The 72,089-nt window shown below is 44.6% G+C and overlaps 2 protein-coding genes across 4 annotated transcripts in view; one reads left to right on the forward strand and one right to left on the reverse strand.

Moving 5' to 3' along the window:
* LOC132388689 (zinc finger protein 229-like) overlaps positions 1–753 on the reverse strand; it is an 8,415-nt gene extending 7,662 nt beyond the window's left edge. Inside the window, exon 1 of the mRNA XM_059961065.1 lies at positions 718–753. The gene's annotated coding sequence lies outside the window, so the exon portion shown is untranslated. The remainder of the gene's footprint in view (positions 1–717) is intronic.
* Positions 754–8,552: 7,799 nt separating this feature from the next.
* On the forward strand, positions 8,553–36,931 carry LOC132388688 (NACHT, LRR and PYD domains-containing protein 3-like). 3 transcript variants are annotated; one of them, XM_059961063.1, is made up of 10 exons: positions 8,558–8,769; positions 10,788–10,953; positions 22,692–22,784; positions 24,687–24,853; positions 25,752–25,923; positions 26,020–26,085; positions 33,892–35,629; positions 36,223–36,309; positions 36,453–36,620; positions 36,789–36,931. In XM_059961063.1, exons 3-10 carry the CDS (start codon positions 22,724–22,726, stop codon positions 36,874–36,876), a joined length of 2,547 nt encoding a protein of 848 aa, XP_059817046.1. In that variant the 5' UTR covers positions 8,558–8,769; positions 10,788–10,953; positions 22,692–22,723; the 3' UTR covers positions 36,877–36,931. The 3 variants fall into 3 exon arrangements, 2 of the variants coding, with proteins under 2 accessions (XP_059817046.1, XP_059817047.1); XM_059961064.1 differs by lacking the exon at positions 8,558–8,769 and adding an exon at positions 8,818–8,966; XR_009510314.1 differs by lacking the exon at positions 36,789–36,931 and having other exon boundaries at positions 8,553–8,769; positions 33,892–35,621; positions 36,453–36,512.
* The last annotated feature ends 35,158 nt before the right edge of the window (positions 36,932–72,089 follow it).

Genomic DNA, 72,089 nt, shown 5'->3' on the forward strand with positions numbered 1-72,089 from the left:
CCACTTGTAAATTCTCCAGCAACTTTTGCATCTCCACAATAGACACAGATAATACCAGTTTATGTATTGTACATAAATATTTCCCCAAACCCTCCCCTAGGTGAACTCATTGATGGCAATGCCTATGAATCTGAATGGAAGGGGAGTAGACTGTCTCATTGGAGACATCTGGCACATTTGTGATGAAGGGCAAAAAGCTGTTTGATATAATTACCTTCCCAGAGAGAATGAGTCAAAACATGTTCTCACGGGTAGAAAAGTTCAGACCAGGAGGAGGTGGAACAAAGCAACACACACAAAATGCTGGAGGAACTCAGCAGGCCAGGCACCATCTATGGAAAAGAGTACTAATGCTGAGTTCCTCCGGCATTTTGTGTGTGTTGCTTGGATTTCCAGCATCTGCAGATTTTCTCCTGTTTGGGATTGGAGGTAAACAAATGTGATTTTCTCAAGAGCTGATGTAAAAGATTGTTGTGCCCTATCTCCGAGTTCCCAATCCTCACATTCAGATAGCTGGAGCTCAGCTCTGTTTGAGAGATCCATCGGTTCCCATTCCCTCATCAGCTGGAAGCTCCCCGGGGCCCGAGTACGGATCGTGGGGCTGAGAAAGAGGGACGAGAGCAGGACTGTGCCGGGAATAAGGGTCAGATTGACTAGACTCACTGCAATTGTCCCTCAGTTGGTGTTTTTAAGGCTGAACCGGAGAATCGTTCTTACCTGCGCCGAGATCCCGAGGCCTTTTGTAAACTGCGCATGCGCAACATTCGCATCTTTGACGCCTGCGCATTCAATCGGGGCTTTAGAGCCGGCGAATTTATTATTGCAGCGCTTTCTGGGTAATCACGGTGCCATTAAACGTTTCAGCAGACACCAGTTACATCTCCATATCATTTTTTTTTTGGTGTAGAAAACTCAGCAGCTCTTTTAACACAGAAAACAGCTCCCATAAAGAATACAATTAATATCAGCAAACTTTTTGCGTCTTTATTGCCAAAGTAGAACCTTCTTAAAAATGCAGATATGAAACACAAGACATTCTGCTGTTGCTGGAAATGTAGACATATGCACATAAAATGCAGGAGGAAATCTGCAATTCGTGCAGCAGCTAAGCATAGTCCAGGCATGCTGAAGGGACTTGTCCAAAATGTTGTCTATTTATTCTTCTCCACATGTGCTTCCTGATCTGTTGATTTCCACCAGTATTTTGCAGAAATAAACCACCTTTTTTTTTTCAATCAACCAGTTTCTAAATGTTTCTGATCTATCATTTGTAGCCACATCCTGTTGGTCTGATTCCTCGTCTTCCTCCACTTTGTAATCTCCAGGACCCATCTCTTTCTTGAGCCAGAAAGCCATGACTCAGGCTGGCAACTCTTTGGTTTCTGATTCTGCTCCATCGAAGATTCACTCCTTACTCTGCTATCAGACTTGAGAGGTGAATTGCACCAAACCAGCTGTCTAAGACACAGTCCTTTGAAGTTAGTGAAAATCACCCAAAACGTTGAAAAGAGCAAGGCTGACAAGTGAAGTCAGAGCCAAAGTAAAAACAAAAGATGGTGTACAAGGAAAACAGAGCTAGTGGAAAGATAGAGGATTGGAGGCTTTTAAAAACTTGCAGAAGAAATCCAGGAAGGTCATTCAGAAGGAACTGCGAGGAAGCATGGGACTAATATCAAAGAGGATACTAAAAGCTTTTTTTAAGTATATAAAAGGTAAAAGAGAGTCAAGGGTAGATATAAGACCAATACAGAATGATGCTGGAGATAATGTAATGATAAATGCAGAGATGGCAGTGGAACTGAATGAGTAGTTTGCATCAGTCTTCACAGTGGAAGATGTCTACAGTATATCAGAAATTCAAGAGTATTAGGGAAGTGAAGTCTGTGCGGTAACAATTACGACTGAGAAGGTGCTGAGGAAGATAATAGAATACACCTGATGGAATACACCCTCGGGGTCTGAAGGAAGTAACTGGAGAGACTGCAGAGGCCTTAACGATGATCTTTCAAGAAACGACTGATTCTGGCATTGTGCCGGATGACTGGTAAATTACAAATGTTATCCGCAATTTAAGAAGAGAGGGAGGCAGAAGAAAGGAACCTATAGTCCTGTTAGCCTGGCATCAGTGGTTGGGAAGTTGTTGGAAGCGATTTTTAAGGATGAGATTATGGAGTATCTGAGACACATGACAAGAGATGCCAAAGCCAGCATGGATTCCTGAAAGGAAAACCCAGCCTGAGAAACCTACTGCAATTTTTCCAGGAAATTACAAGCCAGGTAGACAAATGACATGAAATAGATATAGTGTACTTGGATTTTCAGAAATCCTTTGACAAGTTGCTGCACATGAGGCCGCTTAGCAATAAGAGGTCATGGAATTACAGGGAAGTTACTGGCGTGGTTGAACATTGCTAGGTCAGCAGAAGAGTGGGAATAAATATATCGTTTTCTGACTGGCAGCCAGTTACCAGTGGAGTTCCACAGGGGTCAATTTTGGGATCGCTGCTTTTTACGATGTATGTCTATGATTTGGACTACAGTATTAATGGATTTGTGGATAAAATTGCTGATGATACAAAGATAGGTGGAGGAGCGGGTAATGTTGAGGAAACAGAAAGATTGCAGAGAGACTCAGCTAGTTTAGGGGAACGAGCAAAGAAATGGCAAATGAAATATAAAGTTGGAAAGTGGATGGTCATGCACTCTGGTGGAAGAAATAAATTGGCAGAGTATTATTTAGATGGGGAGATCCTTCAAAATACAGAGAGGCAAATGGGCTTGGGGCTCCTTGTACAGGGTACCCTTAAAGTTAATTTCCAGGTTGAGTCGGTGGTGAAGGCGGCAAATGCAATGTTGGCATTCATTACCCGACGTACAGTATATAAGAGCAGGGATGTGATGTTGAGGCTCTACAAGACACTCGGGAGACCACACTTGGAGAATTGTGTGCAGTTTTGGAATCCTTATTTTAGAAAGGATATACTGATATTGGAGAGGGTTCAGAGAAGATTCATGAGAATGATTCCAGGACTGAAAGGTTTACCGTATGAGGAACGTCTGACAGCTCTTGGACTGTATTCTCTGGAGTTCAAGAGAATGAGGGGGAGTCTCATAGAGGCATTCAGAGTGTTAAAAGTCCTGAACAGATTGGATATGGTAAAGTTAATAACCATAACCATATAACAATTACGGCACGAAAGCAGGCCATCTCTGTCCTTCTAGTCCGTGCCGAACGCATACTCTCACCTAGTCCCACCGACCCGCACTCAGCCCATAACCCTCCATTCCTTTCCTGTCCATATACCTATCCAATTTAACTTTAAATGTCAATATCAAACCTGCCTCTACCACTTCTACTGGAAGCGCGTTCCACACAGCTACCACTTTCTGAGTAAAGAAATTCCCCTACTGTTACCCTTAAACTTTTCAAATCATGTCCTCTTATTTGAATCTCCCCTACTCTCAATGGAAAACGCCTATCCATGTCAAGTCGATTTATTCCCTTCATAATTTCAAATACCTCTATCAAGTCCCCCTCAACCTTCTACGCTCCAAAGAATAAAGCCCTAACTTGTTCAACCTTTCTCTGTATCTTAGGTGCTGAAACCCAGGGAATATTCTAGTAAATCTTCTCAGTACTCTGTCTATTTCGTTGACCAGAACGGTACACAATACTCCGAATTCGGCCTTACCAATGCCTTGTACAATTTTAACATTACATCACAACTCCTATACTCAATGCTCTGATTTATAAAGGCTAGCATACCAAAAGCTTTCTTCACCACCCTATCCACATGAGATACCACCTTCAGGGAACTATGCACCATTATTCCTAGATCACTCTGTTCTACTGCATTCTTCAAAGCTCTACCATTTACCATGTATGTCCTATTTGGATTATTCCTACCAAAATTTAGCACTTCGCAATTATCAGCATTAAACTCCATCCGTCATCGTTCAGCCCACTCTTATAACTGGCCTAAATCTCTCTGCAAGCTTTGAAAACCTACTTCATTATCCACAACGCCACCTACCTTAGTAACACCTGCATGGTAGGGGATTAATTAATTTCCCATGGTAGGGGATTCTTGGATAAGAGTGCACGACTTCAGAATTTGAGGACGTCCATGTAGAACTGAGATGCGGACAAATCACTCTCGTCAGTGGATGGTAAATCTCTGGAATTTGTTGCTACGGGCAGCCATGGAGGCCAAGTCAGTGGTTGTATTTAAGGCAGAGATAGCTAGGTTCTTGATTAGCCAGGGAATCAAAGGGTATGGGGTGATTCAGGGGAGTGGAGATGACTAGAAGAATTTGATCAGCCCACTGTTGAATGGTGGAGCAGACTGGATGGCTCAAATGGCCTACTTCTGCTCCTATATCTGATGGTCTTATGGATTCACTCATCCATGTGTCTCCATCTTTTTTCGATTTTCAAAATGTAAGTACATTTCAATATCTTAAACACATGGATTCCTGAAGATGCTGGAAATCCAAAGAAACACACACAGAAAATGCTGGAGAAACTCAGCAGGTCGACCAGCATTTATGAAATTAATCAACAGTCGATATATCGGGCCGAAACCTTTCTTCATTTCTGGAAAATTACGGGGAAGACAACAGAATAAAAGGTCATGGGGAGGGGAAAAGTGACAGATGAAGCCCTGTGAGTATGAAAGGTAACGGGCTGGAGAGGAAGCAATCTGGTAAGAAGAGGCAGTGGAAGAATAGCGATAGAGTTCCTCTTGTCCTGCCCTACCAGACAATGACACTCTGCAATCAACATATTCTGCTCATGCAAGCGGGCAGTTCGCTCCACAGCATCGATGTGTGTAGTGAGGTCTACAAAGTCCATTCTGGTATTTCTGCCCACGCCAATCTCTTTAATTCTCTCATGTTACAGCAATGAATTTTCCTGTGATGGGGAAATATCTCTGTCTATCTGTGCTTCTATCTATCTATCTATTTTTCTATCTTCCATCTAAGTTTCTGTCAATTTCTCCCTCACAAAATACACACACACACACACTCACTCACACACACACACACACACACACACACACACACAATGGAATTTCAATTTCTTTGTCCCAATGGAACTTCATTTTTTCAGTCTTTTCACTTTTTGGTATATTCTGTGCTTATCTTTTCACTGCTCACCGCACTTTAGGTACTCAGGAGTATTTACTGAAATTCATGCAGAAGCACCAAATGGATTTTAGTGAGAATTTTGAAAATGTTCCCCAGATTAGGCTGGGTCAGGATGGCAGGAAGCAGAGATCCAGGGGAACTTGGCTTTGTGGATACTGAGATGACCTGACCACAGAGGCAGAGGGTGCTGGTAGAGTGAGAAGCGTATTCTCTCTGGAAGCCGGTACCCAGGACTGTTCTGAACAGATCTGTTCCGACAACCCTCTCGTTGTGATGTTTACTTCAGTCAGAAGGTGATGCAAACGTGGATGCGGGTTCAATTGCAGCATTGAAGAGAAGTTTGTCTGGGTAGATGGATGAGGGAGGTATTGATATCTAGAGTCTGTATGCATGTGGACGGGTCCAGGCAGAGAATGGCACAGATTAGATGGGCCGAAAACCCTGATAATGTGCTGTAAGTGAATGAATTACATTGCGCGTCCCACACAAGTGCATTTCGCAGATTTAAATTATTCCAATGAAATGTTCTAAAAAAAAACCCTGCAAATACAAGAAACACTCAATGGATGAAGAACATCGGTGGAGACGAACGAAGTTAGTGCTTCAGCTTCAACACCTTGTGTCGGAATGGCTTCAAACAATTTCTGATGTGATTTCAGGTCTCCAGCATCGTGAGTGTTTATTTAACTTCCAGCTGCTCACAGACAGACGACAGTGAGTGGGAATTCCCAAACACGGTGAGGATACTGAACCCGAGGTAGATAACCAACGATGCAAACACTGAACAGCTCAATCCAGGTACTAACTGCCTCTGTGTATTGAGATTACCTCGCAGGTCTATTCGTTCTGTCTGCTCTTTTCTATCTGTGGCCATTCAGCCCCTCTACCCATCAACAAGATGGCGGTTTTCATTTCATTGTACTCTCTATAACAAATACTCTCTAACCATTTTGTTCATCCTCTGTGGAATTAATTTCCAACTTCTGCAGCCCGGTGTTGCCCCAAACACTCACCTACCACCCCTGTCAGTATCTCCACCTTCCCACCTCTCCCTCACCTGGATCCACCTCTCACTCCTCAGCTCTTGCCCCATCCCCACCCCTCACCTCTTTTCTCTGACTATTTCCCGTCCACTCTCAGTCCAGAGGGAGGGTCTCGGCCCGAAATGTTGACGGTTCATTTCCCTCCACAGATGCTGCCCGACCCACTGAGTTCCTCCGGCAGTTTGTTCTTTGGTCTGTCTAACCCGTGTTAGTATGGGGAGCGGGATTTTACACCATATTCCAGGTACAGTCTCAACAAAACACAAATAATTGTCACTTTGCCCGGATCATTGGCCCCAGGGCAACAGTCTGCCGGTGTTTGCCCCCAGTGTGGTGAATCTGTCTGCTCGCCACCACCGTGGGCTCAGACATTTCCACAGATGAGCCCCTCCTGTCCCCACCGGGACAAACATCCTGTCCGCCCCCTCTCTCACCATCTTCATCCTTTCAATAAAATCCCCCTCTCCCTCCCTTCCCGGGGGACCGGCATCAAACCGACGGGCCGAGCGGTCTCTCCAACCTCTCAGCGATACATCAGACTCCGGCCGCAGGAGAAGCTTCACAAACGCCCCGACTTCCCTCGGAGGGAAATGGAAATAAATCAGAAAGCGGACATTTACTTTGAGATTTGTTCCGCCCTGTCGAGATTCCGGTTCCGCAGCGAGAGACGAAGTCAGCGGGGTAACGCCCTCTCGGCTTGTACGCTTCCGCAATTGGGTGTAACCAGTGATTGACATTCCTGCGCACCAATGGGAAAAGCGCTGCTCCTGAAGCTTTGTTTTTCAGCTGTGGGGGAGGGGATGTCACGTGATTGGTCGCTCAGCCGTTAAACCGATAAAGCTCCAGCTCTCCAGCGCGTGGGTGACGTAGTCACTGCGCACGCGAGGGCAGGTCCCGGGGTGGGGAGCCCATATGTGACGTCATTCGCGTGGGGGGGTGGAGCTGTGTGACGTCACCTGTGGCGGAGCGCTCACATTTAAAAACACCTGAATGATTTCTGATGATTTCAGTGGGACAACAACATTAATCACGGGTTTCATCACTGAATCCAGTGTTGTGACATGTAAAGTCCCCTGTTATGTGTCCGGCTGTGCCGTGTTGTTGGTGGAGTGGGCAGCGCGGAGTTTGTCTCGTTTCGGGTCACAACACCAGAATTGCCAGCGGGGTCCACACACAGTGTATTAGTCAACAGAAAACCTCTCGTCCGTGCAGTCTTTGTCCCCTGGTAAACTCAACCCCCTGACAGTGTGGACCATAGACACCCCTTCCTCTTTAAAGTCAGTTATTCATTCAGACAGCCTATCGCTGATAGGAATTATATTTATTGGTCATTAAAGTTCCCCAGTCTCGCTTGGATGGATTTGATGTGGAGTTCGGGGTGTCACAGTGAAAGGGCCGGACGGCCGAACTCTCTCCGTTGTCCAAACATCCTTCCAGGTGAGGCGACACTTCACCTGTGCATCTTCCGGGGACGCCCGTTGTGTCCGCTGCTCCCGATGCGGCCGCCTCTACACTGGTGACACCAGCTCCTCCGCAGTTGTGCAGGGTAGGGTTGTTTCTTTGGGGGGCGGATCGATGTTATTGTTCCCTTTTGTGCGGGAGGGGTGGGTTTTGGGGGTTGATGATCGGGATGCCATTCTTTTTGATGCGGGGGGTGGGGTGGGCGTTTGATTTTTCTCTCTGAACGACTTTCATGCTCTTTCTTTGTTTTGTGTTTCTCTGAAGAAAAAAAAACGCGAGTTGTTTATGGATACCTGCTTTAATAATAAACTGACCTTAGAAGTATCAGCTCCCAGCGGGACCTCCCGGTGTCCAAACATTTTTATTCCGATTCCCATTCCCGATCCGACGTGTCAACCCATCCCTTCCTCTTGTGTCAAGTTAAGGCCACCCTCAAGGTCCAGGATCTGCACCTTATATTCCGTCTGGGTAGCCCTCGCCCCAACCTGATGGCATGAATATCGATTTCTGCTCCCGGTGAACAAATCTCCCTCCCTCCCACTCCCTCTCTTCCTCTCTGACTTCTCACGACTGTTGACTCTTTCCGATAGATGCTCCCGGGCCTGCTGACTTCCGCCACCATTTTGTTTGTGTTCCTCTGGATTTCCTGCATCTGCCGACCTTAAAGAGCAACCAGGAGAAAATCTGCAGATGCTGGAAATTCAAACAACACACACAGAATGCTGGTGGGACACAGCAGGCCAGGCAGCATCTATAAGGAGAAGTACTGTCGACGTTTCGGCCCGAAATGTCGACAGTGCTTCTCCTCATAGATGCCGTCTGGCCTGCTGTGTCCCAGCAGCATTTTGTGTGTATTATCTGCAGACTTTGCCGCGTTTCTGCTTTGCCTCTCCGTTGTCCCTTACGCCTCCGATCACAGGAGGCGCTGCAGGGATCGCTGGCCACTCGTGGCGATGTGCAGACCTCCGGCCCCTGGTGTCGCTGTACGGACCTCCGGCCACTGGCGACGATGTGCAGACCTCCGGCCACCGGTGGTGCTGCGGATAACCTCCTGTTAAACGCATGCGCAGAGCTGTCTGCAGCTGTTGTTGGGGGTTCTCCGACTGGAGCGGGGGTAAGTGGGGTCTGATCTCGGCGGATTTCTTTAAATTGGGGGCCGGTTGCATTGAGAAAGGGCCGGGCCCGAGCTCTGCGAGACGGCTGGAGCAGGGGTGCAATGCCAATCTTTTAGCTGCCGGAGCTGTACGAGCGGTGATTGATAGGTTCGTGGCCCAAGTTAGAAGGCCTAAAGTTATACAGCTCTCGGTACATGTACGTGCAGTTCAACTTCCTTACCCCATTCATGTGATGAGCACGTACACAAATTGGGTGTATGTGTGTGTGTATATATATAGGGCTTTTTATAATGTCAAACACTATACAAATATGAAAGAAATATATATGAATTCCAGAGCTGCACAGAAATACGGTGATAGCTAAGACATTAACAAGATTATAGCCAATCACTGCATTTCAGTATATAACTGGTACAATAAAACATATAACACTTAATTTAATAATACGATAAAGTATTGCACATTTGCATTCACTAATAATCAAAAAATATCATTCTCAAGCAAGTGGAGTAAAGAAAGTTGTTTGCTTAGAAGCCATAGGGTTGTTAGTAAGAAAAAAATTACTTTTGTATTAGCAAGTAATCCACGGACCACCACAGTCACAGCTCCAGGATTTCACCAAAAACGATCAAATATCTTAATGTTATTCCTGGCATTTCCCACCACCCCCATTCACCAACCCCTATCCCCAACCCCCACTTCCGTAAAATTCCCTCAATTTAATATGCAGCTGCTGTTAAATCCCACGCTTGTTTATTTTGACTTATTTTCTAACAGAGGTGCTGGAGTGGTGCTCCGGTGAGCTCCGGAGGTGCTCTGCACCCCTGTTTAGATCCAAGTAACATGGCCCCGGGGATCAAGCTGCCCCGGTTTATGAGGTGTTGAACGAGTATTTCTGGTCTGGGATCAAATGTTTGTTTCTGGAGTTCCTTTGGAAGCAATGCTGCTAATCTGAGGAGAGAATGAGTTTGTATTCCATCCCTCACAAGGACAGGCTGTGAGTAAATGGGCTGTTCTGTGTTAGAACCAGTAGAAATAGACCTGGGGGGGGTTCAGTGTTCGAACTGTGTTTGGGAATTCCTCCTCGCTGTCACCTGTCTGTCAGACAGTGGAAATCAAACAGAAACTCAGGTTGCTGGAGATCTGCACTAAAAATGATAAAATTTGAATCCATTCCGACAAATGATTGTGAATCTGAATCGTTAAATTCGTTACTCTCCCCACAGCAGTTCCTTACCTTTTGTGCGATTCTGGTGAATCCAGTTTCTTTTTATTCCATTCACTCTGGAATGGTTCAAATTTCCTGATTGTCTGTTATACTTGGGAGTGTGTTCAGTGCAGTTGTTGCTAATGAGATTCACGTGAATAATCTCAGGTATGATTGGCTTTATGTATGAGGAGCATTTGATGGATGGGGCTGTGCTCAATGGAGTTCAGACGGGGGCGAAAGGGGAGGGGGTGGTTAAGTAAACCTACCGAATGCTGAAAAGCCTGGATACAGTGGACATGGAGAGGATGTTTCCATTAGACGGAGAGTCTGTGATTTGACAGCACGGTCTCAGAATAAAGATGCTTCCCTTCAAAACTGTGATGAGAAAAATTTCTTCAGCCAAAAGATGACTGAACTGTAGAATTTGTTGCCACAGAGGTTGGTTGAGGCTGCCATTTGGGTATATTTATGACAGAGATTAATATATTGATTATTGCTAAGTAGGTTCAGGGTTACAGGAGGAAGGCAGGAATATGGTGCTGGAATAAATCTCAGCCACGGTTGAGTGGTGGGGCAGACTCAATGGATCGAATCACCTAATTCTGTTCCTGCATCTTACATCTTACCATGACTGAACGATTACTCCTTCCTATCCCATATCAGGTTTTGTGACGTGTCAGGGACAATTACAGATTTGTTCACTGAGATTGTTATATTTGTCTTGAATATTTAGATTTCAGTGAGCAGAAATATTTTGTTGTCCTTTGTATTGTTAACGTGCTTCATTATCTTTCGTGTTAATGTTAGACCTGCGGTGAGAGATTTATTGGAAGAAAAGCCCACAACTGGAAGCAAACCATGACTGAAGATGAGGGAACAGCAGCGAGTGAACCAGCCCGAGGACTGAGAGCACCGACTGGAGAGAAACCCTTCTGACACAGGGTTTCCATTGATTCAGTCAGGAGCAAGTTTGGTGAGTCTCATTTACTCAAACACTGGTCCTTTAGACATTACATGCCGTATATTCCAGAGTATAAGCCGACCCCCATTTTCAAGGTTAAAAAAGGGACTTTTTCATGTTACCTTTGTATAAGCTGACCCCTTTTATAAAGGTTTTTGATTTAATCAGAAACAATCACAAGATCTCACATGCCTGTACTCAGCTTTGCAGGATCCGGAACCTGAAAATTTTGTGAACCAGTACCTGCTAAGGAAACAGGCTTACACAGTGAAGAGCATTATAAGCAAATTCTTAATAAATAAATCAGGGAGGAAAGTTTTGGATTAGGTCTCCAATGGTGAAGAAGCCTCTGAAATGTAACCCCCGCAAAACCATTTAGCACCCATCGTAATCTCGTTAAAACATAACACGGGGTGGCGGGATCAGTACGTGCAATCAGTATTGAGTTTGCGACCGCCATGTACAAAAGATTAAAACGAGTGCGATGTGATGCTGGCTTCAAGCTGAAGGTTGTTGATTTTGCTAAAGGAACGAATAATTCTGCAGCTGCTAAGAGGTTTAGTGTAAACGAGAGAGAGTGAGAGAGTGGAGAAAGGCAGAGGACACGCTGAGGGAAATGCCAAAGAAGAAATGTGCAAACTGCAGGAAAACACGCCAGTGGCCAGAACTGGAAGAAAATGTCTTAGAGTGGGTGAATCACCAGCGATAGTCCGGATACATTGTTACCGGAGAAATGATTCGAGTTCAAACGTTGAAATGGGACGAAAAACACCGTGAGGTCAGCGAAAATTTCAAAGCTACGCGAAGTTGGTGCAGCCGATTTATGAATAGGCACGATCTTGTGTTGAGACGAAAAACAAAGATTGCTCAGAAAATTCCCGTGAGGTGTTGTTGTTTACGTTCAAAATCGCTGCCGGTTGCTTGACATGGGTTAAAGAGGTGTGGCGTCGACGTTCCGAAGGTTTCGGGAAGGAAAAGTCGCTGCTTGTCTGGGACGTGTTCAAAGCGCACTTGTCAAGTGAGACAAAAGCAGCATCAAAAGCTGAAAACAGGGACATTGCTGCTTTGATCTCCGTACTCCAGCCACTAGATGTACGATCCACAATGATCCCGCAATTCGTACTCTTCTTCAAAAATAAGTTATATCACAAGATTTATTTATTTCAATCTGTAACAATGCGTGGTTGCCGATTTACACCTGCCAGCGGGGAGGATTGATTTCTCTGAATTTGAGCAGCATCGTCAGGGGTGACCTTTGGAGAGGGGAGCGGGCGGCAGTGAACGTGAGAGGATCCACCGGAGAGGATCATCTCTGCAACAGTAGTCTGCCGTGTCTCCGCGCTGGGTTGGTTTCACCGGGACAAGACACCCAGTGAAACGACTGTTAATCGAAGAGTGTCCCAAGCATTTCAGACAGAGAGTAATTCCAATGTGTCGTCTTACCCGGAACACCGAAGACAGCGAGAATAGGGTAAAATGCAATCCTTCCATCCTGGATTGTTGGTAGAGCCATTTTTCGGATATTGTACAAAAGGTACCGCACTCCTTGCACTAAGGACCACTCGCCTGCGCTCTGAGCTTGCTGCCCTTTTATATATTAATCTACGCCTCGATAAAAATAAAACAACAGGCACAAAGGTTGCACAATGACTCAAGTTAGTTACAGTCAGTGAACAAACAAGGCGCCGTTTCTAATTCTGTGTTCTCTCGGCACCACACCGTCTAGCAAATTAGACAATCAGGAAGTTTTTAAAATGTTCCAGGCATTCCGCATTGAAATGCCAGTCGCCTAGTTCTGTTGATGCCTTGATATTCATTTTATTTAATATTAATTGTATGATATCTCGGTCCATATCTCTCAAAGCAAATGTTTGCTCAGTGCGAGCTCACGATTTATCCTGAACACAACCCCACGTTATGTGAGCATCACAGCGGGCTTGCACAGTCTGCATTAGTTGCCCAATAAATGTGTGGAACATACCTATTTCATCACCTTATTCCAACTTTGCTCATTTTTCTTTTTTTAAATTTATTTTTTATTGAATGTCATCATTGAACTGACATTTCCATAAGATGTATTTCAGACATTGTACAAATATATCATATAATCACGTATGTCACAAAACTCCACATAGTATTTATCTGAGGTAAACACTTATAGAAAACAGTCGAAAGAAAATAAAACAAGCAAATTGAAAAATAAACTATGTGCAAGTAGAGAGGGATTTTTTCTAACAACATATTCATTGATATGTGAGAATAAAATCAGGCCTGTGAGGCATTGTGTAGTTAACCCATTTTACCCAGTATGAATCAAATTGTTCCAGCTAATGATTAAAATATGCTGTTATCTTCTCCATTTTGAAAATGCCCATTGTAATTTCCATCCATGAATTTAAATGTGGGCTCTCCTGTGATAACCATTTCCCAGTAAGAGTCTTTTTACCAGCCACCAAGAGTATATTCATTAAATATTCATCTATTGTACACCATTCTTGAGGTAGATACACAAAATTTATGGTCTTACTCCCTAAGGGTATTTCACATTTAAAGATGTCTTGTAGTGTATTGTGTATCCCCCTCCAATAGTCTTTGATAACAGGACAGTCCCAAAAATATGATAATGATTTGCATTTTGATTTCCACAATTTCTCCAGCGAACAGGGAGGTTACTGTCATAATGGGATTTCTAAGAGGGTGTAATAAAATATCTTATCAAGTTATTTCCATCCGAATTCCCTCCATTTCTGTGAACTGGTACTCTTCCATTGATACCTCCCTATTATTGTCCATTCTTCCTCAGATATAATTATCCCTCCTTCAATCTCCCATTCTGTTTCAATGTATGAAGCCGAACCTGTTTTAAGATTTGACAAACCATTATACATGCTTGAAATTATTCTACTGCCGTTATCTGAATTATATGCTTTTCTAAATAGCTCTATCAAGCATGTACTTGCCTGGGTACATTTTTAAGCGTCCTATTAACATATTGTCGCATATGTAAATACCGTTAAAAATCCTGTTTTTCTAATCTTGTTTATCTCAACTAATCCATTAGATTGAGGGGGAAAATGGACTAAATGTTGTATGAACAAAGCCCCACTCACATGCAAGATGTTTCATGCATTCGCTACTGAATTGTGGACCACTGTCTGTGAAAACTTCATCAAGGACACCATGTCTTGAAAAAAACTGATTTCATGCATGTAATTACATTTTCTCTCATCTTACATTTCTCTTTAAGCATTTCAAAACTGAAGAGTGTTCCTTCTTTCATTATGTTGCAAGGAACTGTTATTCCTTTAGCTGCCCCATCCTTAAACCTAGCACCCAGAAAAAGAAAAAGAAATCAGAGTCCATCTTGCCATATCTTCCTTAATTTGTTTTATATAAAGGCTGATAATCACATTCTCATAATTTTACCAAATCTTTTGGCACAATGATGCCCAAATATGTGAAAGATTCTGTTTGCCATGCCCGGGGTATCAACTTCCTATTTCCCTTGGTGGGCTATAGTTATATGAAAGTAATTGGGTTTTATCTATGTTGATCTTGCACCCTGATATTGTACCATATTGTTCAAAGGATTGCATCAATTTAGGTAAAGGGTATGTTGCTTGCCCTAGATAGATCAAAATGTCATCAGTGTAACAAGCCAAATTATGCTCTGTACCTTTAATATTAATTCCTCTGATATCTTCATTTTGTCTGATGTATTGAGCTAATGGTTCCAGACACAGTGCGAAGAGTAGTGGTAACCATGCACAACCCTGTTTCGTGCCCCCTTTCTAGAGAAATACTATTTGATAAATATCCATTGATTTTAATCCATGCCATACACTTATGTCTTCAGCAGGACAGTAGCATCTGGTGAGCTGTTATTTGCACGACTACTTGGGACAATCCACGACGACAAAAAATAAATACTAAAAACAATAACGTACAAAATACAGGACTGCACTTGATCTAGCTCAAAGGTGATCAGCTGACTGCAGCTGACACTAAGGTAGAAGTGATGCAAAGTGGGCGCGATTTTAAATCAACTTCAGCAGGGAAATCATGCTACGAGAAGAATAAACACCAGAGAGACTGCAACGATGGTTGAGATTAGGAACAATTATCTAACCCAGTATTACAATGGCAAAGCAAGTGTGCGAAGAGCTGTTCAGGCAACAAGAGTTCCCTTTTACCAAAATTGCCGTTTCGGATGTAGGTATTTTGTTTTCTCTTTGAGACTGTGTATATTGTGGGTGTTTCTGACTGATCTCCTGAAAGTCCTGTTGCAGCAAAGACTTTGATTCTGTTCATGGTTTCGATACATCGTGAATAGTTGGGGTGGCCAGTTACATAAAGCGGCAGACGGCATAGTGGAAGGAAAGCCATCATTTCACTACTTAGGGCAGAAGGCTTGGTGGACGAGAGGCGAATTTTTCATGGTATGTTTAAAAGAAAAGCTGTGGCAAACGCGAGATTCTGATCATTTTAATGAGGTCCTATCAAGCAAATAGGTATCCTTATGGAAGCCTGAATAGTTTATTTTACTATTCTGAAAGCGTCGTCTTTGAGACCGGCGTGATACTGGTTACAGAGAAATGGCTGTAAGATGACCGGGTTCGGTGTTCATTATTACAGCATGTCAAAGAACAAGAGGCAGCACAGATGTTCAGTGGGAAACCCGAATAATCTTCATTGTTGATAGAGACGTAGCTGTAATGCAGAATATGTGTGATTTTCTAATCAGACAATGGGAATAGTAAACACAAAAGAGTCTGCAGAACTATTTGCTGGAAAAACCCAAATCGTCGGACGCCATCTATGGAGAGGAATTTCTTGACGCGAAACGTCGAATGTGTAATTCTCTGCATAGATACTGCCCTTCCTCCTAATTCGTCCAGTATTGTTATGGATTTTTCCCAGGGCTGAAACGGCTAACATGAGAGTGCACAGGTTCAAGGTGCTGGGAAGTGGGCACAGAGGAGATATCAAGGGTAAGTTATTTTTTTTACGCAGAGAGTGGTGAGAGCATGGAAAGGGCCTGGAGATGGTGGTGGAGGCGGATATGATAGGGTCTTTAAAGGGACACTTGGATAGGGACATGGATCTTATATAAATAGAAGGCTGTGTGTAACCATGGATAATTTCTAAAGGAAGTAGAGGTTCGGCACAAAATTCTTTGCCTGGGTTATCACAGAGTCATGGTATACACCAGCTTTAGATTCAAGTGCAATGGACCCGGGATCAAGCAGCACATGTTTATAAGATGTTGAGCTACTATTTATTTTCTAAGCTCAGATTTTTGCTTCTGGAGTTCCTTTGTTATTGCTGGAAATGTTTTCAGTACACTGGTGTTCACACAATTCACAAGAGTAATCTCAGGAATGAGAAGGTTTATGTACGGGAAGCATCTGATGACTCTGGGCCTGAACTCTAAGGAGTTCAGAAGTATAGAGGTGGACGGGATCTTATTTAAACCCACAGAATGCTGAACAGCCTGGAGTCAGGGAACATGGGGAGGATGTTTCCATCAGCCGGAACGTCTGTTATCTGAGAGGACAACCTCAAAATGAAGAAGTTTCCCTTTAAAACAGAGATGAGAGAAACGTCGTCAGCAAAAGAGTGGTCGGCCTGTGGAGTTTGTTTGCAACAGATGGTGGTTGAAGCTGTCATTTGGTATAAAAATGGTAATATATTATTGATCGATAGAGTAGGAATCATGTTTTGTTAGAACAACTATACGATTAATTCAATACAGCACGAGGCATGGCTAAAAGCAGCCTTTACAATTTTAGATTCATCATTTCAAAATGGCTACAGTTTTAACCTTTGTCACAATGTAACTCAGCGTGTGCTGCTGACTTTGGTATTTCCTTTTTCAGTTACTGTTGTTGAGCCTCTTCCTCCGTTTCCACGGTAACAAACCACGAGAACTGCAAGAAGTGTTGCACAATTTCATCGTTCTGTGTTCACTTCCTCTTTGCGTAGAGTCAGTAACCCCTGGAGCAACTTCAACGGAATGATAGTGGGAGGAAAGGATTCTGTAAGCATTAGCAGTGTGCAGTGAACACAGAAATATAGAAAACCTGCAAGCCCTTGGCTAACCCTGCTGTCAAAAATTTCCCAGGGTTAGCCATAGTCCGCTATTTTTCTAAGATCCAAGAGCCTCTGAAAGGACCCTACTCTGTCCGCCTCCACCACCGTCGCCAGCAGCCCCTTCCACGTACACACCACTGCCTGCGTAAAAGAAAAAAAAAACGTAGCCCTGACATTGCCTTGGTACCTACTTCCGAGCACCTTAAAATTGTGCCCTCTCGTGTTGGTCATTTCAGCCGTGAGAAAACGCCCCTGCCTACTCGCACGATCATTGCCTCTCATCATCTTATACACCTCTATCAGGTCACGTCTCATCCTCCATCTCTCCGAGGAGAAATGGACAAGTTCACTCAACCTATTCTCAGAAGGCTTGCTCTCCAATCCAGGCAACATTCTTATATATCCCCTCTGCCCCCTTTCTATAGTGTGCACATCGTTCGGTTAGCGAGGTGACCGGAACGGAGCACAATACTCCATGATGGGTCTTACCCGGGTCCTATATAACTGTACCATTACCACTCAGCTCTTAAACTCAGTCCCACGGTTAATGAAGGCCAATGCACTGTAAGCCTTCCGTAGCACTCAGCCAACCTACGCAGCAGCTTTGAGTGGCTTATGGACTCGGAGCCCAGGATCACAGTGATGCTCCACACTGCCAAGAGTCTGACCATTAATACTATATTCTACCATCATATTTGACCTAGCAAAATGAACTACCTAACACTTATCTTGGCTGAACTGCATCTGCCACTTTTCAGCCCAGCTTTGCATCCTATCGATGTCCCGCTGTAACCTCTGACAGATCCTCCACACTATCCACAATACCTCCAACCTAGGTGTCATTAGCAAATTTACTAACCTATCCCTCCACTTCCTCATCCAGGCCATTTCTAAAAATTGCTAAGTGAAGGGGTCCCAGAACAGAAGCACTAATCGTTGACTTGTATGCAGAATACGACCCATCTGCAACCACTGTTTGCCTTCTGTGGATAAGCCAATTCTGGATACACAACGCAAGGTCTCCTTGGATCCCATGCCTCCTTACTTTCTCAATAACCCTTGCATGGGGTACCTTATCAAATGCCTTGCTAAAATCCATATACACTACATAAACTGCTCTACTTTCATCAATATGGTTAGTCACATCCTTAAACACTTCAATAGGGCTCGTAAGTCATGATCTTACTTTGACTATTCCTAATCATATTACGCTTCCACAAATGTTCATAAATCAGGATCTCACAGGATCTTCCCCATCAATTTCCCAACCAGTGAAATAAATATCGTTGGTGTACAATTTCCTGGGCTCTCTCAATTCACTTTCTTGAATAAGTGAACAACATCCGCGAAACTCCAATCAGTTAATATCTGTCCAGTAAGGATAAACAAAACCTGTTCTTACAGGTAATTTAAAGTAGAAAAGAGAGATTTCTGGAAACTTACAGCAGATCTGCAGCATCTTGGATAGCCCCAGATCTGAAACTGTGTCTTCACCATTTCCCCTTTCACAGATGTGGCCTGATCTACTGCGTTGCCAGCATTTTCCATTTTAAAATTTTACATTGAGTTTCTGCAACCCTGAGGGAAACATCACAGCCAACTGTGCTGTGCAAGATCCCACACAGCAAGAAGATAGTGATCAAATGTCCACAGTTTAGCTGCTGGAGACAAGCTGAAGTGTATCCGCATCCTCTCACAATCTACAGACCGGTGAACCATCCTGAGCAACAGCGCAGGCAGAAGACCCTTAGGTTAGGTTCCCGTCCCACCTCAGTCTGTGAATCGGAAATGGCAGGAACACAACGTCAAATAGCCGGCAACAAGTCGTCTGTGTGTGGCTGATAATCAGACATACGGGAACAGACAGAGGCCGGCAGACGTGTGCAGAGCGAAGGGATCGAAGAAATGAGGATCGGGCACAAACATGTGGCTGAGATTGAAGAGCTGCCGTCATCTTGTTGATGGTTTAAGGGACAGAATGGCCACCTCCTCCTGTTTCTCACTTGATGTTTCAGTGTTCCTGTCCAGTGAGGCTCCGGAGGAATGTAAATAGAAACTAGTGTTTATAAACATAGAAGTGTTTTCAATGAAACCTGCATAACTCCTGTTGGAGTGGGAATTCCGTATCGGACCGGGATGGGAATTGATCCCGTAACTCTAAGAACCGGGTGGTGGAGTGATCGGGACATGGAAGATGCAGAGGGAAAAATTGAAAATTGTAGTTGGTGTAAATACGAAATAAGGTGTAAAATGCGGCAGGTAGGTCGGGCAGCGTGTAAAACCGGTTCAGATGGGAGACCCTCCTCCCGTCACATGATCCTGTTTCTCACTCCCATTTCATACGCCAATCTGCAGCACGTGAGGGTTCCGCCGTCGAAGCTCCGCCCCCGCTCTCACAGTCCCCGGATGGGCGGTGGTTTTTTTTTTCTATTCTCTGTTGAAGCGGATCATCGGCTGGGAGCCGGAGGACAGATCTCGTCTGGGGAACAATTTGATCAAGTTCTCATCGGTCAGTATTGAGGCCGGTCACTCGGGGTGAACGCGACCGACAATTTCCCATAGGTGAGTACTGAGGCCGATCCCGGTGTGGGGGGGGGGGGGAGGGGGGGAGATGTTGGGCAGTGAGTCCCGTTAACTTCCTTGAACTGGCGGCCTCGTTCCACTTCCTGGACACAAACCGCAGGGGTCCGTCCGGGTTGTAGGTCCTTCACACTAAAACGCCTGAGAGCAGCCGCCGCTCAGCCCCTGGTGTTCTGGTCCCAGGAGGGGGTGAGGTGCTGATGCCGAGATTGAACCCATCCATTGAGATGTACCTGGGGAACTTTACTTCCAACAACTGGCCAGTTATCGGATCCAAGCTCCAGATGGATCGAAGCCTGGGGTCGATAATTGCTTTACATATTCCCAACACACTGAAAGCGGCCATTCGTCCGGCATTGATTGTATGGAGTGTATTACACCAGGGTCAGAATGAACTGATAACCAACAAACATTTTAGCGTGTTGCTGGTATTTTACAATCAGTTACCATCTGTGCATAATATAAAGAGGAGGGATAAAGCTACAGTTGCAGGAAATTTAAAGTAAGAAGACGAAAATACTGGAAAAGCCGATCGACAGCATCTTGGACAGTTGCAATTCAGATGAAAGATCTTCCACCATTTCGACTTTCACGGATGTAACCTGACGTACGGAGATCCCATATTTTTCTACTTTATAATTTTATATTTTCTTCCTGCTACATTCAGCGGAGGCATGGCAGACAGCTGTGCTGGACAAGCTCCCACACAGCAATGCCATTGTGATCAAACCTGCTCAGTTTAGTTGTTGGAAACAAGCTGAAGTGTATCTGCATCCTCTCACAATCTACAGACCGGTGAACCAGCCCGAGCCCCGGCCCCGGCAAAGGGTCTTTAGGTTCCAGTTCAACATCAGTTTGTGAATCGGAAATGGCAGGAACACCACGGCAAATCGCCGGCACCAAAACGTCTTTGTATGGGTCATAATATTGGGTTAGTGACTCTGCGGGTATGGAACTGGCAGTATGGAAGCTTCAGTCCAGGTCGGCAATTCTACATCTGGATTGGAATTTCCTCAGTCTGCCGTGAAGCTGAAGCCCCGGTCGGCTGGACATTGATTGTGGGGAAATTGTCATCTGCACCACTCAGTGGGACATCATATCTGACAAGTATTCTGGAAACTTTTGAAGAGCTAACTGAAGATAGATAAAATAGAGCAGTGATGTTATGTACCTGTGGGTATCTTATAACAGTCAGGTGACCATGATGTAATTGAAGCTATGCTGGAGATGAGTTAATGGTCTTGTGATGGGGGAGTGATGTAATTTTCCCCCCAGTGAGAGGTCATGTGATAGTTTCCCCCCCCCCCAACCCCATCCTGTGACGTGGGCAGTTCGTGGTTGAATATGGTAGTGACTCCACGTTTCTGTGTATTCGGATGTTATGACGCAGATTCATTTAAAAGTGGAGTTTCACTTTCTGCCTTAAGTCAATGGTTATTGCCGTCAGTTTTGCCATAATACTGCCAGTCCAGTCATTGGAGAGTGAAGATTTGAAGTTCGGTAAGTTAATGATCGAGGAAAGTTGATTTCGACGGTCAAGCAGGTTCGACCTTGTTTGATTCTCATTCGGAAGGAATTTGTCAGCTATGTCCATGGTAACTCCTGTTCTGTCGGTAGAATAGAGGGTTGGGTAAAGTTTCGCCAAAGAAAGGTCAGTGTCTTTAAGCCGTTTCATTTTCTTCATTATGAATCCTTGGATCAAAACATACTTTGTCTGGGAACAGCAATAACACAACGTGAAAGAGAATTTAAATGGTTTCAAGAAGTGTCTCCTAAGCGACTGGGTAAAATTTTGGATTTTCGTATTACTACTTATGAGAACTGTTTTTGCTTTACCGTTTTAAGGACTGTTTTCGGATTCTCGCTTTAAGAACTGTTCGAGCTGCCACATCGCAGCTGACTTCCGGTTGTTAGTCTTTTGTTTACTTTTTGTTTTTTTTTAGCAGTGTTTAAGAAATGTTTTATTTGTTATAAAAACTCTGTTTCAATCATATATTCATTGTTGCTGGATTGTAACATATTCATCTGACCTTTGGAAAAGTCTGTAACAAGATCCGGCATGGCAGCTCACCTGGAAGGATAGGTCACGTGGGATTCTCGTGGAGCTGGTGAGCTGGATTCACACCGGGTTCAATGACAGAAAGCAGAGGGTGATGACTGAAGATGGATTTAACGAATGGATGTCCGTGACGAGTGGGAAGTGCATGTCAGTGTCGAGGCCTCGTTAATTAGATATTCATGACATTGATTTGTATATGAATGTACATGGCATGGTTAGAAAGTTTGATACTAAATTCAGGAGTCTGCTTCATATTGCAACAGGTTACAATGACTTTTCCCAACTTGCTGTTTCGGATATATGGCGGGTCTACATTGTGCTTAACAAGGTACCATTAACCTATCTGATAATAGCCAGGTGATATGTCCAAAGAAATCTTAACCGAGTTTAGATGATAATAATGGTCTTAAAGTTCTGCCGGAGATAGCATAGTGGTTCAGAACAAGATGCCATGATGCTATGTGTGAGATTGCATTGTTCAGGATGTCAGAGTGATTCTATATAGACTCAAACCATGCATTGCCACTGGTGTCAATGCCAGGGGATGAAAAACTGAAAGGAGATGGTGAGAATCAGGTGTGACTGAGAAATCTGTATAATTCAGTGACGAGAGGAATGGATGTCCCATTAATCGGCAGAAATGTTTCAACCCACACTGCTGTAACGGCTGTCCATTACTCACCATCCACCAGTGGTAGGAGGGCCAAAGCAGTGGGCGCTGTCTGCTCAACCTGCCTTGCCATTGCATTGACACATCACTCCCGGTCGAGGACACAAGATTGGCTCCGAAAAGGGAATTGTGTGCAATATAGCACGTAGGTACCCCGGAAGTCCCGGCACGTTGTACAATAGATGGAGAGAGCGGAAATCGATGGGCTCAGCTGGATCAGGCCCTGTCAAGGCTTCAGTGGACAGGCCCAAGATGTTTGGAAGTGTTTGCCTCAGTTTAAAAACAAAACAGTGTTCTCCTGTAAACCCCAATTAATGTTTGACCCTCCTGTTATTTGTTTTGTTACAGAGAAACAAAAGCTGATCACACCTGTCCTCACAATGGGTCAATGCGCGGGCAGGCGAGGACTTCCAGTGTCGTCAACATCGGGAAAGGACACGGGTATGTTGGCGAATTATTTTAATTTATAAATACTCTGCTGATTCTGCGGCTGTATTTAATTCAATATTGGGAATTCTTGACCAATTTGTTTCTTCAATTTTAATATTCAAATCACTTTCCCATTTTTGTCTTGACTTATGGACTCCTTGCTTAATTACCTGTCTTTGAATCAAATTATACATGCAAGATATAAATTATTTGATATTTCCTTTTTGAATTAAAATTTCTATTTCATTAGATTTCGGCAATAACATTGTTTGACCTAATTTTTCTCTTAAATAAGCCTTTAATTGAAAGTAACAAAATAAAGTGTTGTTTGATATTTTATATTTATTCTTTAATTGATCAAATGACATTAATATTGCAGTTACTTGGAAATCGGATACACATTTAAGTATAGATTCTTGGAAGAAAGAAATCTATGGTTGTATTCCATTAGAAAAAAATACTTATAATTTAAGAGATAAATATGAAACATTTTTGAAAATTTGGAGCCCTTATTTACAAAAGACAGGATTAAATATATAGATGCTCTGAAGATGAAACAATTGGTTATTAGGGGAAAGAAATAAATATACATATTAAAGTTATTACGAATTCCATGGAGCATGTGGAGATCTTCCAACAACCAGGCATTCATTCATTCATTCATTCTTTCTTTCTTTCTTTCTTTCTTTCTTTCTTTCTTTCTTTCTTTCTTTCTTTCTTTCTTTCTTTCTTTCTTTCTTTCTTTCTTTCTTTCTTTCTTTCTTTCTTTCTTTCTTTCTTTCTTTCTTTCTTTCTTTCTTTCTTTCTTTCTTTCTTTCTTTCTTTCTTTCTTTCTTTCTTTCTTTCTTTCTTTCTTTCTTTCTTTCTTTCTTTCTTTCTTTCTTTCTTTCTTTCTTTCTTTCTTTCTTTCTTTCTTTCTTTCTTTCTTTCTTTCTTTCTTTCTTTCTTTCTTTCTTTCTTTCTTTTCTATAGGGCAGTTAGGGGGGAGGGGTTAAGGGGAGGGGGTATGGGTTATATACATTGTTTTTTCATACTTTGTAACCATTTAAAAATGCAATAAAAAAAGTTTAAAAAAAATAAATATTGGGAATTCACAAAGTGTTTGTGAAAACTGATCAGAGAGATAAGAGAGAGAGTTAACATTTCTGGGGGAAATACAGTCAAACGTAGAAGGTGTACAATTACCGTCTGCTGCTGCTCCTCTAACAGATCGTGATGCACATTAAAATAGCGAGTTACTCTAGATGACATGGCATTCTGCAGATGCTGAAAGTTTTGGGCAATAAAAAGACACAAAAAATATTGGCAGAACTCAGCAGGTCAGGCAGCATCCATGGAGAGTAATAAAGATTTGACATTTCGGATGAGGACCACAATGAATGGAAGGTAACGTGGCAATATCTAGAATCTCTGATCCCTCATTTCCAGTCCGATGAAGGGCCTTGGCCCGAAATGTTGATTGCTTATTCTCCTCCACAGATGCTGCCTGACATGCTGAGTACCTAAAGCATTTTATGAGATTCTCCAGAGATTTACTGAGGAAGGGATTGACCAGGCAGGCAGACAGTAACCCAGAGCAAAGCCATGGTGATGGGCAGCACCAGGGGAGTGATGACGCTGGGTTACTATATTCTTAGGAATAAGTAGAGTCCTTTCCAAACAGAGAGGGATATTCCTGGGGACACGAAAGAGCAGCCTTCAACAGATGAAACTATACCCGCTCCTACAACACCGGCGCCACCGATCCCCCGGCCAAAGCCCGTTCCACCCCACCTCTCCCCCCCCCCCCCCACATCCCCATCCCCATATACATATATTTCGGACTGTGTTTGGTGATCTTTAGGTTCCAACGATAAAGTTACTGTCCAGTATGAGGTCCGTAATTTCTTTAATGCTCCTCATGTTCCTTCACAGGTCCGGGCTCAGTGATCACCGAGCTCCTGGCAAGCTGGGATGATTTCCAGCTGCTGCAGTTGACAGACTTCTACCGGGACAGGCTGGAGCAGGCGATGGAAGGACGGGTTCACGGAGTGAGCCTGGCGTTAAAGGCTGAGAAACAGTTCAGCGGAGAGGAACATCGGGTGAGTGGGAGGGAGAATGGGTTTGAATTTTCCCACATCACAGGACTGATGGCTGTTGGAACTGACTCAACGGATATGAAATTAGATAAAAGAACAACTGGGAAATAAATACTCCACATGCAATCCGGATCATGTGAATCTGAACCAGATATGGAAAGAGTTGAAAAGAACCCACGGACTGGTGGGGAGCTGCTCGATGTTCAGAGTGAGTAACAGCATTAATTGCAAATATGACAGGAAGTTTCAATGTGAAGAATGTACAGAGTGACGGCAGGATGTCAGTGAGAACCGGAACATCATCAGTGAATGCCACAGGAGCCTGGGTGTGTTCAGTTCTGGGTGGAGATAATTCTGTTACAATCTGTGACTCCATGCAGTGTGAATCGGGGAACATTGCCATGTTGTAACGTGTAATCACTGAGAAAACCTCTACTGGAAAAGGGAAGTGAAAGGTGTCAGATGTCACCCAGTAATCCGCTGTCATGTTGGACACTGGCGGACTGAGGAGATGAATCACATCATAAGTTCTGCAACTTCTCTGAGGCTGTTCATTCTGTTATATAAAATAAAATCATCCAGTTTTATTTCTTCCTCTGTGATCGTTATTTTATGGTGTCTGTTTTACACCGTCAAATCCAGTGAGGGATTATTTATGGAATTGGAGCCACGTCAATGAAGCGGTCACAGACCAGCCAGGATCTCATTGACTGGTGGACCAGGTTCACAGTGAATGTCCCTCCCTGTGCTCTGCACTCAGAATGTACAGTCCATGTCCAGACTGGTTCAGCACCCGTCCGGGTGACTGCTCAGTCTGATCCCGTTACACAGCACATCATTTACTTCTCATTCTCTGTGTGAATCTGTCAGTCGCCAATATGTTCACTGTTACTCTTCACAGAAAATTTCTGATCTCGCTGATAAGGGAGAGCGGGCGGACAGTTCTAAACTCCTCCTGAGCCTGGTGATGGAGAAAGGCTCCCGTGCCCAGAGGGTGATGTGGGAAACCTTTGTGAAAATGTGGAATGATGTTCCAATGTTGGACAAAATTCTGAACGAAATACAGATATATGGTGAGAAAATATCAGAGATTAATTCAAATTTGGATTGAATATAGCACACTTTAAAATTTTACACATCATTCCCTCAATGTGTTTAAATTCAAACAGGTTGTGATCACTCCCATCGATCAAACACCGCTCAAGGTTTAATCAAGGTTCTCAGTGAGCTGAAAGGTAAGTGAACGTGCATTGAACATTGAAGAGTATAACACAGGAATAGGTCATTAGTCATATAATATTGTGCCGAACCAGCTGAGAGGTAAATCTACATAGCCGAACTCTAATCTCTCCTTCCTGCACCATGTCCATACTCCTTCATCTTCCTTACATCCATGTGTATATCCAAACGTCTCTAAAAAGCTTCTAATAATTTGTCTCTATCACCTTACCGGGCAGTGCGGTCCATGCAGCCACGGCTCTCTGATGAATAAAAAAGCTCTCCCTCACATCCTGCTTCATTCTACAGCATCTCACCTTCAATACATTCCCTCTGGTAAAAGACATTTCAACCGCGACAAACTGGTGATCGCTGTCCACTCACAGAGAAACCAAGGGTTATGGGATCGCAGCAAGGAAGGAGAAAATGACTGAAAATATCTCTAAATAATATTGCAATTAGTTAAACTGCGACCGTCTGGATGGAAAGCTCACTACATCTACACTACACTACTGTGAAAACGGAGCCCGGGGCAGTTCCTGGGCTCAAGACATTGTGAGGCTTCATCACTGCAGACTGAGTTAGATCACTCAAATGCACATTTAACAGAGGAGAGAGCTTAGGAAAGACAAACATCACAAAACTTATTAATATTGCATCAGCCCATGTTTTACCTGATTATTCAAAGCTCTCAACAGAAATATAAGGAACCTCCGCCAGAACCCTTGTTCTGTCTCTCTCAATTACAAGAACAAATTCCAAAGATGATAATTTAAATATGGGACCAGAGTGAGATGAATCAGGATGTTTACAAACTACTCACCTCTGTTAATGCTGTTCCAGTCCACATCATATCAATGAAACCCCTCAGTTTCTCTGCACCATGGGTTTGGTAAATCGCTACAACCTTTTCTTTTACTATTCCTCATGTTGTTTGCTGAGGGAACAAACACGACAGTGAAATTCCTACAGCCATTTCTGTACATGAAACAGAATCTCTCCATGATTATTGAAGAACACCATTTCTACCACTGTCATATTCTCTAAAGAAAATATGTCTACAATTAATGTTTTCCTACGCTTCCAATTACAGCCGAACACTTTGAATGGAGACCCCACACACCCCTGACAGGGTTCAGACACACTGCGAGACGGCACACAACCTCTGACAGGGTTCTGACACAGTTTGAGACCCCACACACCCCAGAAACGGTCCTGACACACTGTGAGACCCCACACATCTCTGACATGGTCCTGACACACTGTGAGACCCCACGCACCCCAGACACGGTCATGACACACTGTGGTAAGGTCTTCTCACATTATGAGACCTCACAGTTCGCTGGCATGGTCCAGAAACTCTGTGAGACCCCATATATCGCGAGCAGGGTCCTGACACACTTTGAGACCACACTCATCGCTGGCAGGTCCTGACACACAGCCAGACACCAGACAACCCTGACAGGTTCTGGGCATACTGTGGGACCACACACACCCCTGACAGGGTCCTGACACATTGTGAATCCCCACCCACTAATGACAGGGTCCTGTCACACTGTGAGACCCCACAAACACCTGGCAGGGTCCTGACACACAGTGAGACCACACGGACACCCAGCAAGTTGCTGATACATAGAGAGACCCACGCACTACTGACAGGATCCTGTCACGCTGTGAGACCCCACACACCCCTGACAGGGTTCCGACACAGACACCCCACACACCCCTCGCAGATTCCTGACACACTGGGAGACCCCACACAGACCTGACAGGTTACAGGTACACTAGGAGACCCCCACACACCTCTGAAAGCATCCTGATACACTGAATCCCCACACACACCTGACTGGTTCCTGACACACTGTCAGACAGCTCATACCCCTGACAGGGTCCGGACACACTGTGAATCCCCACCCACTAATGACAGGGTCCTGACATACTGTGGGACCCCACACACCTCAGACAGTGTCCCAACACACCATGAGACACCACTCACCACTGACAGGGTTCTGACACATTGTGAAGCCTCTAACACCCCTGACAGGGTCCAGTCACGCCTTTAGACACCACAGAACCTTGGCAAGGTCCTGATGCACTGTGAGTCTCCACACAGCTCTGACAGGTTCCCAGTACTCTGTGAGACCCTACAGATCCCTGACACACTGAGATCAGATCTTATCAGGGAGATTATTGTAATGATCCCTTATGAGGCAGCTAGGGACTTCATAATAGAATAGGAAACGCAATAAAATGTAGCAGAAGTGAGAGGAAAGCTAGTTGATTTGGAAGCTTCTAAAATCTAACAATAGGTAACAAAAAGAAGCATAAAGAAGGGATGAAGACAAAAGAAATAAGTTATAGTCTATCACACAGAAAATGATGGAGAAACTCAGCACATCTATGGAGAAAGTAGAGTAAACGTTTCGGGCTGAGAACATTCGATGGGACTGGAGATAAAACGCTGAGGAGTCGATTTGAAAGCTGGCGGGCGGGGTGGGAGGGGAGAGAGAAATGCCAGGCGATAGGTGAAATTTGGAGGAGGAGGGATGAGCAAAGAGCGAGGAAGTTGGTTAGTAAAAGAGACAGAAGGCATGGAAGAAAGGAAAATAGTGGGTGGAGAGAGCAAAAGAGGGAGGCGTAGTTGATCTCGGTATGGTCTGTTGTCTCTCGATGAAACCAGTGCCGAGCGTCTGCACTGTGTCCGCCAGAACAAGCCTGATCTCCCAGTGGCCACCCATTTTATTTCCACTTCCCATTCCCATTCCGATACGTCAGTCCATGACATCCTGCACCGTCAGGATAATGCCACACTCGGGTTGGAGGAACAACACCTTTTGAGCAGCGTCCAACCTGATGGCATGAATATCAATTTCTTAAGATTCCAGAAAGGCTTCCTCTCCCCCTTCACCGTTCCCCATGCCCTCGTACGTCTCACATGTTATCCCCTCGCCTGTCCATCGCCTCCCTCTGGTGACCCTCCCCACCTTTTCCTTGCTTCCATGGCCTCCTGTCTCTATCAAGAATCAACTTCATACACTTTGCTTCATCCCCTCCCCTCCAAGTTTCACCTGTCACCTGTCACTTCTCTCTCCCTCCGCCCCCTCCCCCTCCACCTTCCGAATCTACTCCTCAGCTTTTTGTCTCCCGTCCTGCCGAAGGATCTCGAAAGAAAACGTCAGCTGTTCCACAGCTGCTGTCTGGCCTGCTGAGTCCCTCCAACATTTTGTGTGTGTTGCTTGGATTTCCAGCATCTGCAGATTCTCTCTTGTTTGTGGAATTACAGGCCAGTTTGCCTAACCTAAGTGATTGAAGCGTTGGAGTCTATCCTCCTCATATGTTACACTACCACCCAGCTTTGTGTCATCTGCAAATTAGCCAATGTTCCTTTTAATCCCTTCATCTAAATCAGTAATGTATATTGTAAATAGCTGCGGTCCCAGCACCAACCCTTGTGGTACCCGACGAGTCACTGTCTGCCATTTTGAAAAGTACCCATTAATCCCTGCTCTTTGTTTCCTGACTGCCAATCAATTTTCTATCCATGTAAATACCCTACCCCCAATACCATGTGTTTTAATTTGCCCAATAATCTCCTATATGGAACCTTATCAAAGGCTTTCTATAAGTCCAGGTACACTACATCCACTGGCTCTTTCTTGTCCATTTTCATAGTTAGATCCTCAAAAAATTTCAGAAGATCAGTCAAGCATGATATCCCCTTCGTAAATACATGCTGACTCGGATCCTGTTACTGCTATCCACATGTACCGTTATTTCATCTTTTATAATTGCCTCCAGCATCTTCCCTACCACTGATGTCTGGCTAACTGGTCTATCATTCCCTGTTTTCTCTCTCCCCTCTTTGTTAAAAAGCGGGATAACTTTAGCTATCCTCCAATTCTCAGGAACCGATCCTGAATCTATAGAACATTGGAAAATAATTACCAATGCGTCCATGATTTCTAGAGCCACCTCCTTAAGTACCCTGGGATGCAGATCATAAGGCCCTGGGGATTTATCAGCCTTCAGTCCCATCAGACTACCCAACACCTTTTTCTGCATAATGTGAATTTCCTTCAGTCCCTCCATTATCCTATGTCCTCTGGCCACTATTATATTTGGGAGATTGTCTGTGTCTTCCCTAGTGAGGACAGATCCACAGTATCTGTTCAACTCGTCTGACATTTGCTCACTCTTCATAGTAAATTCACCTGTTTCTGCCTTCAAGGGCCCAACTTTAGTTTTAACTAACTTTTTCCTCTTCACATACCTAAAGAAGCTTTTACTATCCTCCTTTATAGTCTCCGCATATTGCCTTTTTTAGTAATCTTTTATTGTTCTTTAAATGTTCCCAGTGCTCTGGCTTCCCGCTCATCTTTGCTATGTTATACTTCTTCTCTCTTATATTTTATACTCTCCTTGACTTCCCTTGTTAGCCACGGTGAGAATCACTGATCCTGCTGCTCCCTCTCAAATTGTAGATTAAAACTTAACATATTATTGGCTCCTTTACCTAGAGTTCCCTTATCAAATCCGGTTCATTACACAACACTACATCCAGAATTGCCTTCTCCCTGGTAGGCTCCAGCACAAGCTGCTCTGAGAATCCATCTAGAGACCCTCCACCAACTCCCTTTCTTGGGGTCCAGTACCAATCTGATTTTCCCAGTCTACCTGTACGTTGCAATCCCCCATTACAACTGTAGTATTACCTTTGCAACATGCTAATTTTAGATCTTTATTCAACTTGCACCCTATATCCAGGCTACTATTTGGGGGTCGGTAGATAACTCCCATTAGGGTCTTTTTGCCCTTACAATTTCTCAGTTCTACCCATACTGACTCTGCATCTCCTGATTCTATGTCACTCCTTGCAAGGGACTGTATTTCATTCCTCACCAGCAGAGCCACCCCACCCCGTCTGCCCACCTGTCTGTCCTTCCGATAGGATGTATATCCTTGAATATTCATTTCCCTGCCCTGGTCCTCTTGCAGCCATGTCTCTGTTATTCCTACAACATCATACTTACCAACTTCCAACTGAAATTCAAGCTCATCTATATATAATACTTTTAATCCATTACTCCCCTTCTTGTCACATTGGTCCTATTGCACTTGGCCATACTCTCCGATCCCCTCCTGAGCTTTCTGCCCCGTAAATTCTGATGTCTTTCTTAACTTTTCTTATTCACTCTTTCCCTTTAATTCCATCCTTATATTTCCAGTTCATCTCCTCCCCACACTTATTAGTTTAAACATATGCGTGTTGCAGTGGCAAACCTGCCTGCCAGAATGCTGGTCCCCTGACTGCTAAGGTGCAACCCGTCCCTTTTGTACAATTCATCCTTACCCCGAAACTGATCCCAGTGGTCTAAGAATCTAAAACCCACAGCTCTGCCAGTCGTCTGTCTCTTTGGCTTTGCTTCAGTGCCAATTTTTGACTCGCAGACCCGTCCACCTCTCAGACTGGCAGTGTCTTCTGTCCCAAGCTTCCAAGAGGGTGAACATGATTTCAAGAGGCACATCCCCCGGGGTCTCCTGTACTTCAAGCTTCCATCTCTTCCTCATCGTTGCCCCCGTTCTCTCCTCTGTTATCTTCGGATGTAACGATTTCACTGTAGGTCCTGTCCAGAAAACTCACGTTTTTCCTGGATGAACCTGAGGTCATCCAGTTTCCTCTCCAGTGCCCTAACACGGTCTTTCAGGATCTGAACCTGGACACGCTTTTCACAGTTGTAGCAGCCGGAAACACCATCAGTGTCCCTGACCACCCACATCAGGCAAGCATCACACTGAACCAATTTACCTGTCATCTCTTCACCACCTCTCACCCTCACCAACTGTGGCGTAGTCTCCTCCCTCAGCTTCCTCACCAAAGACTCGCCCTTTCCTCAACAAGGCTGCTCCCCGAGTCAAAGCCGCAAAGCTCCACTCCTTTACTGGCCGCTCCACTTGAGCTACCCCTCTATTTATTTGTCTGAGTTTTTCAAACTGCTTGGTCACCTGAGCTCGATTGCTCAATCAGCTGCTTTCTGCTGATTCTGAGCTATTCAAATCTTGAATTGTCTAATTAACTGCTTTCTGTTAAGATATTCAAATCGTAATTGACTTGATTGCACAGTCAAACTGCCAAAATCTCTCAAGCCAAAGACTCGCAGTTCCCTCACAAGGCTCTACCCTCGACAAGGCCGCTCCATGAGTCAAAGCCCCAAAGCTCCAGACCTCTACTGGCAGCTTTGCACTGGCCGCTCCACTTGAGCTACCCCTCTATTTATTGGTATCAGTCTTTCAAAACCGCTTGGTCACTTGACCTTGGTTGCCCAATCAGTTGCTTCTGCTGGGCTCCTTTACTGACCGCATTTGTTGATGATACAAAAATTGGCGAAGGGGCAGATAGTGCTGAGGAAGCAATGCGATTGCAGCAAAACTTCGACGAATTGGAAGAGTGTCGCAAATGGATTACAATGTTGGGGAATGAATGGTAATGCATTTTGGCAAGAGAAACAATAGGGTGGACTATTATCTAAATGAGGAGAATGCTTAAACATCACAGTGTAATGAGACTTCATGCTGGCTGCTACCAAAATTCCTCGGTCTCTGCTCTCTTTAACTCCCGACCTGTAAACAACATGGTTTTCAAACGTGTATTTAAAGCCATAGACCAGTGGTCTCTCCCGTTTCCACAGACGTTGGCTGACCTGTACTCACATCTACATTCGCGTCCTTCGACAGCTGTGATGCAGAGGGCAGGCCAACATGCTGCATAACTGTGGCCAATTGGACAACGGGTAGTCAAAACTGCCCAAACGTATCACCGGCACTCCCATCCCACCTCTCATCAGGGACGTTTTTGCAGAACGGCTCTGGAAAAGGGCCAACAGCGTTAGGAAGGATCCCCCCTATCCTGCCTATGGGCTGTTTGCCCCGCAAACTCAAAATCAAAATCAGTTACTTTCCTCAAGCAGTAAGACAGATCAACACATCCACAACTAACAACCGCACCCCACCACCAGAACGATTGAAAAAAATACATGAGTTTTCCATTGCATACACTATCTGAGTTTGAGCTTCATCAGAGCCAGAATAACAATTATTTCCTTCTCCTTTACACGTGTATATTCAATCTTGGATCTGTTGAGCATTTACAACACAGACTCTTTAAGAGACCCGGTACTGCAGATCTGCCGTCTCGAACCATTTTCTGGACGAACCCAGTGAGCTGAGCATCATCTGTGATGATGGAAGTGGGGGGTGGGTGGATTGTCTGTGGTTTGTGTCAAAATGCTGACTGTCTCAATCTCCTGAACAAGACATTGACATTTTCTCCCCCAGCCACCCAGCCACAGAGCAGATGCTGATCAGCGAATATACTTCTTTGCATTTTGAATCAGTGATGTTGAGAGGGGAGGGGGGAGCTGTGATTCCCCGACCTGTTCCTTTGACAGAATGCCAACGTCCCTTTTCTCTATCTCCACACACACACCTCTTCAACAATGGGGATTAAAAGTTTCTTCCACATGAACAGTGATATCTGTGGCTGTAGTGAGAGGGTGTCCAGTACGGGACAGTCGGGGGTCAGTAAACTACCAGGGAAATTCTCATCTTCACAGCACAGTTAATATGGAAATATGATGACCATGTGTTTATCCAGACCAGGCCTCTCTGTTCAGTCAGGGGACTGTTATGCAAATTTACTTTACTGTACGGACATTCATTGATTAATTCAACTAATGCAATAGCTTTGGGCTCACTCTTGTGTGCTTAAATAATGAGTTCTGAGTTGAGACATCTAACAGTTTGAACACTGTCTGTTCCCATTGAAGATGTTCAACAGAAACACATGGAGACTCTGCGGGCACAAACTGAAACACTGAGAGTGAACACGGTTCTGATGAGGGAGAAGGTGAAGGTTTTCCACCTGGTTGATCGATACGCTGAGCTCATCGTCATTTCTGCTGTTCGAGATCGGAGACTGGTTGAACATGAGCTGCTGGCAAGACGCAGAGACCACGAGCGTTGGAGAGAGAAACATCTCCACGGAGAGATGGAAAAAATCCAGACTGATCAGTTATTCCAGAGCAGCTTTTCCCGAAGTAAATCCGAATCTGGGAGATCAGCAGCAGTGGCCGGAGTCGCGGGGATTGGGAAAACAACAATGGTACAAAAGATTGTTTATGACTGGGCCACGGGGAAAATATTCCAACAATTCCAGTTTGTCTTTAGTTTCAAATTCCGGGAGTTAAACTCCATTAACTGCAGAACAAACCTGAGGGAACTGATTCTGGATCAGTATCCTTACTTTGGGAATTTCCTGAGAGATGTCTGGAAGAACCCACAGGGATTGTTGTTCATATTCGATGGTTTGGATGAATTCAAACACAGAATCTATTTTGCAGACAAATGGAGAGATACAGAACCTAAGCACCAGTGTCCAGATCCCGAGTGCTGGTGTGAAGTGTCTGACATTGTGTACAGTTTAATCCAGGGCAAGCTGCTCCCAGGGTGTTCGGTGCTGGTGACCACACGCCCCACTGCGTTACATTTATTGGAAAAGGCAGATATCAGGGTCTGGGCAGAAATCCTGGGATTTGCTGGTGAGCAATGGAAGGAATATTTCGTGAAGCATTTTGATGATCAGACGGTGGCGGCAGCTGTTTTCAAACACGTGAAGGAGAACGAGATCCTGTATACCATGAGCTACAACCCCTCCTACTGCTGGATCCTCGCACTTGCACTCGGCCCTTTCTTCACACAAAGAGGCAGGGACCCACAGCAAATTCCCAAGACCATCACCCAACTGTATTCCTACTATATTTACAGCATCCTGAAAAACCACAGCCGTGAGATGGAGAACCCCCGTGATGTGTTACTCAGGGTTGGTCAGATGGCCTTCAGAGGAGTGTCCGATAAGAGAACTGTGTTTACAGATGGAGATTTGAACAACTACAATCTGCAGCCATTCCAGTTTCTGTCTGGGTTCCTGATGGAGCTTTTGGGGAGAGAGGATTCTGCCCAGTGTGTGGTGTACACATTCCCACACCTCACCATCCAAGAGTTTGCAGCTGCAGTCGCACAATTCCTGACTATACATCCCGAGGATATCCTGAAATTCCTCACTGAAGCCCACAATACGACAGATGGGCGATTTGAGGTATTTCTCCGTTTTGTTGCTGGTCTCTCCTCCCCAATGACAGCTCGAGGTCTGGAGGAGTTTCTGGGTCCATTTCCTCATGAAACAACCTGCCGGGTGATGGACTGGGTGAAGGAGGAGGTTAAACGCCAGAGTGAAAACACATCGAGTGAAGCTGGTAAAAGGAGGCTCCTGAACACATTTCACTACCTGTTTGAGTCTCAGAATCGTGAACTGACTCAGACCGCACTGGGATCTGTGGAAGAACTTTCATTCAGTGGAATGACACTGATCCCAGTTGACTGCGCGGTCCTGTCTCATGTTGTCAAACTCTGTGATACAATAAAACGTCTCGACCTGTCGTACTGCCACATTTTGTGTGAAGGAATCCAGCAGCTGGGACCCTGGCTGCACAAGTTCCAGGTATTGAGGTAACTTAATTTTTCTCTCACTCTGAACTGTGAAATTGTTCCTTTGTGTTGTTTCAATGTAAAGGGATTTGGGTAAAACTATAGTGAATATGATTGTGAAGAATTGTGACAAATGCGATCCCCCTTCCTCCTGTGAGATGTCTCTTCCCCAACTCCGTTCCTGCTGTGGAATCTCTCTTCTCCATCCCGCTTCGTCCTGTGGGATCTCTCTTTCACATCCCCCTTCCTCCTTCATGTCCCGTCTTTCCATCCTTTTCCTCAGATGGTGTCATTTCCCACCGACATTTCTCTATTCACAAATCTTCCTCACTTTGGGACTTTACCCCTTCAACCCTGTCCCTTCCGATCCACTCACAAGTCAGGAACACTTTCCTAACCATCGCGCAATGAGACAGAATATGAGGAGTTTACAGGGTCACACCGACAGACTAAATTACTGACATCAGTGAATCCCCTGTAACTGGTCAGTGAGGGACATTGACAGTGATGGGAACACTGATCAGTGATTTACTGAAAGGTTCAATGTTTCCTGAAATAACCGAGTGAGAGAAATTCCTTCAGACCCATTCATTAATTTGTCTGTTTCTGTTTAGTCTTGAGCGGAATGACCTGGGAGATTCAGGAGTGAAACTGGTGTCTGCGGCTCTTGGGAACCCGGAGTGTAAAATACAGACACTGAAGTGAGTACCAGACTGTGGGAGATTGTGGGTGTCTGACACTGAACATTAATGTGATCAGTAATTGTGTTACTGATAAATTCTGGAAATCTGTACAGCCCCTGTCTCTCTGTGTCCTTCACCCTCACTCTATCTCTCATTTCCAGTCTGAACCATGTCGAACTTACAGATTCTGGTGCTGAGGATCTCGCCTCCGCTCTCAGTACAAACCGATCACTGATAGAGCTGGACCTGGGATGGAACCCGCTCACAGACCAGTCTGTCCCCGCTCTCCGCCGGCTCATACTGACCCACCCGAGTCTGGAGCAGATCATGTGAGTGTCTGTGTTAATGTTCAATGTGATAAAAATTTCATCAGATCCACGGGTTTTCTGGTGATGTTTGCCTGTGATTATTGTTGAAACATTAACCCCAGTACCCTGTTACTGACACGGTTATATAATCTGGTTTCTTTTTCATCTTTATTTTTCCATCCGTTTCAGGCTGGCGGTGAATAATTTCAGTGGGACTGGGGAGAATGAACTGGAGTCTCTACAGGAGTCTAGACCCGGACTGAGACTGTACCTGTAAACGTCTGAATGTGTGAATATACCCGTCCACAAGATGGAGACAATTTGGCCGATAACCCCCCACCCCCCTTTAACTCCCGCCCTTATCTTTCCGCACTCCAGAAGCAATTCGCAAGGGTTCAGAAATGACCCTGGATCTGCGGTGATCTGGGACACGGCCCTGAAGTGTGATTTGATAATCATCAGTTCCGTGATGCAGAGTGACAGTGAGAAACGGGACTGATTATTCAAACTGCCCCTGGTTGTCGCCGGTCAGTTAATTGTGTGTGACTGTGAGTGAGTCGGGAGCAACTCATTTATTCCCGCACGTCAGCAGCTCACAAATCGTTTAATTTACATTTGTCGATGAAATCAATAAACCACTATAACATCCTGTCTTCGTTTCGGACGAGTTTGATTTGAGGTTTCTGCTGTCCCCCTCACCCTGGGTGCCCAGGATCTCATCTCCACCCAGCCCCCTTGCTGGGAAACTCAACCGCTCCTTACACTCCACAAAGAAAGGGAGGGGGGACAGAGAGAGAGCTGGCCTTATTTGGCGGTCCTGCATTTCTTTCTACCATGACACTGCGAGGGGAATGCTAACTACACGGATATCTTAAGGACAAAGCAGGAGTTGAAAACGCCGGTATACGGAGCGGATTCTGTACATGGGAGAATATATTCTGTTAAATTATACCAGCATTTCCCAGAGACAAACGTGTTGGTGGTTGCGCTTATATCTCATAGAACAACGAGTGGCAGCCTTAACAGCCAATTGTATTCCTACAGCTAATTGAACTCCACAATATTTCAAAATCCAACTGTTCCTCAGGTGGATTCAACAGCGGCTTTGTCCGTCACTAAGGTTTAAAAGTCCACAGCACGGGCAGGAAATTCGCGCGCACACACACACACACACACAATGTGGGAAGATGGTTTAAGAGATGGAGGGAACCGTGCACAGCTCTGAGCTTCATGTTATTGGAAATAAACATTATACTGGGAATCTGATCAAAATGAGGTAAGCACTGATGTGGTCCAGTGCTGATGAAGAACTACACAGCTTGTCGGTACAGCGAGTACATTTCATATCTGGTGGCACATAGTGGGACGTGTTGGGGTGGTTTTGGTGTCTGACCGACCAAAGTGGATCTGCTGAATATATATTAAAAAATCAATGACGTTAATTGAAAGTCTGCAGAAGGAAACTGGGAAGGTTCTCATGTGTCCCTGGATCACGTCCACACTGAGGGGAAACCGGTTCTACTTGCAGAGGAAACAGCAGGCGTGACTGTGAAAAGTGCCGAAAATGCTGGAAACATCGATTCCGGAATGCTTGTGGGAAGAGAGCCACAGTGAAAGTTTCAGGTTGGAAAATGGGAACAGTCGTGACCATTGACAATACAGCTGTGGAAAAGTTGTAAACAGAGCCGCTGACTGCTCACTTATTGGTCTCGTTGCACATTTTGGTAAAATTACGCAGAAGGATCTAAGTGAGCTAATGCCAATAGTATTAAAGTGTTTGTGTTACATGCCGACAGCTTTTGGACCCGAGACACCGGTGATGTAATTTGTTGGTTCAATAGCAGAATCAAAGGTGGGACTCCGTTACTGCAGATTGATCCCCTGTATAAATCATAGCTTGTTGCTGTATTCAGCCCAGAGTGTCTTGCCGAGCTGTGGAATTCAGGACAATAGCGTTCACTGCGTCACTCAAGTGGGATATACAGTAATGTGGCGGATAGAAGACATTTACTACCCTGTTATTTCAGCCGTTGGAATTCCCGGTAAGTCGCTATCACATCTGCAAACGGCAGAAACTGAGAGTTAATTCTGATATTCGGAAGTGTTTCTCTAGCTACGTGCTTCCACAGTTACCTGCCGTGTCCCCGTATTTCTGCCGTGGGCGGAACGCGCTGACAATATTACTCCCATTGCTTTGGAAGCGGGTCTAATGGAGCCGAGATGCTGCCTTTGACTGAATTCCTCTCTCCTGATTGGATATCATGGAATAATTGTGAATCGAATTGTCTGCACAGTAGGACACGGGCTATACTACATCTGTGAGAACCAGCCGTCCTTCTGTTACGTCCGTATAAATCGTCTGTGAATTGCGCGGCTTGGTTATGGAACAGAGAGAATAGCTCATTGATTTCCGACATGTGAGTAGAGGGAACTGCAGGTGTGGATTTAATTTCATTCCTGTGCTGTTCAGAGCCAGTGATGCTGTATTGAATGTCCATCCTTTACTGCGCCCGAGGAAGAATTTAAGCAGCTCTCCTCTCGTCGGCTTACGAATTCATTTTGATTTAACACTATTACAAAATTCGCGCAAGTTCTCTTCCACGCCGATAATACATGGCTTCTTATGTACTGGGGATTCTACGCTGTGAGCCAGAAAAAAACCCCCACAAAATCTAATCTAATTCTATCACACGGCTGCTCCGTTACCCTGACTAGTCAGTAATTTCTCTGTTTCTTTTCTTCTATTTTGCAGTTAACCAGTTGGCGATTGCTATCTTCTCCCGAGGTAAGCGCGGTCTCTCCAAATGTCTCAGACGGAACCTGCTGGGAATGGCAGCGGCCGATCTCCTGGTCGTTATCTCTGACCCTCTGCTGAAGTGGAAGGTTATGAAATACTTCTGGTCTTCCTTCCTCCATTGAACTCCCGTTTACAAGTTCGTCCCTTGCTTCCTTTGAGCAAGCACCTGAATCTCTGTCTGGCTGACAGTCGCCTTTACCAATGACAGTTTTGTGGTCATTTGTTGTGAAAAGTTGAAAAGAAAATATTGCATCGAATGAACGGTTGTTATAGTCATAGGCACGGTGAGTGTTCTGGGCTATTTAGAATGTATCCCTTTCTACTTTACATTAGATCCGTTGGTGCTAGTTAACGGAGTTTCCTATGGCTGTTTGACCAGAGCGAGATTCGTGGGTCGCCCTCGTGGGTCGCACTCAGATGATTCACCGTATTTTCATTCCTTGTCTCCCGTTTATTCTGATTTTATTGTTCAATGCTCTGACAGTTAGACGGATTTTTTCCGCCAATAAAGTCCGGATGGTGCTCCCCGGCAGCGACGGAAAGGATGACAGGACCCGGAAATGGAGAACCGAATGAAATCCGTCGTTTTACTATTCAGTATAACCGGTAGTTTTATATTTCTGTGGTTAACACTGGTGGTTTTTTGATATCTACGTACTGATTGCAAATATCCCTCGTTACAGGGACGCGGATCCGACTTATATCGCAGTATCCACGGCGACGATGCTGCAGATCCTCAGCTCCTGCACCAACACATGTATTTACTCAGAGCAATTTCAGAGAGGAGCTGCAGAACGCGGTGAAACACCCACTGAAACTGTTAACCAAATTCCTTAAATCGTAGATCGGCTTGCTGATTTCTGCAGGTGTTTTGTCAAACACCATGTTTCCTTCATAATTTATCCACTTGCCGATACGGTATGCAGAACCACGGGTAACAACTGAGCGCTCGGAAATACGCATGCATTTTGTGATGATATATTTCACTCGCTGCTTACCCAGTACAGGTGAAATGTGTCGTTCATCGAACGTGTAATATGTAATGGTCACCTCAGCAGTAATTCACCCCGATGAAGGGTCTATAGTCGGGTCACGCCCGTTTTATTGTAATAATGTCCATTACCTCTGACAGTGATTTAATCCGGGTTGGTCCAGTTAGGAAAAATCCTCTCCATTTCTACATTCTCTCCGTTGTTTCTGATTCATTCTTTTTAGTGATGCTCACGGTGTTTTACTCTCAATATCTTTCACGTTGTCCTCGTTTACTCCTTCCCCCACGTCCACTTCTCATCAAAATTTAATCTCATTGCAGACTAGTGAGTTTCATCGTGAGGGAAGATGAACGGGCTGAAACAGAGCGTGTATATTTTTCTTTTTTTTTACTCTATCTCCATCTCCGACCTGCTCCCTCGTTGTCCCTGCATATCTCCCACGCCTTTATCTCTGTTCATATCCCAAGGCCTCGTGACAATCTGTTTCTTTCCTTCGCCATCTATACTCTGTTTCACTCTTACCACACGTCCGGTTCCCTACAGAAAAAAATAAGTCTCATTCGGGAATATATATTTCTATTGATGATAAGTGCACGCTGAAATTTAATGAACTTCCAGAGCAACTGCAAAAAGTTATTTGTTTTGTTTCTCTCCCGAACGAACTGAGTTCTATCTGGAAGGTTTGCCGATGTTTGAAAAATAAAAGAATGATACTGGAAATCCGAATTAAAATTGTTTTTAATGATGTTGCACTACTTTCTTACGGAACATTACTCACTCTGTTGCATTTCCAGTTCCGTCTCACTGCTGTCTGTCCTGCAACCGATTAGCGGTACACAACACTGGTGATTCTCCTCGCCCGGGGCTGACAGAAGTAAGAGTTGACACGACCGATATCTTTTCGAACGCACAATAGATTTATGCACCTCGCGCCAGTTACTACTAACTCGACGCTTTGTTATAAATAATGTTTCTAGTGAAACTTAAGGATTATACTTAAGGTGCAATGTAAATACATCAGATGTTTGCATGTCAGGATAAGCTGTCGTTGGTTAACATCTTAGTCCAGGTGTATTTTCAATTCCGTGTATGGCAGCGCAGAGTTGCTCTGTAAGTCTATTCCATCATACGTCAGGGAAACGGGAAATAACGTCAGTTATGTTGTCTCCTGTTGTTTGACTGCACCTGGATCCCTCTCCAAAATCAATATGCTGACAGACTAGCCCACGACGGCAGCCGAGCTTGTCCCTTTAACCACGTGCCCATGGTAGCGTTACATCCATTATTATCGTTTTCACCTCTATTCCTCTGCAAAATTGAACCGCGCTTTGTCCTGCAGGCGAAGTGGGTTCCACGGACGGCATTTCAGAACATCCGGACATTTCCAGTCAAGGGCTTACAAATTTCAAAAATTTGTCCAATAGCCCGAACTTCACACGGGGTCTATAGCCCAATTACCGTGGTGATGCCAATATATATATATATATATTTGGATATGATGCAACAGAATCGACTTCTGAATTCGCTTCTCTTTATTTCTCCCCGTTTCCTGTTCGAATACGCAAATTAAAGTCATGTACTGTTTTGAGACCCCTCGATGTTTCGGAATCGACCCTAGAAATGGCCTCATTTTTCCTTCGATAGTTATTTGACTTGCCGTTTGTCACTCTCCTGCCCCTCTGCTTCGTTTGCCTGAGCGTTATCAGGCGGGTTTGGGATGTTTGATTTTGTTGTATGGCTTCTGCTAACATTAAAACTTTGTCCAGACCTGATTCGGGCCTGAGCTCAGGCTCTCTAGGTGAGGATATAGACATTGAGACGCATCCCCTTTCTTTTGTTTGGACATCGTTTGGTCAGTCTGTCTATTTTTGTTGTTGTTGTTGTTCTGGAGGTTGATATCACTTATACCTCCAGAATTTATTGAACTCAAGTCAAGTTTACTCTCGTTTAACTACACACATGCTCACCGACAAACGAGACAACGATTCGTCGACCCAGAGTGTAGGGTACAGCAGCACACGCAACAGACAAACACTTATGAAAGCAAGAACATCCTCTGGTGAACTACGCACAAACAAACAAAGTGCATAAATCAAAACACATTACTGCATTATAAAATCATAATCCTACGTAGGATCTCCGTCTCCACTACCAGTTTCTTGTTTAAATTATTTGACTTTCTTTAACTAAAAAGACTCCAATAGGACCACCGTCCTTGTGTCCAACCACACAAACCACTAGTAAAACGAATCACATATCTAGTGCAGCATATCCACTTTTCAACCAGACCCTATCAGGAGGGAGATTAGCGGCACCAATGGAACTTCCAGGGATTTTGTTACTCGTTCAACTTTCGGGTTCTTCTTTCTCGTTTTCTTCTTTACCTTCACAGCGAAGACTCTCCCCGCATTCCTGATCAACGTCACTGTTGCTACTTCCCATCCTTCTTCAATCTACTGACCTGGTCCTGCAAAGGAAAGACAGTCAGTCGCAAGCAGAAGCACGAACGAAATTTCGTTCTGTTCACTTCTTGCAGTCTGATTTCTATCTATTGGTTTTGTTTACCTACCGGATAACATCTTGGGTGCGACTCGGATCCTTATTTCACACAATACTTCACGTAATACTGCTGTCTCTCCTACTTGGTTCCGCCGATCCCATCCTTGCTGGCCGGTGATGGGCCAGGTTCTGTAGGCACAAAACGGAACACCCAACGGGTGCCGAACTCGAATGTGCCTCTGAGACATAGTTACTCCATCGTTTCAATCCCGTTTTGTCGGGATCCTGCTGGACTACAGCAATTTGGCAGAGATATCTCAAAGTGAAGTGCGGTACCAGACTTTAATTGGCGAATCTTTTATATCATGCAGTGTGGAACTCTGTACAAGTAAAAGGCTTGCCTGTAGATCCATTAGCAGGGAAGCGTGCGAAACCGTAGAACAATAGAATTATGTCATAATGTTGTTTTCTTGATTTGTGGGTCATCCGTTTATACCCATCTGACTTGTGCAGCCGGGTTATCGTTCCAAGGAGTATTGGTGAGAAGATGCTATTCTCAAGTGGAAAACGCAGAGGTCTGCAATTTCACAAAACTGAAGCAACATACAGCATTGGAAACGTTATATTCGGAAATGTCGTCCACAAGGAGCGAGGTTGGAGATTAGAGAGAGACAGGGAGGTGGCGAAGAAGGTTATGAGGGAGGGAGAACGCCGATGCGGTTTAGCAGGAGTCGGGTCAGGGGAAGGAGTCACCGAGGCAGGTTGGATGATTCGGCAGCACTTTCCAATGGTGCCACTGCAGTCCCAGAATGCTGTGCGTGACGGAAAGCCCTCCAGACCCTCACGGTACATTTTTCACGGTTTTGACTCACTCTTCCCTACACATCCTCATCGAAGATTTACCACGTCCGCGCAGTCTTTCTGTCCCACGTCTCTCTGCCCAAGCCTGGTCTCTTTCCCTACCCCATCCGTCTCGGTCTCCCCCAGCTTCCGATCTTTTCAGTCATTCGAAATCTCTCTCAACACCCTGCCTCTATCTCTATACTGTCCCTCTCCTGCCACTATTATCCACTGTCCCTCCAGTCAATCTCTCTCCACATTGCTCTCTTGTACCTCACTCCATGGTTCTTTCTATCTCCATTCTTTCTAACCCCAAATCTCCCTCTCCCCACACTCGCTTTCTACCGTTTCCTTCTCTCCGTCTCCCTCTTCCCCTCTATCACTCTCTCTACCTATCTCTATCTCTCCCCCTTTCATCTTTCACCCCAATCTCGCCTTCCCACACATTCTTTCTTCTACCCCAGTCACGCTCAGGTTCTATATCTGTAATTAATTTAGATCACGTTTTAGAGATTTGTTGTCACTTTGACATTTTTCGGTTTATCATGTTAAGAATAAAATCCAAATTAAATCCACTGTGATACAAAGCTGCACAACAAAACGAAAACATTCAAGGAGGCGAATTCTTTTCATGGGCACTGCATGGGTATTTGAAAGGAATGTTTAATTCTTAAAATTGTTTATTCGTTGACACGGTGGCGGAAAAAAAAGAGATGTGGATCTGGTTAGATAAGTATGCTGCTGCGAACCAGAAATGGATTCGTTCTGGATTGGAAAGCTCTGGAGCGAGCCTGGGCTCAGCTCTTTGGAGGATGAGCGGTGAGTTGATCGACTTATGCGCGATCGTAAGAGGCATAGACAGACTCAAACGCCTGTGTCTTTTTCCCAGTATGGAAATAACAAAAAGGAGTGGGAAAATACGGCGGGAGGTTGGTTATAGGTTTTCTATACAAGGAAAAGGAGGTGCAAAGAAAGCGCTGCCAAACATCATGATAGAGGCTGATATATTGTGGCGATAAAACAGACATTGGCACATACAGGCTCTCAGTTTGATATATAATTTCCGTACTTCTGCTTTTCACAGTGAACGCGCCGACGGTTGTCATACTATCACGGGGAAAGTGCGGACTCTCTAAAACAGTCATCCGCTATCTGCTGGCCATGTCAGCGGCTGACATAGCGGTCGTTTTCCTGGACGTTATATTGATAAAAATTCCGAAGGCTTTTCCGGATGACTTCCCCTTCCTGTTTTACGTCCGCGTGTGTAGAACCCACGTCTTTTTAATGCAGGCCGCCACAGATTGCTCTGTTTGGTTCACCGTCGCCTTCACCTTTGATCGATTTGAGGCCTTTTGCTTCCAGGATCTACTCCCTAAGTATTGTACCGGGAGAACGGCGGATGTGATTCTGACCTTTGCGCCTTCACTGAGTTGCTTAAAGTTCTTCATGGTCCAATATATATATATATGTATATCTTCCCTTTAACATGCCTTTGCATGCAGAGTTGAGAATTACTTCTGTCACTATTTTGGACATTAAAGTGTGTTCTTCGTTCTGTCTTTTCAACTGTGACCCCATTCCTTGTTGTTGTCCTGCTCAATGCTTTCACCATCACGAACCATTTAGTGGTCAGTAGAGCCCACAGCAGACTCCGGGCTCCAAATAGTAGTCAAAATTACAGCGACCCCGAAAACCTCAGAAAATCCTTGGTTTTACTGCTGGGCGTCTCGGCAGATTTCATCCTGTATGGGAATGGTAAGGGGTGATGGCTGTCTGGAACAGGATGGTTCCTGCAGTGGACGTCCCACGTTGTTTGCATATACCTTCATTTTTCAAGGAACTGTGCTGCATGCTGCAACATCTGAGCTCCTCACCTCGTCAATCAGACTGAGCTCAGTGAACAGCTGAAGGAGATGCTACATTCTCTATACTTTGAAAAGGATTCGACACTGATGGTCTATGAAACCAGCGTCCTTCACTTCTGTTTTCAGGAAGGCAGTCGAAATGTTGCCCATTGATCATCGGTGTTGCTCGAAGTTCGCCCTGGATGGACGGACACAACTGTAGTTACAACCCTTCATGTCCCTCACCCTTCCCTGAGGATCCTGACCAACCTCATCCATTGCCTCTACAGCTTTGTTCAGTTCGTTAAGGAGGTTTAAACACTCGGTAACCTCTCGGATACACCACATAGAGTAGACTACAACCACAAACATAATACCAAATGTTAGCCCCAGAAACGTACCAGACAACAAAGCAAGTATAGAAGACACTGAATGACAAACAATGCTGCTGTTCAAACACATTGAAAGTTTCAATGTTATAACGCACCACAACCTAATAAACATACTAATAACATACAACCCGTCAATGGGATAGTCACAAATCGGAGCCATGAAACTGACAAATAAATTTGTAGACTAAAAAATCTTGAGTTTTTAACTCAACTTCATTATTGAAAGACAGTGAGGCATCAATGGCTCAAAAACATGGAAATAACACATTTGACTCGCACTCACAACAGAAGTACTAAAAGCGACACAAAACAACTGCCAGAGGAACTCCACAGGTCGGGCGGCATCCATGGAAGTGAATAAACAGCCAAAGTGCCGGGCCGAGACCTTTCTCCAGGACCTGAAACGAAGTGGTGAGACGCCAGAACAAAAAGGTAACGGAGGAGAAGGGAAGCTGGACGGTGATAGGTCAAGCCTGGTGGACGGGAAAACTAAAGGGATGTAGAGGAAGGAACCTGACTGGACTGGGGAATGGACCATAGGAGAAAGGGAAGCTGGAGAGAACTGATGCAGAAGACATAGACAGGTGAGAAGAGGTAAAAGGCCAGATTGAGGAATAGAATAAAAAGTGGAAGGGTGATCATTCTTTCCACGGGAAGGAGAATCGATATTCATGCCATCAGGATTGAGGCTACCCAGACAACATAGACTGGTAGTCGTTGCTGCTCCATCCTGGGGATTGTCTCATCGTGGAAGAAGAGAAAGCTGCGGAACAGGTATAGGAATCGGAATCGGAGGTTTTGCCTGGGGGAAGGTCTGTTTTTGGTCGCTGGAGCTGAGCTGCTCGACGAAAAGGTCCCCGATGAATGATGGGTCTCGCCAATGTAGAGAAGGCTGCCTCGGGAACACTGGACACACAGACTACCCCAGTGGATTCATAGGTAGATTGTTGCCTCACCTGGAAGGGCTGTTTGGAGACAAAGACTGGTGCTGAGGTAGGACGTGGATGGGCAGCTGTAGCGCTGTGGCCTCTTGCAGGGATAAACACCGGGAGGGAGATGAATAGTGAGGTTCGGAATGAAAACGGAATAATGGAGGAAGTGATCCCTGTGGGAAGTGGAGAGCGGTTGTGTGGCGGTGACGGGGAGGTAAAGATAATTTTTTTTCTGCGATCTCTTTGGAAATGGCTGAATTTACAAATTATGATTTTTGGGTGCGGAACGTCATGGCGTGGTAGATAAGAGCAACTCCATCACTGTTAAGGTGGTGGAAGACCTGGTGAACGCCTACAGGCTGATCCCACTTTTAAAGCGATGCTACCAACAAAGATATCACTACCTCCCAACTCATTTCGCCGCTTCCCGCAGGGATCACTCCCTCCATAATCTCGTTTCTTTCAGCCCTCCACCCCTAACACCCTCACGGCGCTTATCCCTGCAAGCCCCGCAAGTGCTACACCCACACATTCATCTCCTCTCCAACCATTAGTCCAGGCCCAAACGCGTTCCCTCCAGGTAAGCAACATTTCACCTGTGGATCTGCTGTGGTCATCTGTTGTGTCTGGTGCCCTTGGTGCGGCCTTCTCTACATTGGTGAGACCAGTGATAAACGGAACCTCATTTCCTCGAGCACCATCGCGGCAGCGTGAAAAGCGGTGCTTCCCAGCGTCCCAACATTTTAATTCTGAGTCCCATTTCCAATCCGACATTTTCAGTCCATTGCTTCCTCTTGTGCCGTGCTGAGTCTTGCCTCAAGACGGGGCAGCGACAACATATTTTCCGTCTAGGTAGTCTCCAACCTGATGTTATGAATGACGATCAAAAATATCCCTCCCTCTCCCATCTTCTTCTGTTCACCTCGCTGGGTTCATGCCTATTTTCACCTGCCTATCACTTCCTAACTGCTTCTGTTTTTCCTATACTCCACTGTCCGCTCTGATCAGATTCCTTCCGCTCCAGCCCTTCGCCTTTCACCTGGTTTCCTCTATCACCTTTCCACTCCTTACGCCATTTTTTTCTGGCGTCTCCCTCGTTAATCTCCAGACCTGAAAAAGGTCTCAACGGATACGTCAACCGTTTATCCATTTCCATAAATGCTGCCCGCCCTGCTGACTTCCTCCAGCGTGTTCTCTCTCTCTCTCTCTCTCTCCCCCTCCCCCTCCCCCTCCCTCTCCCTCACCCTCACTCATATTTGGTTTCCAGCATCTGCTGAATTAGTTGTTTCAAATATCTGTTTCAAAATTTGAAATGGATGGAGACGCACGAATAAATTAATCATTCAGAAATATTTCTCACCCTTCGTGTTTTCAGAGATTCCCTTGTCGGACAAAATGTGAAAGGAAGCAAATCAACTCTAATCAGAATTTCTAATTCACCCCAAAAATAAACACAAACAAGTATCACGTCTGATTTTCTGCTCCTAATAGGGGTGGATTTTATACGAACGAGAAACACACTGTAATAACACATCACTTCACAACGGTGATGCACCTCAAAATAACGCAGAAGCTGTGACACTTTACCAATTCAGACCATTTCAGCTTCAGGAATGTTAATAAAATATCAGCAAATGTATAGAAAGTTATAATTACTGTCTCAAAGAGCAGGAGCAACAGCTCCGAATGCAAACAGATGGAGACAAGATCAAAGGCCTACAGCACCACAGGCTGATAAAATGTCTGCGATTATAAAATATTTTAGTCGGGCTTTGACCAGGACAGTAATAAAACCTCCCCGAACCAGTGTTATGTGTTTGTGTTATGTTGAATTGCCAACACATTTGAATCTTTCTCATTCATTCCCTTGCTGAGAACTTGGATCAGATTCCCACATGGTGGATGGTTCTCTTCCTGCCACTGTCGAGAGTAGCGCTGCACTCAATGTGGATAGCCCATTTAGAAAGCAAATCATTTCTGGAGTGATATCTGGAATACGAGGGAGTGTTTTCCACAATTAGAAATTGCAGCCAATTTTCCAGATGGAGTGTAGGGAAATATTTTGCAACAATAACAGTGAATGATGAGCAAATCAGCATGAGTTTCGCGTGTAGAGGTTATCATTCGAGGGAAAGATTAATACTAACTCTCTCCACTTCTGATCTCTCTGTGAGGATTGGCATGTGTTTCTTCGTCTTACCCTTCCTCAAGTTCACAATCAGCTCTTGCGTCTTACTGATGTTGAGTGCTAGGTTTTGACTGTGACACCACTCCACCAGTTGGCATATCTCACTCCTGTACGCCCTTGCATCACCACCTGAGATTCTACCAACAATGCTTGTATCGTCAGAAAATTTGTAGATGTTGTTTGAGCTATGCCTAGCCACACAGTCATGTGCATACGGGGAATAGTGCAGTGGGCTAAACGCACACCCCTGAGTAGTGCCAGTGTTGATCGTCAGCGAGGAGATATTCTCACCAATCCACAGATTATGGTCTTCCAGTTAGGAAGAGGGCACAGCATCAGGATAGAGGGGAGTCCATTCAAAACAGTGATGCAGAGAAATTTCTTTAGCCAGAGGGTGGTAATTCGGTGGAATTTGTTGCCTCATGCAGCTGCAGAAGCCACGTTATTGATTATATTTAAGGCAGAGATTGTTAGATCCTTGACATGGCATCAATGATTACGGGGAGATGGCTGGGAACTGGGGTTGAGGAGAAGACAAAAAAAGATCAGACATAATTGAATGGCCGAGCAGACTCGATCAGGCAGAGGACCTAATTCTGCTGTTATTCTTTTTGGCCATTATGATATTAGATGTAATTATGATATGAAGTACAGAGCAGCAAACATAAATGAGAGGGCATCTCAGAAAAATGAATTATCACTCTGGGGAAAAACGCTAACCAGTGTAATCAGTATGTCCCTGATGGAAGCCATCCCAGTGATCTGAGCAGACAAGGTGTTGACAAAGAAACATCGAGTGCCCGACTCAGAGTTAGGGACAACTACCCAGAATCCGAGGGAATTACAGGAAAAACTGGTTGACATTAAAAAAAAATCAACAATACATAAAATACAACCAGGGTAGTAAGTGCAGAAAATGCCAAGAGAAACCAGACACAATCCAAGACATTCCAGGATCCTGCAGCAGTTTCACTCAATCTTAGCAAATAACATTCAACAAAATCTTGCTTTAAGAGTCTCCATCACTTCATAAAGACACCATAAATTCAAGCCTGATCCAGTTTTAGCGTCAAAATTTTACAAATTATACGATAATCAAAACATTATTTCAGATAGGGCATTCCATAATAACCACCTGAATAAAATATTACAGGATAAACAAGCAGGAACAGCTCCTTCAGTCGATAAAATTATTCCCAACATACACGTTCCTGAACCAGTGGAGCACCTCAGCACATGTATTGCTTGTGTCATCAGTCAGACAAACAAAAGATTTTCTCTGTCAATCAGCTTCCAAATGTTTCCACTCTGTTGCAGCCACGTCCCACTGCTGATTCCCTTCTCCTCGTCATATGTTCTTACCCCGACCATTGTCCAGAGCCCCAAACTTTGCCCTGTGCAGACCTGCCTCTGGTTTCTAACTCTGCTACGTTGCACATCCAATTGATGGTTTCCCATTCTGCTTTCAGTCTTTAGACTAAGAACCTTTTAGGAGCAGGAAAATGACCCATAATGTGAAAATCAGCCATGAATAAGGAAATTAACTACCAATGCCATTCTCCATCAGCCCAGAGATTTGAAGGGTGAAGAAGATCTCAGACAGAACTGCAGTCAGCTCGACTTCTTCAGTCTGCAGGAAATTCAAGGGAAACGTCTTCACCCACAGAGAGGTGACTGTTTGGAACTCATCACCACAGAGAGATCGAGAGGGGAACAGGGGAAGATTTAAAAGGACCGTCATGGAACTGAATCATTGGCAGGATCAGTTGGCCTGAGTTAACTCTCTACTGTACACTAGGTGTGTTATAAATTCACTAAGTACTGATGACAAACTTCAAAACAGAAGTGGTTTATTTGTCTCAGATCCAGAATATTAAACTCCAGTCCCATTAAAGGTGAATGTGGAGCAGAAGAAACTCCTCCCATGCCCAGTGACCAGGGTGCTGTACTGGGTGTGGTGAGCAGCAGCAATAATTGCAGAGTTCAGCACTGACAGTCAATCTCAAAATTGCATTCAGCAATGGTGATGGACAAATATCCAGCATGCAGTTTATTGAAAGTTTCTCCCAGTGTGAACCCGGCAGTGTGTCACAAGGTTAGATAACTGAGTGAAACATTTACCACATTTCCCACATTTACTACAGGCGAACGGCCTCTCGCCAGTGTGAACACTCTGGTGACTCTGTAGTGGGATGATTGAGTGAATCTCTTCCCACAGTCTGAGCAGGTGAATGGCTTCTCCCCGGTGTGAACTCGCTGGTGTCTCTGTAGGTGGCATGACTGAGTGAATGTCTTCCCACAGTCTGAGCAGGTGAACGGCGTCTCCCCAGTGTGAACTCGTTTGTGAATTTGTGGGTCGGATGACCGACTGAATGTCTTCCCACAGACTGAGCAGGTGAACGGCCTCTCCCCAGTGTGAACTGATTGGTGTCTCCGTAGGTCAGGTGGTCCATGGAATCCCTTCCCACAATCAGAACAGGTGAACGGTTTCTCCCCTGTATGAACACGGTGATGTACCTGGAGATCAAAAGACTGAGTGAATCTCTTCCCACAGTCTGAGCAGGTGAATGGCCTCTCCACAGTGTGAACTCGCTGATGTATCTTCAGTTTAGATGAGAAAGTGAATCCCTTCCCACAGTCTGAGCAAGTGAACGGCCGCTCCCCGGTGTGAATTTGCTGATGAGCCATTAGGTCAGATGATCGAGTGAATCCTTCCCCACAAATTCAGCAGATGACCAGCCTCTGCCCAGTCTGAAATGACTGTAAGTCCACAAATGGGAAGATCGACTGAATCCCTTCTCACACACAGAACAGGTGAATGGCCTTGCCCCAGTGTGAACTTGCTGATGTACCTTCAATTGAGATGACCAACTGAATCCATTCCCAGTGTCTGAGCAGGAGAACATCTTCTCCCCTTTTTTAAATTGGCATGCATGCCAGTCGGTCAGATGACCGAGTGAATCCCTGCCCATAATCTGAACAGCAAGGCTGGTTGAATGAATCCCTTGCTCCACTTCTTAAATATCTGGACAGAGACAGCAAATCTGGTGTGCTGTGTTTGAGATTCCTGTAGACAAATTCCTTCAAATTTCTAACCTGTAATAAGATTTACAAAAACCATCAATGGATGAAAGACAACATTACATATGAGATCACTTCAGTTGCTCACATGTGATCTGTTACTGTGAGGTTCAACCCAAGTTGGAGAGAGAAATCACCTTTTGACTGGACACAGTGCTGGTATCTGGAATTACCAACGAATTCCCTGATGCTCTTCCTCTCTCTGAGAATGGGGCATTTCAGCCATCTCCAATCTGTGACCTGGCTCAGTTGACTCTCTCCACTGGTATTATTCCCTGTTCCCACTGAGCTGCATGGGTGCCTGGCCCCACAGTAACTGAAATACTCTCACACAAATAGCCTTTGTTGACGTACAGCTGGGATTTTCTTTTATGTACTGTTAATTTAAAGTGCCACAATTTTAACACCATGTAAATATCTCCTACTCAGATGTATGGTTGGTCTGCACATCTGTTAAAAGGAAATTGAGTGAATGTTATTATTATTTAAGGTTCTTGTCATAGACATGGAAAAGTACAACACAGAAACAGGCCCTTTGGCCCATCTAGTTTGTGTTGAACTATTTAAACTGTCTATCCCCGTACACCTACCATCCAGGTACCTACACAAACTTCTTAGATATTGAAAATGAGCTCGCATGTAACTGTTGGGCAGTCTGTTCATTCCTCACCTGGATGACAGTCTGCATGAAGAAGTTTCCCCTCATGTCCCCATTAATGTTTCACCTTTCACCCTTAACCCATGGCCTCTGGCTTTAGTCCCACCCCATCTCAGTGGAAAAAGCCAGCTTGAATTTACCCTGTATTTAACCCTCATAATTGTGGTATACCTCCATCAAATCTCCCCTTAATCTTCTACATTCCAAGGAATAAAGTACTGACCTGTTCAGTCTCTCCTTGTAACCCAAGTGCTCCAGACCTGCCAACATCCTTGTGAATTTTCTCTGAACTCTCTGAACTTCTTTTACATCTTTCATGTAGGCAGGTGACCAAAACCGCACACAATACTCCAAACTAGGCCTCACCAATATCTTGTACAAAGTCAACATAACGTCCATCTCCTGTACTCAGTACTTCGGTTTATGAAGGCCAATGTGACGAAATCTTTCATTCCGTCCCTATCGAACTGTGACACCACTTTCAGTGAAATATAGACCTGTATTCCCAAATCCTTTTCTTCTACAACACTCCTCAGTGCCCGACCAGTCACTGTGTAAGACATACCCTGGTAGGTCCTACCAAAGTGCAACAACTCACACTTGTCTGCATTAAATTCCATTTTCCATTTCTCAAACCATCTTTCCACCTGGTCCATTTGCACTGCCAGCCATGATAGTCTTCCTCGCAGTCCGCTGAATCCCCAGTCTTGGCTTCAACCACCAATTTGCTGATCCATTTAAACACACTATCATCCAGATTACTGATATAGATGACAAACAACAACAGATCCATAACTGATCCCTCTGGCACACCACTAGTCACAGCCTCCAGTCAGAGAGGCAACCATCAGCTACCACATTCTGGCTTCTCCCAAGGACAGGGTCTCATCCAATTTAATATCTCATCTTGAATGCTGCATGTCTGAAACTTCTTGACCAACCTCCAATGTGAGACTTTGTCAAGTGCCTTGCTAAAGTCCATGCAGACAACATCTAGTGCCTTGCCTTCATCCACTTTCCTGATAACTTCCTCAAGAAACTCTATTATTGGATAGGCATGACCTACCATGCACAAACACATGCTCTCTATCCTTCATAAGTCCACATCTATCCAAATACTTATCTATCCGGTTCCTGCACATACGTTAGAATAACTTTCCCCTTACTGATGTCAAGCTCACCAAGATACAATTTCCTAGTTTATTTTCAGAGCCTTTCTTGAACAGTGGTACAATATTGGCCGTCCTACAATTCTCCACTGCCTCACCGGATACTAAGGACGATAATTGTTTGGGCCCCAACAATTTCTGCACTTATCTTCCGCAGATTCCTGGGGAACAACTTGTCAGGCCCTGGGGATTTACCCATGGTAATTTGCCTTAAGACAGCAAACACCTCCACCTCTGTAATCTGTACAGGGTCCATGAAGTTGTTGTTGATTTGCCTCACTTCTACAGACTCTGTGTCCATCTCCTGAGTAAATACAAATGCAGAAAAAATCTCCCCCATTTATTTTGTCTCCTCATATGGATTACCATTCTGATCCTGCAGAGGATTAATATTTTTTCCTTGCAATCTTTTTGCTCTTAACATACCTACAGAATCCCTGAGGATTCTCCTTCACCTTGTCTGATGGGGCAACCTCATGCCTTCTTTTATTTCTTTCACAAGTGTTCACTTGAATTTCCTGTACTTCATAAGTACCCCATTTGTTCCTATCCGCCTGTACCTGGTATGCACCTCCTTTTTATTGATCTGGGAGATGGAAGCCAAAGGGGTGATAGAGCTGCGTGGTGGGAGGTGGGGCATGGGGGGGTAAACTAAAATTGCAGGGGGAATAACAGAACAGATAGTGGTGGGGTAGTGCAGACAGGTGTTGTTCAGACCTCAGACAAGGTCAGGAATGAAAAACGTTGAGCATGATGCAGTGAATATGCTCAGCCCTGTATATTTCAATACAAGGAACACCGTAGGAAAGGTGGATGTGTTCAGGACATGGATCAACAGCTGGAATTATGAGACTAGGATCTGGCAACTGTGGACTGGGACAGGCTGCTTTATGGCAAAGGTGTGCTTGGTAATTGAGAGGCCTTCAAAGTGAAATTTTGAAAGTACAAAGCGGGTATGTGCTTCTTAGAATAAAAGGTACAGATAGAAACTGTAGGGAACCTTGGATTTCAAGAAATATTGAGACCCTGGTGAAGAACAAAATGGAGTTATATAACAGGGATAGGAAGGTAGGTTCTTATGGAGTATAAGCAATGCAAGAGAACAAATAAGATATAAATCAGGATGGCTAAAAGAAGGAATGAGTTTGCTGTTGCAAAAAAGATGAAGGATAATTCTCAGGGATTCCAGAGACAGATTAAGAGCAAAAGGATTGCAAGGAACAAAGTTGATCCTCTGGAAGACCGGAATGGCAATCCACGTGTGGAACCAAAGCAGATGGGGAGATGTTAAATATTTTTTCATCCCTATTTACTCAGGAGATGGACACAGGGTCTATGGGAGTGTGGAAAAGGACATGACGTGGTGCTCCCTTGGACCCTACAGGAGGCAAGTGCAGAAGTTGTCGGGCCCCTAGCAGAGATAACCAAATCATCCTTAGTGAACGGGGGTGGGCGGTTATCAGAGGATTGTAGGATAGCCAAAGTTATTTCACTGTTCAACATAAAACATTGAAATCCCCTGCATTTTCCAGGCCATTCAGCCCACAATGTTGTGCCAACCATGCAACTTACTCTAGAAACTGCCGAGAGTTTCCCTAGCACATAGTCCTCTATTTTCTAAGCCCCATGTACCTGTCTAAGAGGCTGATAAAAGACCCTATTGTATCTGCCTCAACCACCGTTGCTGGCAGTGCATTCCACCCACCCACCACTCTCTATGCAAAAACTTACCCCTGACTTTCCCTCTGTATCTATTTCCAAGCACCTTAAAATTATGCCCCCTCCTGTTAGCCATTTCAGCCCTGGGAAAAGCCTCTGACTATCCACACAAATAATGCCCCTCATCATCTTATGTACCTAAACAAGGCACTAAGCATAAACAAGGAAACTATACATTGTTTTCAGGATTTGTTGGAAGTATGCAAAATTATGAGGGTACAGATAGGGTCACTGCAAGGAGGTTTTTTCCACTGATGTTGGGTGGGATGACAACCAGAGGTCAAGTGGGTGTTACTAAGTACTGACCATGCACGCTGCCCAAACATTTGCTTCTGGCCCTTTTCCTTTTTTGATAGTTTGAAATTGTAAAAGATGGAAATTAAAAAAAACATCCTTGCTTAAACCATTAAAGAAATTTCTCATCTTTAACTTTATGCCTTTTGGAATTCAGGTCATCTTTTACTCGTTTAGCCATTCACAGTAAAAGAAATTTTGACCAGGGGTGCTCAAACTTCTGCATGCCAGTGTATATATCCTGTTTCTTCCAAATTACTTCCGGAAATTCCAGCCATTGCTGCTCTGTTTTCATCCTTGCCTGTGTTCTTCTCAAATCAATTTTTACCATATATTCTCTCAAGTCTCTCTAACTCTCTTTATTCCACATCTACTCCTCTGATGTCAGGCTGAATTTGATCACATTAAGATCACTTGCCCCTTAGTGTTCTTTGAACGTAAGTGACGTAATAATTTCTGGATCATGACAACACCCAATCCAGAATAACTTATCCCCAAATGGGCTCAACCACGAGCTGTTCTAAAAAAGCATCCTATAGGCATTCTGAGAGTTCCTCCTCTTGAGACCAACACCAACCTAATTTTCCTTATCACTTGCATGACAGCCCCTGTTGTAACATTGCCCTTTTGGCACACATTTTCTATCTCCCATTGTAACTTGTGGACCACATCCTTACTACTGTTTGGAGGTCTCTATACAATTCCCATCAGGGATCTTTTTTTTACGTTTCCAGTTCCTTTATTCTACCCACAGATTCTACACCTTCCAACCCTATGCCAATATTAAATTTTACCAACACAGCCACACAACCCCACTACCAGCTTGTTCTTTCAAGAAACATAATTAACTGTGAAACAAGACGACCTGCAGATGCTAGAAATCTAGAGAACTACATACAAAGTGTTGGAGGAACTCAGCATGTCAGGCAACATCTATGGATGGGAATCAACATTTTGGGCCAAAACAGTTTATCGAGACTCTTGATACCCACGTATCTGGAATATCAACAAGCAAGTAGTGTGAAATAGAGAAAGCCTTTGACAGAATTTAGTTCAAGACTTAAAAATCTTGGCAAACAGAGCTCAATAGTTAACAAATACAACAAAGGTAATAAACACTTTCATCAATACCCACACTGACATTTGTTAATAAAAACATCTTGGCCCAATTTCAATCAGTAGAGTTTACAAAGATAAATAAGAACTTTAGAAAAGTCTATTCACACTCAGACACCAGTGAATCTGCAGATGCTGGAAATAACTAAAGGAAAAAATGCTGGCAGAACTCAGCAGGCCAGACAGCATCTATGGGAGGAGGTAGTGACAATGATTCAGGCTGAACCCCTTCATCAGGAGTGACACATTTATGTTAACACTACCTTGGACACAAGGAGGAAGAAGAAAAGCACGCTTGAAAAAAATCAGTCAACAGTCAGATAAAACTTCTAAGTATATGCTTTCATCAAAAATGAACAGGATTTAGCACTCCATGTGTGTATATGCAATCATGATAAGAAATACAGACCAGAAAACTTCAATGAGAGGCCAAATCAAAAAAATAAATCATCACTCTGGAAGAAAACATTAAACAGTGGAATGAGTATGACCCTCCATGGGAGACATCTCAACGATCTGAGCAGATGAGATGGTGACAAGGAAGCACCATGCACCTGACTGAGAGTTGGAGACCTCTTCACAGAAACCAAAGGGTTTCTTGCAGAAATACAGGGCAAGGTGGTTAACAAAAGGAAAAAAAAAACAAAAAATACATGACAAACAAACAAGGCAGTAAGTGCAGAAAATGCCAAGAGAAACCAGACACAATCCAACACATTCCAGGATCCCGCAGCAGTTTAACTCAATCTGATTACCTACAAAGGTACAATCAAGTGGCAAATATCATTCATCAAAACCTTGCTTTAAAATACAAACTCATCAATGCCCACCATAACTTTATAAAGACACAATGAATTCAATCCTGACCCAGTTTTAGAGTCAAGATCTTACAAATGTTTGTACAAATTATATGATAATCAATACATTATTTCAGAGAGGATAATACATGATAACAATCTGGATATAATATTACTGGATAAACAAGCAGGAACAAGTCACTCAATGGATAAAACCATTCCCAAAACACATGTACCTCAACCAGTGGAGAACCTCACCACAGGCATTGTTTGTGTCATCAGTCAATCGACTGATTGTCTCTGTCAATCAGCTTCCAAATGTTGCTACTTTGACATTTGTTGCCACACCCCACTGCTGATTCCCTTCTCATCATCATAAGTTCTTATCCCGACCATCGTCCAGAGCCCCAAATTCTGCCCTGTGCAGACCCACCTCTGGTATCTGACCCTGCTCAGTTAAACATCCAACTGATGGTTTCCCATTCTGTTTTCGGCCTTTAGAGGACAGTGATGTTCTCTAAAAACACTTTAGCAGCAGGGAAAATGACCCATAATGTGGAAATTAGTCGTGATTATGGAGATTAACAACTGATGTCATTCTTCCTCAGCCCAGAGATTTGAGGGGTGAAGAACATCTCAGACAGAACTGTAATCAGCTCGACTTCTTCAGTCTGCAGAAAATTCAAGGGAAACGTTTTCACCCACAGATGATGACTGTTTGGAACCCATCACCAGAGGGAGAGTGAGAGATGAGCAACAGGGGGGCGGGATTTAAATAGACTGTCATGGAAATGAATAACTGGCAGGGTCCAGTTGGCCTGAGTTGACTCTCTACTGTACACTAGGCGTGTTATAAGTGCACTAAGTACCAGAGACAGAGTTTAAAATAGAACTGATTTATTTGTCTCAGATCCAGTTCCATTAAAGGTGACTAGGCAACAGAAGAAACTCCTCCCATGCCCGGTGACCAGGGTGCAGAACTGTGTGTGGTGAATAGCAGCAATAATTGCAGAGTTCAGCACCGACAGTCACTCTCGAAATTGCATTCTGCAACAGTGATGTACAAATATCCAGCATGCAGCTTATTGAAACTTTCTCCCCAGTGTGAACCCAGTACTGTGTCACAAGGTTAGATTACTGAGTGAATCCCTTCTCACATTCACAGCAGGTAAACTGCCTCTCCCCAGTGTGAACCCAATGATACACATTTGATGGAGATGGCTGAGAAAACACTTCCCAATGTCTCAGCAGGTGATCGGCCTTTACCCGAAGAGAACTTGCTAGTGTCTTTGTAGATTGGATGACTGAGTGAATCCCTTCCCACGATCTGAGCAGGTGAATGGTCTCTACCCACTGTGAACTCGCTGGTGTGCCAGCAGAAGAGATGACTGAGTGAATCCCTTCCCACATTCACAGCAGATGAACGGCGTCTCCCCAGTGTGAACTCGCTGATGTGCTAATAGTGAGGATGACCGAGTGAATCCCTTCCCAAATTCACAGCAGGTGAACGGCTTCACCCCAGTGTGAACTCGCTAGTGTCTATGAAGGTTGGATGATTGATGGAACCCCTTCCCACATTCACAGCAGGTGAATGGTCTCTCCCCATTGTGAACTCGCTGGTGTATCTGTAGATCAGATAACCGAGCGAATCCCTTCCCACATTCACAGCAGGTGAACGGCTTCTCCCCAGTGTGAACCCAGTACTGTGTCACAAGGTTAGATTACTGAGTGAATCCCTTCTCACATTCACAGCAGGTAAACTGCCTCTCCCCTGTGTGAACCCAATGATGCACATTTGATGGAGATGGCTGAGAAAACACTTCCCAATGTCTCAGCAGGTGATCGGCCTTTACCCGAAGTGAACTTGCTGGTGTCTTTGTAGATTGGATGACTGAGCGAATCCCTTCCCACGTTCTGAGCAGGTGAATGGTCTCTACCCACTGTGAACTCCCTGGTGTGCCAGCAGATGAGATGACTGAGTGAATCCCTTCCCACATTCACAGCAGATGAACGGCGTCTCCCCAGTGTGAACTCGCTGATGTGCTAATAGTGAGGATGACCGACTGAATCCCTTCCCACATTCACAGCAGGTGAACGGCTTCACCCCAGTGTGAACTCGCTAGTGTCTATGAAGGTTGGATGATTGATGGAACCCCTTCCCACATTCACAGCAGGTGAATGGTCTCTCCCCAGTGTGAACTCGCTGGTGTATCTGTAGATCAGATAACCGAGCGAATCCCTTCCCACATTCACAGCAGGTGAACGGCTTCTCCCCAGTGTGAACTGACTGGTGTCTCTGTAGGTTGGATGACTGAGTGAATCCCTTCCCACATTCTGAGCAGGTGAACGGCCACACCCCACTGTTCACTGACTGGTGTGCCAATAGTGAGGATGACCGACTGAATCCCTTCCCACAGTCTGAGCAGGTGAACTGCTTCACCCCAGTGTGAAATTGCTGGTGTCTATGAAAGTTGGATGATTTATGGAATCCCTTCCCACAGACTGAGCAGGTAAACGGCCTCTCGCCAGTGTGAACTCGGTGGTGTATCTGTAGATCAGATGACCGAGCGAATCCCTTCCCACATTCACAGCAGGTGAATGGTCTCTCCCCAGTGTGAACTCGCTGGTGTATCTGTAGATCAGATAACCGAGCGAATCCCTTCCCACATTCACAGCAGGTGAACGGCTTCTCCCCAGTGTGAACTGACTGGTGTCTCTGTAGGTTGGATGACTGAGTGAATCCCTTCCCACATTCTGAGCAGGTGAACGGCCACACCCCACTGTTCACTGACTGGTGTGCCAATAGTGAGGATGACCGACTGAATCCCTTCCCACAGTCTGAGCAGGTGAACTGCTTCACCCCAGTGTGAAATTGCTGGTGTCTATGAAAGTTGGATGATTTATGGAATCCCTTCCCACAGTCTGAGCAGGTGAATGGCCTCTCCCCAGTATGAACTCGTTGATGTACCTTCAACTTAGATGATTCAGTGAATCCCTTCCCACAGTCCGAGCAGGTGAATGGCCTCTCCCCAGTGTGAACTCGTTGATGTACCTTCAACTTAGATGATTCAGTGAATCTCTTCCCGTAGTCCAAGCAGGTGAACGGCCGCTCCCTGGTGTGAACTCGCTGATGAGCCATTAGGTCAGATGACCGAGAGAATCCTTCCCCACAAATTCAGCAGATGACCAGCCTCTGCCCAGTGTGAACTGACTGGTGTGTCCACAGGTGGGATGACCGATTGAATCCCTTCTCACCCACAGAACAGGTGAATGGCCTTGTCCCAGTGTGAATTTGCTGATGTACCTTCAGTTGTGATGACCAACTGAATCCATTCCCACTGTCCGAGCAGGTGAATGGCCTCTCCCCCGTGTAAAATAACAGGCGTGCCAGTAGGTTAGATGACTGAGTGAATCCCTCCCCACTGTCTGAGCAGGAAGGATTGTTGATTGGATCCCTTTTTGCACTTCTTAAATATCTAGACAAAACTGGTGTGTTGTGTTTGAATTTCCATTAACAAATTCCTTGTCATTTTTAACCTGTAAAAAAGATTTACAAAATCCATCAATGGGTGAAGAACATTTCAGATGAGATCACTTTAGCTGCCAAGGTGTGATCTGATAATCACACTGTTACAGTGAGGTGCAACCCAAGTTGGAGAGAGAAGTCATCTTCTAACTGGACACAGAGCTGGTATCTGGAATGACCATCAAACTCTCTGATGCTCTTCCTGTCTCTATGAGAATGGGGCATTTCTGTCATCTCCAATCTGTGACCTGGCTCAGTTTGACTTTCTCGATTGGTATTATTCCCTGTTCCCACTGAGCTGCATGGGGGCCTGGCCCCACAGTAAATGAAACACTCACACAAATAGCATTGTTAACGTGCAGCTGGGATTTTCTTTTATGTACTGTTAATTTAAAGTACCACAGTTTTAACGCCATGTAAATATCTCCTACTCAGATGCATAGTTGCTCTGCACAGCTGTTAAAATAGTAATATTTGCTCTAATTCCTTACTTCAGGTTCTTGTCACAGTCATAGAAAAGTACAACACGGAAACAGACTTCTTGGCCCATCCAGTTTGTGTTGAACTATTTAAACTGTCTACTCCCATACACCTACCATCCAGGTACCTATACAAACCTCTTAAATGTTTACATCGAGCTTGCATGCACCAGTTGGGTTGTTGGCTCATTCCACACCTAGATGACCGTCTGTGTGAAGAAGTTTCTCCTCATGTTCCCCTTAATGTTTGACCTTTCACCCTTAACCTATGGCCTCCAGTTGTAGTCCCACCCCATCTCAGTGGTAAAAGCCAGCTTGTATTTACCCTATCTATACCCCTCATAATTTTGGTATACTTTTTATCAAATCTCCCCTCAATCTTCTCCATTTCAAGGAATAAAGTTCAAACCTGTTCAATCGCTCCTTATGGCCCAAGTTCTCCAGACCTGACAACAGCCTTCTGAATTTTCTCTGAACTCTTTCTACCACTTTTACACCCTCCTGTAGATTGGTGACCACAACTGCACACAACACTCCAAATTAGGCCTCACCAATATCAACATAACATCCATCTACTGTACTCTGTACTTTGGTTTATGAAGGCCAATGTGGCAAATCTTTCTTTCTATTCTCATTGAACTGTGACACCATTTTCAGTGAATTATGGACCTGTATTCCCAAATCATTTTCGTCTGGAGCACTCCTCAGAGCCCGACCAGTCACTGTGTAAGACATAGGTCCTGCCAAATACAACACTTCCCTCTTGTCTCCAATAAATTCCATTTTCCGTTTCGCAACCCATTTTTCCAGCTAGTCCAGATCACACGGCAAGCCATGACAGTCTTCCTCGCTGTCCACTACACCTCCAGACTTGGTGTCATCCATAAATTTGCTGATTCAGTTAACCATGTTATCATCCAGATTACTGATATAGATGACAAACAACAACAGATCCAGCACTGATCCTTGTGGCAATCACTAGTCACAGGCCTCTGGTCAGACAGGCAACCATCTGCAACCGCACTCTGGCTTCTCCCAAAGGCAGTGTCTCATCCAGTTTACTGTCTCATCTTGAATGCTGAGTAACTGAACCTTTCTGACCCACCCCCATGTGCGACTTTGTCAAGTGCCTTGCTGAAGTCCATGTAGACAACATCCATTGCCTTGTCTTCATCCACTTTCCTGATAAGTTCCTCGGGAGATTCTATAAGACTGGTTAGACATGAGCTACCATGCACAACCCCATGCTGCCTATACTTAATCAGTCCACATCTATCCAAATACTTCTACATCTGGTTCCTGCGCATGCGTTCCAATAACTTTCCCACCACTGATGACAAGCTCACCAATGTACAATTTTCTTGTTTAATTTTAGAGCCTTTCTTGAACAGCGGAACAACTTTCATTGTCCTCCAGTCCTCCAGTACCTCACCTGTCACTGATGATGATTTAAATATCTGTGCTTGGGGCCCGACAATTTCTGCACATCCTCCACGGAGTCCCAGGGAACAACTTGTCAGACCCTGGGGATTTAGCCATGCTAATTTGCCTTCGGACAACAAACATCTCCACCTCTGTAATCTGTACAGGGTCCATGAAGTTCATGCTGCTTTGCCTCACTTCTATACTCTGTGACCATCTCCTGAGTAAATATGGATGCAAAAAAAAATTTTTAAATCTCCCCCATATATTTTGTCTCCTCATATAGATTACCATTCTGATCTTCTATTGCATTATTTTTTTTTTTTGCTTGCAATCTTTTTGCTCTCAACATATCTGCAGAATCCCTGAGGATTCCCCTTCAAGTTCTCTGATGGGTCAACCTCATGCCTTCTTTTATTTCTTTCATAAGTGTTCAGTTGAATTTCCTGTACTTCATACCCCATTTGTTCCTATCTGCCTGAACCTGGTATGCACCTCCTTTTTATTGATCTGGGAGAGGAAAGCCAGAGGTGATAGTGCTGCATCGTGGGAGGTGGGGGTAAGGGGAGTGTTTAAACTAAAGTTGCAGGGGAAATGGGAGCCTGAATAACAGAACAGATAGTGGAGGGGTTGTGGATACAGATGTTGTTCAGACCTCAGACAAAGTCAGGAATGAAAAACGTTGAGCATGGTGCAGTGGGAATATGCTGAACACTATATATTTCAATACAAGGAGCATCGTAGGAAAGGCTGATGTGTTCAGGGATGGATCAACACCTCAAATTCTGACACCAGTATCTGGCACCTGTGGACTGGGACAGGCTGCTTTATGGCAAAGGTGTGCTTGGTCAGTGGGAGGCCTTCAAAGTGAAATTTTGAAAGTACAAAGCGGGTATGTGCTTCTTAGAATAAATGGTACAGATAGAAACTGTAGAGAACCTTGGATTTCAAGAAATATTGAGACCCTGGTGAAGCACAAAACGGAGTTATATAACAGGGATAGGCAGGTAGTTTCTTATGGAGTATAAGCAAAGCAAGAGAACAAATAAGAAATAAATCAGGATGGCTAAAAGAAGGCAAGAGGTTGCCATTGCAGAAAAAATGAAGGATAATCCTCAGGTATTCCTGAGATAGATTAAGAGCAAAAGGATTGCAAGGCACAAAGTTGATCCTCTGGAAGACCGGAATGGCAATCCACGTGTGGAACCAAAGCAGATGGGGAGATGTTAAATACTTTTTCATCCCTATTTACTCAGGAGATGGACACAGGGTCTATGGGAGCGTGGAAAAGGACATGACATGGCGCCCCCTCGGACCCTACAGGAGGCAAGTGCAGAAGTTGTCGGGCCCCTGGCAGAGATAACCAAATCATCCTTTGTGAACGGGAGGTGGTTATTAGAGGACTGTAGGATAGCCAAAGTTATTTCACTGTTCAGCATAAAACATTGAAATCCACAGCATATTCCAAGCCATTCAGCCCACAATGTTGTGCCAACCACGGAATTTACTCTAGAAACTGCCTAGAGTTTCCCTAGCGCATAGCCCTCTATTTTTCTATGCTCCATGTACCTGTCTAAGAAGATGTTAAAAGGCCCTACTGTATCTGCCTCGACCACCGCTACTGGCAGTGCATTCCACACACCCACCATTCTCTGTATAAAGACTTACCCCTGACTTTCCCACGGTATCTATTTCCAAGCGCCTTAAAACTATGCCCCCTCCTGTTAGCCATTTCAGCCCTGGGAAAAGCCTCCGACTATCCACACAATCAAAGCCCCTCACCATCTTATTCACCTAAACAAGGCTCTAAGCATAAACAAACAAACTATACATTGTTTTGAGGATTTGTTGAAAGTATGCAAAATAATGAGGGTACAGATAGGGTAAATGCAAGGAGGTTTTTTCCACTGAGGTTGGGTGGGATGACAACCAGAGGTGATGGGTAAGTGGGGAAGGTGAAAATTTAACGGGAACATGTGGACAACCTCTTCACTGAATCGATTGTGAGAGTGTGGAATGAGATGCCAGCACACTGGTGCATGTGAGCTCGATTTCACCTTTAAGAGAAGTTTGGATAGGAACCTGGATGGTAGGGGTATGGAGGGCTATTGTCCCAGTGCAGGTCATTACATCAGACAGCTTAAATGTTTTCAGCATTGTCTCGATGGGACATATGGTCTGTTTCTGCTCTGAACTTCTCCAGGTTTCTATGACAGAGAAGCTGGACAAAATTGATTTGAAAGGGAAACTGGTAGGAATGTCGATGGAGCAGCAATGGCTGGAGTTTCCGGGAACAATTCGGGAGCTGCATGGTAGATACATCCCAATGAAGCATTAGAATGGCAGGAGGACAGAACAATGGCTGAAATGAGAAGCCAAAGCCAACATAAAAGCCAAAGAGAGGGTAAATAATAGAGCGAAAAATATTGGGAAGCTTTTACAAACTAACAGGTCTGAACAACATCTGTCTGGTGTCAAGAAAACAACCTCTCCCTCAATGTCGCAACAACAAAAGAGCTGGTTGTGGATTACAGAAGGAATGGAGACAGGGTAATCCCCTTTGCTGTTGAGAGGGTGAACAGCTGTAACGACAAAGAAGGGCCCAAAGGATATTGAGAACCCAATTCACCACAACCACAAACTGTTCCTGCTGCTACCATCCAGGAAACAGGACCACAGCAAAGGACCAGCAGGCTCCAGGACATCATCTTCCACCAGGCCGTCAGACTGATTAATTGATTTCTATGTTATATAGACTGTCCTAAGTGCAAACTATTTATATGAATTACAGATTGCACATTTAGATGGAGACGTAAACAAAAGATTTCTACTCCTCATGTATATGAAAGATGTATGTAATAAAATAAAATCAATTCATTTTACCCTTTCCACTATCTGCTCTCTCATTCTGGCTCCCATTCCTCCTACAACTTATTTTAAACACATCATCCCCACCCCCCGACACTAGCTGTAGTAAGCCTTACCACAAGGATATTAGTCCCCTTCTTGTTCTGTTCCCCTAACTAACGAATCCTCTATCAACCCTTTGAATTACCTCTGCCAGGTAATCCACACCCCCCCCCCAAACAGTTTCTAAAGTGGTCTACCTGTTGTTGTGGGGTTGACCACAAGCGTACTCTGTGAGGGCTGTTTAACCTCATTTCCGTTCCTGACTCTCACCCAGTTTCCTGTGTTCTGCACCTTGGGTGTAATACCTCTCTTCATGTTATATTAATCACCTCCTCCAATTCCTGGATGATCCAGAATTCATCCATTTCCGGCTCCAACTCCTTCAGCGCAGGGTTACAAGCTGCAGCTGGATGTGCATCTTGAAGGTGAGGGTGTCAGGGACACTGGAGGTCTCCCCACCTTCCCACCAATGTCCCCTCTAACTTGTAATGACCAGTGTGCACATGAAGCCTGTATTGTGCATTTTTGTTAATCCAGTGTCAACATGTGCACAGTGAATTTCATATAGAGAGGTATTCATTTTAACAGCTAGCAAATCACTGTCGATAACAACTTTGATCTCCTCTGGGTCTAATCAAGTTCAGCTGCACTGTCACACAACCTATGTAACAGGCCTGCAACAGGTAATGAAGGATTTTCTCACCAGAGCTTTTGCACTTTGTCCATATGTGGATTGCTTGCTAAATTACACTTCAAAAAGTAACATTTCCAAGTATCATTCCACTTTTTCCCACTTGTAAATTCTCCAGCAACTTTTGCATCTCCACAATAGACACAGATAATACCAGTTTATGTATTGTACATAAATATTTCCCGGAACCCTCCCCTGGGTGAACTCATTGATGGCAATGCCTATGAATCTGAAGGGAAGGGGAGTAGACTGTCTCCTTGGAGACATCTGGCACATTTGTGATGAAGGGCAAAAAGCTGTTTGATATAATTACCTTCCCAGAGAGAATGAGTCAAAACATATTCTCACGGGTAGAAAAGTTCAGACCAGGAGGAGGTGGAACAAAGCAACACACACAAAATGCCGGAGGAACTCAGCAGGCCGGGCAGCATCTATGGAAAAGAGTCCTAATGCTGAGTTCCTTCGGCATTTTGTGTGTGTTGCTTGGATTTCCAGCATCTGCAGATTTTCTCCTGTTTGGGATTGGAGGTAAAACAAATGTGATTTTCTCAACAGCTGATTTTCTAACTGTGTTGCTAGTTACACTGCCATTTTGGGCAGTACTGCCATTGCAGACCACTCAGATAACAACGAAAGAAGTACTGTACAGAAAACAGCATTGCACTTAGCTAATCACTTTTATCTAGATAATCGATCATCAGCTGGCTGCAGGGATCACATAAGGAGAGGATAAATCAACTAAATTCTATGCACTAAGGTAGAATTTAATATATTTGTGTCTTTGGAAGGCATTTCAGTCAGTGACCAGGATACGTTGTGACATAATCACTGTGGTCAGATTTAAGACTCCAGAAACAAAAAAAAAAAAAAACATTATTAACATGGTCAGCGATGTTCGGGGATTAGCAATGACGCCAGCAGCGTGGCCAGTTGTCAGATCAGTTCAGTGGGCTGAGGTCCAACATCAGTGACAGTGATGCTGCCACTCGCATTTTTCTCAGCACGACCTATCACTCCAACTGTATTGGTATCGTCAGCAAACTTTGCCACAATGCCATCTATTCGATTATTGAAATCATTGACAAACAACGTGAGAAGAGGTGGTCCCAACACTGACCTCTGAGGAACACACTTGTCACCGGCAGCCAACCAGAAAAGGCCACTTTTATTCTCACCCGCTGCCTCCGGCCTGTCAGCTATTCTGATATCTGTGCCAGTATTATTGTTGAAACACCGTAGGAAGCAGGCTCATTTGTGGCAGCTTATCAAATGCCTTCTGAAAGTCCAATTAAAAGACATCTGCTGCCTCATCTTTTTGATTTTTTTTTTAATTCTTTGAAGAACTCTAACAGATTTGTCAGACAAGATTTCCTTTTACATAAACAATTCTGACCTCGGCTTATTTTACCATTAGCTTCCAAGCTCCCCGAATCCTCATCCATAATAATACATCCGATAGTTCCCCAAACAGTAAAGTGAGGCTGTGGCCTGTAATTTCCTTTCTTTTGACTCTCTCTCTGCTTAAAGAATGCAGTGACATTTATAATTTTCCAGTCCTCCGAGACCCTGCCATAACCAAGTTGTTTTTTTTTCTCTCTCTAGAGAGACCATGACCACTCTCAGGTCTCAGGAATTTCGTCCATGTTCCATGGGACCTGGATCTTAAGATCCCTGAGTTTGCTTAACACAATTTCATATTGTAACAGCAATGGCACTCACTAAAGTTCTCTGTCACTCACGGACATTTTCACTGCTGTTGCCTTCCAAGGTGAAGACCAATGCGAAGTACCCATTAGGTTCATCAGCTATTTAATTGTCCCTCATTGCCATCTCACCAGCATCATTTTCCAGTGGTCGAATAGCAACTTTCATCTCGCTCTTACTCTGTATAAACCTGAAAGTAGTTTTGATATCCCGCTGTGCTTTATTGGTCAGTTTGCCCTCATATTTCATCTTTTCCTGTCTTATACGTTTTAGTTGACTGTCTATGGATTTTAAAACCGTCCAAATTATTGAATTCCTATGCTCTTTTTCTACCCATTGTACGCCGCCCCTGACCTTGATTCTATCCGGCAACCATCGGAAGGACGTACGACAAAGCCTCATTCAGTCATTTCAAGCCCCGGTAGTCCTAGGGTACCCATGGCTGACCCAACGAAATCCCAGTATTGACTGGTCTACCGGGAGGATTGCCGAATGGAGCCCGTCCTTCCATACCAACTACTTGCGGTCGGCCCTGTCTCCCAAAGAAGCTACCGTGACCTCACCTATTTTGGAAACCCTTGATTTGCCCGCGTCCCTAAGGAGTACCATGATTTTGGACAAGTCTTCAGTAAACAGCAGGTCCTTTCCCTGACCCCGCACCGCCCATACGGTTCTGCAATCGAACTTCCACCGGGTCCCCGCTACCCACCAGACGCCTATTTAACTTGTCCCTGCCAGAGAAGCAATCAATGGAAGGTTACTTCAGTGAATCTGTCACGGCGGGCATTATTCGACCCTCATCCTCCCCGGTGGACGCTGGATTCTTCTTTGTGGGGTAGAAGGATGGCTCTCTCTGATCCTGCATCGATTACCGAGGCCTAAGTCATGTCACTATTAAGAACAAGTACCCACTGCCTCTTACATGTACTACGCTAGAGCCACTTCATGAAGCCACCATCTTCTCGAAGTTGGACCTTCGAAACCGCTTCCATTTGGTCCGGATAAGGGAGGGGGACGAGTGGAAGACGGCTTTCAATACCCCTTAAGGCCAGTTCGGGTACTTAGCTATGACTTTTGGTCTCAGCAATGCCCCCGCCGTTATTCAATCCTTGATTAACGACGCAGCAGGGCCCGGGTCCGAAAGGGAGGAACGACGCGACGTTTGGACGTTCTCAGTGACGGACCAGATTGGACGCTGGACAGTACGCTTCGGCTCGGTACTCTGCGACATTACTCGGCGTTGCGTGGAACAGAGGCGGGGTTTGTTCTTGGATCGGTTGTTGCAATATTCTGCTTCCTTTCTGTTGGGGGACTCACTTTACTGAACTTCAGTACTGAATGTTGTCTGGCTAAGTTTGTTTGCAGGATCGATCTCTGCACATCAGTTGTTTGACATTTTCTTAACCGATTCTATTGGCTTTCTTTGTTCTGTGGCTATTTGTAAGGAGACGAATCTAAATGTTGAAAAAGCATACCTTGATAATAAATGCACTTTGAATTTTGAACTGTAAACTGGTACGTCTGCATCGATGGGTCAGCAGTGGAAAGGCTGAGCAGATTCCATTTTTCCGTGGGTCCACAGCTCTGTAGATGAGCTACAGATGAAGAATTGGTGCAATTACGAAAACGTATGAGAAGATGAGTGATGTCCGCTGGACAGTATGCGGGCTGTTACATCCCGTCAGCTGTGGAGGCGCTACTGCAGAAGATCGTAAATAGCCACAACGTGTTGTAAAGTCAGTCAGCTCCATCAATGGCATCAGGCTCCCTCCATATTCAAAAAGCAATGTCTGAGGAAGACGGCACCCGTCATTTAGGGCCCTCAGGATCCAGAACACTTTGCATTGCTGGCATAAATATGGAGGTACCTGGTCACAAGACATGCCCTGAACTTTTCACTAACACATGATCGCATAATGCATACAGCAATACGGCATCGTAGGATTCAGCAGGGTTTTATAGGGTTACAAAATTATCTCACTGCTCTTACACTCATTCCCCCGTCTAATGAAGACCAGCACAGCCTCTGCGTTCTGGGGCCAATCCAATTCTGAATCCGCACAGGTAATAGTCCCTGGAACACATGCATCCTGCCTTCCTGAATGAGCTTAGCGTTGGGCGAACAAACCATTCAAAAATCTATCACACACTCCAGTCGTCGGTTTTATACAATAGGTCTTGCTAATTCCTCGCAGTATTCAATTTTGTTCGTGAAACATGCTCTGCTCTTCTGAAATTCCTTTGGACTGTCTCTAATCAGTCTGTACTTCTGTAAATGAGGAGAACACAATGGAACTTTATTGTACTGGCTGAAGACAACAAAATTGCGTCGCTAACCCAGACCCGGCAAAACAGATATTTGCAATGTCTGAGTTACGGATTCATTAAAACGAGAATAAAACTGTATTTGCATAAACAAATGATTTCGGTAGCACTCAAAGACCATTGGCAAGGCAGGGGGTAGCATTATTCAGCAGACCAACGGCCCTCGGGATGAAGCTATTTCCGTCTAATATCGTGGAGAAGATGTTTCCCTATCTCCAACCAGTTGAAAAGAAATTAAACAGACGATTTCAGCGTTCGGATCAGTCTACTCTGTTGCCGTAGACATCGAGAGTTGGATTGTCTCCCAGCCCGGTAGGTGAGCCCCAGTGATGTTCGGAGCCGTCCTAATCAAACAGTTGAGTGTTTTGTAATCTGTCTCTCTGCATTTAGAGTACAGAACTGTTATTTCGTGTGTCCGTATGCGTTCTATCGCACATAAATGTTTACATCCTATTATTTGAGACAGAATAGCTCTCCCTAATCAGCTCATATAGTATAGTAACTGCTTGTTGTTGTTGCTAACGAGGTTTGACTGATGGACCAAGAGAGCTCATCGATGATATTCCTCCGTAAAAACTCGACCCTCTGAACACTCCTCATTACCTCCTATTTGGGGATAGTGGAGCTTGTTCGATACTTCTTCCATTTTTGAAGTGGATTACGATTTCTTTTGTCATCGTAATGGTGTTCGAAGTTTAAGGTTCATTCTCTCTATATGCAGATTTATTAGTCTTTGTGATTAGGCCAATCACGGTTGTGTCTTCTGCGACCATGATGACGGAGTCCGCAGCAAGAGCGGGAGTGCAGTCATGGGCGATGAGAGGGAGAGAGTAGAGAAGTGGGCTCTGGACACACTACCACGGGGCACAAGTGTTGAAGTTTGGGGTCCGGTGCGCACTTGCTGAATTTCACCTTTTGGGTCTGATTAGTTAGGAAGTCTAAATTCCAATCTCAGGTTGATGTGTGGAGACTTGTGGAGCTCCTAAACGTATCTCCAGAAATACTCCCCAATTTTGCCCGTCACTGCAATAAGAGTAATTGGTCTATCATTCCCAGGGTTAATCCTGATACCTTGAATAAAATAATGATATTCGTCAGAAGCTCACAGCGTTTAA

The sequence above is a fragment of the Hypanus sabinus genome, unplaced genomic scaffold, assembly GCF_030144855.1.
Source record: "Hypanus sabinus isolate sHypSab1 unplaced genomic scaffold, sHypSab1.hap1 scaffold_379, whole genome shotgun sequence".
NCBI classification, from domain to species: domain Eukaryota; kingdom Metazoa; phylum Chordata; class Chondrichthyes; order Myliobatiformes; family Dasyatidae; genus Hypanus; species Hypanus sabinus.

Coding starts and splice junctions, on each gene's coding strand:
- LOC132388688 (XM_059961063.1), top strand. CDS start 22,724: ATGGGTCAATGCGCGGGCAGGCGAGGACTTCCAGTGTCGTCAACATCG. Junction 26,086..33,891: donor GGTTCTCAGTGAGCTGAAAG/GTAAGTGAACGT, acceptor TTCCCATTGAAG/ATGTTCAACAGAAACACATG. Junction 35,630..36,222: donor CACAAGTTCCAGGTATTGAG/GTAACTTAATTT, acceptor GTTTCTGTTTAG/TCTTGAGCGGAATGACCTGG.